Source organism: Tenrec ecaudatus, chromosome 14, assembly GCF_050624435.1.
Source record: "Tenrec ecaudatus isolate mTenEca1 chromosome 14, mTenEca1.hap1, whole genome shotgun sequence".
In the NCBI taxonomy this organism is placed as follows: Eukaryota; Metazoa; Chordata; class Mammalia; order Afrosoricida; family Tenrecidae; genus Tenrec; species Tenrec ecaudatus.
This window is the reverse complement of record NC_134543.1, coordinates 2,021,579-2,092,518: the sequence shown is the minus strand read 5'-3', so window position 1 is coordinate 2,092,518 and position 70,940 is coordinate 2,021,579. Positions and strand designations below refer to the sequence as shown.

At 53.8% G+C, this 70,940-nt stretch overlaps 1 protein-coding gene across 1 annotated transcript; it reads right to left on the bottom strand.

Annotated features, from left to right (window-relative positions):
• Positions 1 to 13,392: 13,392 nt before the first annotated feature.
• Positions 13,393 to 55,290, bottom strand: VRK1 (VRK serine/threonine kinase 1). Its single transcript, XM_075531466.1, has 13 exons — positions 55,186 to 55,290; positions 44,128 to 44,283; positions 41,869 to 41,924; positions 32,220 to 32,289; positions 31,270 to 31,357; positions 26,398 to 26,506; positions 26,154 to 26,246; positions 24,032 to 24,164; positions 22,516 to 22,636; positions 22,268 to 22,326; positions 20,478 to 20,656; positions 16,305 to 16,395; positions 13,393 to 13,595 (listed from the first exon to the last, which is right to left on the bottom strand). Exons 2-13 carry the CDS (start codon positions 44,276 to 44,278, stop codon positions 13,564 to 13,566), a joined length of 1,182 nt encoding a protein of 393 aa, XP_075387581.1. The 5' UTR covers positions 44,279 to 44,283; positions 55,186 to 55,290; the 3' UTR covers positions 13,393 to 13,563.
• Positions 55,291 to 70,940: the final 15,650 nt, after the last annotated feature.

The window sequence follows — 70,940 nt, the reverse complement described above, 5'->3', positions numbered from 1 at the left end:
CCCTCTGCTTCGCCTTCCTGTTGAGGAGCCACACCCAGAGAGCTGGAGAAGTCAGCACTGAGATGCTTCCACCGGCATTGGATCCACAAGACTTTCCACCCACTGGCCTGTGATCTTCCTGCATTCGGCATCACTGCATGTGTTTAAAGAGGAATTTATGGACTAGTATCAGACATAGGGGCTAATATTGGACTTATGGACTTGATCTGGACTGGGCTCAAAAGTTATCTCAATATACAATTGCTTTTTGATATAAAGCTTTCACATGTATGCGTGTCCCTTAATGTGCTTCTCTAGCCAAGCTGGCCTCACACAGTAGGTGGGCATACTGAGGAGCTCGGGGCGTACACAGAGTGGCCGCAGTGGTCCAGGAGGAGGAGGTGATGCTCCTGAAGCATCAGCCACTGACAACCCTGTGGGGCAGCTCGGCGCTGGCTCCAGTGGGGTTGACACAGGTCACCCGGCCAATCGGCCACCATGCTGAGCTTCCAGAGCGAAGACACAGGAAGGGTTGGAAGGGTATGGAGGCAAGGGTCTTGTCACATCGCCCTCTCGGGGACACCGCCGTGATGTGGTTCCCAAAGTCAGTGTTCTGCATCCTGCTTTGATGAGTATAGCTGTCCTCAGAGAGGTCCCTGCTGCTGTCTCCCCGTGTAGAGCAAAGGGTGACCAATGGCCACTGGAAGGCGCACAGATACCACCAGTCCAATGGTCTCCACACGGAGGTGGGGGACAAGGACACAGTGGTGACACGGCCACGCATAGCCGCTGCTTCCTGAGCCCCATCCCCTCGGTGCTCCTAGGACTGAATCACTGGGGACATTTGTCAGAAGCAAGAGTGCCCAAGCTCCCACACAAGGGCGCTCTGGTCTCAGCTGTTGGATGACAGGGGAATGGAGCCAGTGGGGCCCAAGGCCTGCCAGTGTCACCTTCCATTCTTGCGCCATTGGCTCCTTTTAAGTCTGCGGTGGCATCCTTCAGGTCACTGATTGTCAAATAGGACTCGCTCCGTTTAAACGGGCGCATTTCTGATCCAACAGAATGCTCACATTACAGAACAACATCACGAATATCACAGGCAAATAAAATTTGGCCGAAGATCTGGCACTAGTTGCCAGCAGTACACGGACAGGCAGCTGTGGGAGATTGAGGCTGGGTTCAAAGAACACGGGATGTCATGGCTGATGTCCGATGGAGCTTGGCTCAAGGCAGAGACTGCCAGAAAGATGATTACTTGTGTTTTACTGACGATGCCAAAGGCGGTTGACTGATAATCTTAAGAAGACTGGGAACTCCACCACGCTTGATGGCGCTCGTGCAGAACTTGCACACGGATCCAGAGGCAGGAGAGGGCACCGCTGGGCAGCCAGCCGGGTGCTGGGCCACCAAGACCTTGTGAATCCACGGCCGGCTCTAGTCCTCCATGCAGGGAGCTCTTGGCGCTGACCCAGGTCCCCACCTGCATGCGGGGTCCACTCCATGTCCTCTCTCTCATCTACTGAGAATGCTCATGGGGACTGCATTCAAGTGGCACTTGGCAGCCAAAGGAGCCCAGGGCCCCAAGATCGGATTGGAGTTGGAGGGAAGCGGTGCACGCTCAGTCGGATCAGCAATATATTTACTACGAGGCAAAGGTGATAAGGCATCTGCCCAGTTTGTTCAACTCCCTTTCTGCCTCTGCTGCCCCATGGCACCCGAGACAAAGCCTGTGGAGAAGGACAGGGTGTGGGGGGTGGAGCAAGTTTTGAAGGTCACCCTTGGTGACACCCACCCTGTAGAAGATGGGATTGTGGATGCTGCCAATTCTGAGCATTTTCTTGGAGAGAGAACCAAGATGAATGGGGAAACCGGCCTCATGTCCAGGGAGGCATCGGCATTGAAAGAAGCAAGAGCGAGACTTCTGTCACCTGCGAGGGGCCCGTCTCCAAGAGGTATTTGAAACACCTCACCCCAAGACATCTGAAGAAGCATCCAAACCCCAAGAAAGTGATGAGTTACGCTACTTCCAGATTAACCAGGACGAAGGAGAGGAGGAAGACGAGGATTGACACTCACCTCTCAGAGATAGTTCGAATGAGTCCTTGAATACAACTTGGGCACTGAAGGGCGGGTGGCAGATTATATCACGTTCCCTTTTCAAAGCCTTATCAGTCTTTAGAAAGGAATCCTGGAGGAACTGTGGGTTCAGTGATGGGTCCTTGCTGCAAGGCCGTAGGCCGGTTCTAACCCACTAGTCACTCTGAGGAAGACAGATGAGGCCAGGTACGTCCATGAAGAGAAGATTGATGGCCTTGGAAGTCCCCCTGTGAGCAGTTCCACTCCAGCCTATAGGGCCCGGGGCGCACAGCCTGCTGGGGGGCAGAAGCAAGCGCCAGGCGTTCTGAGGATGACACAGCCTGAACCTCGCTGTGACTGTACGACTTTGGCATCCCCGTAATGCAGCAGAGCTCCAAGGTGTTTGGAAGGGCGAGAGTCACCATGTTGATGTTCCCCCTTAGCTCTGGGGTGGGGGGGGGTTTCCCAAATGGTTTCCTTCCAAGGGTCGCACAGTCTCTGGGTTATAAAGGGGGTCCTGGTGGGGGGCTAAGCGCTGGGGGGCTGACTAGAAGCTCTCAGGTTGGAAGCCACCCGCAGCTCCTTGGGAGAGCGATGCGGCCTTTCCACGAAGCTGCGTCTGCTTCCATGAGGATCTACCACTTGCAGGGACCTTGCGGGGGCCGCTGCGCCCCATTCTGCAGGCGGCTCTCAGCTGGCATGGCCTCCGCAGGAGAGGGTGTGCACTTTGAGCGTCACACCGGAAGGAAGCTTTGGAGGAAGGGAGCTCCCTGGCCACAGGCGCCCACAGGCCACTCCAGCCCAGCAAGCCAGATACGAGCGCACCCATCACCATCCACCAGGCTGGCGCCCAGACCGTGCCCTCTCTGAGGACTTGTGCTCTGCGCCTGTCTCCCTGTGACCTGCTGACAACAGCACGGGGGCCCCAGAGGGAGGGCTGGCATTCCAGGCTGGGCAGTGCTCAGCACGGTGGGGTCTTCGGCTCCTGCTCTGCAGGGTGACCAGGGCGGCTGGCTGCCCTGCTCTCCTGAGAGCTGGCCTGGCATGGTCAGGCCCAAATACCACCACTTCCCAAAATGCCACCCGCTGCAGGTGAGCAGGAGAAAGGTCAGAATGACAGCAGCGAGCGCATAAAGATTGCCTAATTATGGGAGGCCAGCATCTACAGCACCCAGAGCAGCTCCACCTCCCAGCCAGGCTCCAGGAAATGCCAGAGTCCCCCATGACCCGACCCGTCCCTCCCTCCTCCCTGAGAGGCCCACAGGAGCTCCATCTCCACTAGCGGGACTTCCAGGACTCCCGGGACTCCCGGGGGGGGGGGGGGAGGGGGAACCAGACAAGCCTTTCCCGGCCCTCCCCTTGCACGATGTTGTCTGTGTCCGTTTCGTGTAAAGAACACAAGACGTGGCAGCAGGTGTGTCCATCACACTGTGTCCTTGAATTGTCAGCTAGAGGGTTCCCGAGGTGAGAACTCCATCCACGCACGGGCCTGGAGGGGCTCCCAGCACCCGCTGGGAACGGATCCCATGCTGCAGACGTCTCTCACAGGCAGGTTTAGGAATGAGGGTCCCCACAGCACAGAGGGGGAGCCCGGGGTGGGGGGGATGGGAGGTGGTTATGCGTTGGGCTGCAATTGGGTCCGTTGGCAGTTCCACATTAGGAACCACCAGAAGCTCTGCAGGAGAATGGCTGGGATTTCAGTGCCCACCGACTGGCACAGGCGTAGGAGCACACAGGGGGTGCTGTGAAGGTAGGGAGTTGGGTTGCTCGCCATTCAAGGGTCCCCTCCAGCACCAGACATGAGGGCGCAGGCCAGGCGGCATTGGGGCTGGCTCCATGCCTTTCTTGCAGGATGGCTCCTGTTGGAAGCAGGGTGACCCTGGTTCTGAAATCACTTTGTCCGTCGTCACGGGCTCCATGCAGTAACCGTTTGTTACTGAGCGTCTGCTAGGTGTGACGTCAGATCACGTTCACCCCAGCGTTTCTCTGAGGCTCATTTCAAAACTAGTCACTGAGTCGGTGCCAACTCAGGGACCCTCCATGACAGGGCAGAACTGCCCCTCTGTGTGCTTTTGAGAGCCTCATCTTTCTCCTGAGTGACTGGTGGCTTCGAACTGCTGACCTTGTGAACTGCAGCCCAATATGTAACCACTATGCCACCAGGGCTCCCTTAAGGGGTACACGATTCTAAATAAAAGTCATTTATCAATGTAACACCACAGGGCATCGGGGCAGTCCTATTGTTGCTTGTTCAGGGATAGGGTAGACCAGACCTGCTGAGAGCCCCACAGGGGCTCACTCAGAAGGGAGCTAGTGCAGAGTGAAGGGAAGATGGGGCCACATGCTTCTGAGAGCTGGACAGGAGGCTGATCACAGGGACTGCCCCGCACCCCACCCCAAAATCACAAAATCACACCGCGTGTTTCCAGACACGGACACCCAACACACTACCTGCAAGCACTTTTGTCTCTGCCTCAGCTGTCTTCTGAAAGTGGCCCACCCACGCCACCCTACAAAGAAGCTAAACCAATGGGGCTGGGACCCTCCTCTGCCTCACGCACACCCGCTCAGAGAACCCATGGCATTGCCAGTGGCCACTCGTGTACTGACAGGCAGGCGTGCTGCCCCTGCGGTGAAGATCAAGGACCGACCAGGGAAGACAGGCTCAGCAGGTGGGCTGGGGAAGGACAGCACCCCAGAGAAGTGGGGAGTGTCCAAGGGAAAGAAAGCGTCCAAGCAGGACCACTAAAATCCTCGGGGAGAGATGGCCCACATCGTGGAAACATCAGGGAGACATGAGAAAACTTGAGTGGCGAGTTCCCGCGGATTAAAACACAGGGCAGGATTTTCTTTACAAACAGGATTGGGAGAGAGCATTGAGGAAATCTCCCCCAAAATTGAGCAAAAAGAGACAAGATTAGGCAAGTGGGTCGGGGGAGCTTAGGAGATCAGTCCAAGGGTTCCCACGTGTAAATGTCAGAAGAACCAGGAGCGAGGGGGAAGCAAACCCAACCCCCCCCTGACATCAAACCTGTGCCAACTCACAGCGACCCGACAGGACAGGGTGGAGCAGCCCAGAGCTTCTGAGACTGGACCTCTTTGGGCTTTTTCCTGAACCATTTTATGAGGAGCGAATCCAGATATCATAGCATCCCGTAGTTCAATCGCATCAAGCAGTGTGGACAGAGGCAAAGACAACACTGCTCTGGAGATAAAGCTGTGGAATGAGTGCCCCCGACTTCCAATACCCCCATCCCCCCAACACACACATTCCACTTCTGTAACCTGCTTGCTGCCTGCTGGCCATTCCCCCCGCCCCGTCTAGCTGCCTCTTTCTGCTTCTGTAGGGCCTTGCTTGCTGGCTCACTCAACAGGCCAACCAGTCACTCAATAACACGATCCCACCCGGGAGGCCAGGGCTGAGTCTGTGGGTACAAACCCACTGAGCCACGTGGGGCACAATAAAGTCCTTCCTTTTGTGGTCACCCTCTGGACGCTGAGGAGCCCTTCAGCGCGACTCCAGGAACAAGTCCCATTGCTACCAGTCAGTCTCTGGAAGGTTCTCCCTTCCCTTCTCCTCTGCCCGCCCCTCCCTGCACTCTTGACCGGAGGAGAAAGCCCCAGCTTACTCCCAGAGTGGCTTCGTGGTTTCCTGGTCAGAGGGTGCACCAGGGTGCCATCTCGGACCTGCAGCGGGTCTCCTGGGTGGCAGCTGGGGGTAGGCAGGCTGCCACACCTTTCTCCTGCTGAGCAAACCTGAACCCTGGCCTTTCTGTTAGCAGCGGGGCGCCTTAACCACATCACCCCGGAGACCCACAGGAGCAGGTCTACGCAGCCCTGCAGTCGGAATCAATGGGAGGGCAGTGAAGTTCTGTTGTTTTCTTTCCGTTTTTATTTCCTTAAAAAAACAAGGCCGGCAGTTAGCTGGGCACGAGCGGGCTGAGGTCCCTGGGGGACCGGCAGGGCTGGTCTGATCGGAAGCCTCCCGTGGGCGACGTCATCCAGCCTACCCTCTCTCTGTGTGTCTGTGACCTGATTTTCAAAGCCTGGTCTATTTTTATCAAAGGCCAATTAGCCATGTATACATTTTAATTGCATGTTCTCTGCACTGCAGGGAAGCTCACTGTATCCAATGGCCCCTCTCACTCTGTCACCAGGTTCCGGTGTGGGGTGCAGGTGTGGGGCACAGGTCCTCCGCCTACCAACTGCAGGTTCTCTGGCGTCTCGGTTCCCAGCTGAAGGATGGCAGGTAGTCGGCAGGGCAGAGTCCCAACCCCAGGAGTGCAGAGCAGCTACCTGGTTGGCCCCACTGGCCACCTTCCGAAGACGGCTGCATGTGAGGGCAGCAGTTCCTGCCCCTGAAAGACACCAAGGGTCTGGCAAGAACTTGCCCGTGTCTCCAACAAGGGCGTGGACCTGCCCCTCCTGACAACAGCATGGTTTAGGGGGGTTCTTTTGTATGGAGAACGGTTCACCAAGCGGAGCCGTAGGGAACTCGGGCAGGGCAGGACATGGGTGTAGGGTGAGGTGTCTGCCAGCAGGGGACACCTGTCAGGTATCCCCCCCTGGGTCCCAGCAAGGCAGGGGCAGGCTGCTGGTGCACAGGTCCCTGCAGCAGCCTGTGTGGACATGTACAGATCATCTAGAAATTCCATGTCTTTGAAGATGGAGGGAGGGGACCTCTGGAAGTGTCATCTAACCAAGCTCATGGTGTGTGTGGGGCCGCACAGAATGTCACCTGTGATGAGTCAGGCCCGGTGTTTGTACCAAGGGCAGCTGGCCCGCAATTTCCTTCTCTCGTTTTCCCTTTCAGATGAAATCCAGGCAAACTAGCCGCCCCCACCTCCTACCCCACTTCACCCCCCACCCCACCCCCACAGAAGGCAGGCCTGTGAGCGGCTCCAGTGGAGAAGAGCACATTTCCCTGCTCCCTCCTGGGCCCCAGGGGCGTTGGACTGCTAACTTCAAGGTCTGCAGTTCAAATCCACCATCACTCCTCAGGAGAAAGAGGCTCCCTGCTTACATCAAGGGTTAGTCTGCTTTCAAGGAACAAACCAAGTGTGGAGGGGTCTACTTGAACTTGTTTCTGTCTGATGCATGGCTATCAGCTCGCAACTCCAAACTCGGGAACAGCACATTTTGTGTTATAAGATGCATATACTGACATTGCTGTTTTATAATCAGTAAGTAATAATTATAGATGTTATTAATATATATTGCACAGGGAGGTGCGGGAGTTAGTCTTGGAAAACCCAGGCGGCAGTCCCACCCTGTCCTCCTGGGTCCTTGAGTCAGAATGGGCTCGATGGAGGTGAGCTGTTTGCTTTCCAATCCCTCCAGGGGGAGGATCAAGCGCCCCCCAACCCTGATCCATCACCTACCACCAGGGGTGGCCAGGCCCTTGTCCCAGAAGCCTCTGGACAAGGCCCCCTGGAATGGGCTGGGTGGACAGCAGCTTGGAGGCTGGTTTCCCCAGACCTTGGCGTCTGGGCAGGGCCGGCTGCAGTCCCCACCACCCACCACCCCACCCCTCTCAATATTGGCTTTTGTTCTAACAGCCTTTAACCAACTTTGTTAATGGACTGAACACAATTGAGACAGGGAACTTGGCTAAAGCGTGGGTTCAATTGGCTATTAAAATTTAAGAGCCAACCGATAGCTAATTACGAGGCACTCCAGAGAGAATGCTGAGCGGAACTGGGGCTGGCAGAGGCCAGTGGGCCTCGTCCTTGTCCCACGGCCTCTCAGCAGAGATGCCTGCCAGATGCACAAAGGAAGGCAGAGCACACCTGTGTTGCCTTGACACCCCCTGCCCAGGCAGATGCTGAGGCTGAGAGCCACAATGACACCCACTCCCTGTTCAGCAGGGAGCTGAGTGAGGTGGGGGGAGGGGGGTGTCACAGATGCCATGGGTTAAGGGCTGGCCCTGGGTATGAGGAGGGGTCCTGGTCAGACTTCCCTGAAGGCTGGCGTGCGGTTGGCAGTCCCACCCCATCGTCAGGGTCTCTGCTGTGCCCGAGTCCAGCTCTGTCCGGCGCGGTGCAGAATGGGAGCAGTGGGGGCTGGGCGCAATGACCAGGAGACACAGGAAGAGTGCTTATCTTGGTGGCACTGCAGCCCTACCCCCCCCCCACTGCTTCCTAATATTTGCACACAGCAGCTGTCCCTACAGACCAGCAGGGCAGCCATGCTCAGAGCCAGCCACTCCCCTGGCCACTCTGAAGCCCTCTCCAGGCCAGTGATCTCTGGCTGCCTTGCTGACCCCCCAGGGACAGGCAAGGCTGGGAGTCATTCCCACCTCTGCCTGCTACTTTGCAAAATACAGCAAAGGCTTGTGGGGGAGTCCAAAAATGAGAACACCTCAACCCAACAGCCACACCTCAGGCACACTCAGCGCACTCACCTGGGCTCTCCAGCATCTCTGGGAAGGTCGCCTGCAGGGCTTCCTACTTGGACCTTCACCTCCCTGCACACAACGGAGGCCCAGAGCACCAAGAGGACATTGGTAAGCGTCAGCCAGGCCGCCTTCACACCAACAGCACATGCCAGGGTGCACACCAGCTTGTTGATTCTCAGTGGTGTGCCAAGCAGAGCTACTGGAGCACATGGTCTGAGGTGGACACTGCGGCCACCAACTGGGTGGTCTGGACCACAGCACTGCTCCTGGCCGCAGTGTCATGGCGGGGCAGTGCCCAGTGGGCTCAGAATAGCTCGTGGGACTTAAATTCTACATTGGCCACAACTGAAAATGTGCTGCTTGTGAAACAGGAGATAGCGGAGCTGGTTTGGTTTTGCAGGGTGGCGGGTTTGTATGTGAATTTTCCCCTCTTCCTGATCTGCGAGGGCAGTTTGTGCAATAATCTATAAAGGAGCATCAATTAAACCGGCGGCACAGGTGTTGAGGGCACAGTGATGAAACTACACAGGAGTGGGACACCAGTCCCGGGGTCAGAGCACCCTGGCCAGCTGTCTGGGACTACGCTCCTCACACCGTGCTGTCTGGTGCTTTCGAGTGGGTTCTGACTCACGGCAAGCGCATGCACAGCAGTGAAACACCGCCTGGTCCTGCACCATGACGCTCCTCTGAACCCACCAATGGCTGAGGCACTGTCATTCCGTCTCCTGGAAGCCCTTCCCTGAATTTCTGGTAGTTCCATTATTGAGCTCCTGTGACCATTTTTAAAATTATCTTCAGCAAAATTTTGTTAGTATTAATGTGGTTCTTGTTGCCATTAGGTGACATAAAAAGCCAGTTCCACCAACACAAGAAATTGAAACACTGCGGGGCCCTGCGCCCTTTACACTGTCTCCTGCTTGAACCCATCGCTGCAGTCACGGGGCCCAACCACCTCACAGAGGGCCTCTCTCCTTTGCGGCCACCCCCTACCTAAACCCAGTGGTTCCCAACCTTCCTGACACCGCCACCCTTTACTACAGTTCCTCATTTGGTGGTGATCCGCCCCCAACCATAACATTATGTTCGTTGCTACTTCACTCTAATTTTGCTGTTATGAATCGTAACATAAATATCTGATATGCAGGATGTATTTTCATTGTTACAAATTGAACATAATTAAAATATAAGTAAAGCATAGTGATTCATCATAAAATATGTAATTATATATTGTGAAATATTTGTTTTCCAATGGTTGCTGTCCTTCTCCAGGAACTGGCCTCTTCTGACATGTCCAAACACCTAAGACGTCTCACCACCCGTGCCTCTGAAGAGCATTCTGGCGGCACTTCTCCCAAGACCGCTGTCTCCTTAGCCATGCACAATACTTGCCATCTTCTTCTCCAGCACAACTCCACACACCATTCTTCCTGGTGCTCCCCATTCAGTGTCCAACTTCCACATGCGCATGGGCCAACTAAAAGCACCCCGGCTTGGGTCAGATGCATTTCACCCTCAAGCCACATGCTTGCCTTTCAGTGCTCTAAACAGTTATGCAACGGTCTACCCAAAGCGCTGCCTTTTCATCTCCTGATAGCGGCTTCCGCAAGCATGGAGTGTGGATCCAAGCAAGGCAAATCCTGGACCACTTCCACATGTTCTCCATTTATCAGGATGTCACCTATTGGCCCAGTTGTGAGGACTTGGGGCTTTTTAACAGAGTCGTATGTAATCCATCCTGAAGGCTGCAATCCTTGATCTCCATTAGCAAATACTTCAAGTCCTCCTCACTTTCAGCAAGCCTATCGCAGGTTAATAAAATTTCCACCAATCCTAACGCCACATTCTTTATTTAACCCAGCTTCCCCAGGACCAGCATATAGGTTGACAATGCAGTATTCCCTTGTTCTATTTGCACAATTAACTCTTGATCCATGTTCAAGTTTGACGAGCACACAGAAGTGTTCTGAAATCTCCATTCTTTCCCATGGGTATCCTGTTTATGATAGACGCAGTCTCATGCACTGGCATAGTCAATAAAACACAAGTAAACACTGTGTGGTATTCTCTGCTTTCAGCCATCTGTGGCAGTTACACAATCTCCTGTCAACTTGAGCAAAGGGGTGGAGTCTAGCCTGTCAATCAAGTCATAGCCAATAGCCCATCTGTGTGGGCATAGCCTTTTGAGGATTCTGGAAACTCTTATCTTCCTCCCTAGAGGCAGAACACACATTCTCTCTGCCTTTCCTTTCCAGCGATGGAAACACTCAGAGAGCTGGAGAAGACACATGGAGACCCAGTGCCAGCACTGAGATGCTTCCGCCGCCACTGGATCCACAAGACCTTCCACCCACTGGCCTGTGATCTTCCTGCATTCGGCATCATTGCATGTGTTGCGTGAGTCTGAAGAGGAATTGATGGACCATTATCGGACATATGGGCTAATATAGGGTTTAAGGCCTTGATCTGGACTGGGCTGGGGTGTTTTCTCAATATACAATTGTTCTTTGATATAAAGCTTTCTTATACAGAAATGTCTATGAATTTGTTTCTCGAGTCAACCCAACCTAACACACCATCTGACTTCATTGATGATGCTCCTTGTTGCACATATGTTCCTGAATCTAGCCTGAATCTATGCCAGCCCTCCCCCTCCCCTCCCCCATCAATATGTGGCTGTAACCTCTGATCTTCAACAAAATTTTACTTGCAAGTGAGAGCAACATCTTTTATAACTTGAATCTTCCATTGGGTCACCTTTCTTTTAAAAGGACACAAATATGGAACTCTTCTAGTCAGTTGGCTGAGTAGCTGTTTTCCAAATTTCCAAGCATTGACAAGGAAGTGCTTCCAGCGCTTCATGAACTTGTTGAAACATTTCCATTGGGATTCCATCAATTCCTGAGGCCTTTTTTTTTTTGTAGTAATGGAATGTGCAAAGAACTGGAGTTAGAAAACCGAAAGGGAAGACACTTTGCACATTTCATTGTGATACTTTGGGGTCTTCATATGCATGTTCCAGCGAGTAATTTCAAGAATTGTTACAACTCTGGCCCATTAGTGTCTGGGTCTGTCTGGGGACCCCACTGAAGAACCCCTAGAAGTTGTTTTACTCTGGGCTCAGTTGGCTGCTGGCAGGCAGCTCCCACTTGTGTGACAGACAAGCGCCTGGCGAGGGTGGCTGACTTTCAACTGTGCGGAAGTGCCAGAACACAGAGGATCAAAGACGGAGAGGCAGAGGGCAGTGCAACGGAGTGCGGGGCTGGATGAGACCGGGTGGCTGGGTAAAATACAGACGGGCGAATCCACTCATTGTCGGGATCAGAGAAAAACGCAAGATAAAGATGAGAGATAGAGCTGGGAAAGGCAAGGCCAAGTGTGTAGACTGGAAAAGGCCAAGGGTTGGCTAAGCCACTGTAGAGGTAAGCGGGGCAGGAAGGGCTAGGGGAGGCAGGGAGTGAGACTCCAGCCAAACAAGGGGCATGACTACCTGGATACTGTGGCCAGTAGCTCTCCATGATTCCCTGCCCCCACCCCCCACCACAGTGCCCTCCAAGAAAACGTCAGTGCCCATCATAAACATTATGTAAGGAATGTTCTTCCTTGGGTATTCAGCCATCCACCTTTGCTATGTGTTTGTGTTCTCGGAAGTGGAAAGAGACTACGACCATCTCCTCTCCCCCACCCCCTCCCCAGTCATCTGACACACGGTTCATCCCAGTGATGCGTCAATACATTTGGAGCAGAACTTGGGAGTCGATTTAGAGATAGGCCTGGGAGTACAACACTGACCAGCCCTGAGTCCCATCAGCCCCCACAACAGGGGCAGCCTTGCCCAGCTGGCTCCCCAGGGAGGAGCCAGGCTCAGACCACCTCTGAATGTCTGGCTGTGAAGGGAGTCTACATCTGACCTCAGCTGGTTCTGGGCTCTCAAGCCTGGTACAACTCTGTGCCCATGTGCTGTCTGTATGCTTATCACTTGACGGTATCTGTCTTCACGGTTGTAAAATGGAAAGACCTACCTTAGGCTTGAGACAGAAATCTGCAGTTGCTAGATTTTAAATACACGTGAAAAATACCCCATGTGTTCAAATGAAACCGTGTCTGTACCCCCTAAGAACAGTGGGCACTCCACATGGGGCAAGGGGCCCAGGCTCTATGAAACCAAGCCCAACACCAAATTCTCTCTCAGAGTAGAATCTGAGGAATGCACCTTGGAATTTTACAAAAATACATCAAAAGTCCAAGCTTTTGTTCCCAATGCAATTAAAACACTTCCATGTGTTGAAATCCGTCGCCTCTGAAATTCTACGGTGCCTCATTGCCCTCAAAAAATGTTAAGCTGCTCTAAAAATGAGGAAAACTGTCTTCCTGGCATGGCCCCAGGTGAGCGTCTGTATCTCGTGCAGAGTTGTCCTCAAATGAAAGCCTACTGCCACCCAAGTCAGTCAAGACTCACAGCGAACCTGGCGGGCTTCCTTGGCAGACACCCTCACGGAGACAGACGACCTCCTCTTCCTCTAACAGAGGAGCTGGCGGACTTGAACCATATGCCTTTGGTTAGAAACCCAGCGCTTAACCACTGCACCACCATGGCCCTTCAAAGGAAATCAGTCCATGCTCGATAACCCACCACCTACTCTCTGGTCCTGCTGTCTGCACGTGCCGCCTTACGTGGTCCAACTCTTCCAGGTGCAGGGTCTGCCTCTCAGGAATACTCGCCCCACCGCTTTCCTCCGTGGCCCTTCCTCACCACAGCCCGTGCGTAGCTCCTGTGGCCTGAACAAAACCAGCGCCCGGCAAAGCTCTTCTTATGGCAGAATGCACGGTGCGTAGAACAACGGGCACCCTAACATCCCGCTAGGCCCGAAACCTCCCCCACAGGCTCAGGAGAGGGTGAAGGCTGAAGACTGCTGAGCTTTATAAATCAGCCATTAGCAAACTGGCAGAGTATTTATTTTAATTAAAAAAAAGTTTACAGATGCTTTTCAAAGACCTATTTAATTGTCACACCCCACCCCTCCCCCTCATAAGACTCACAGGAAAAGGAGACACTTAAACAGTGCACAAAGTAGTCCAGCGGAGGGAGGGGTCCGGGAGGGGAGGAGCGGGGCTTACTTCCGGACCCTCTTTCTGGACCGCAAACCTTCAGGAAAAAAGGAGAAGCGTTTAAATCACTAATTATCATTTCACAAAAGGAACAGGAAGCTGTAAATGTTCTGCTTTCAAAGGCTGGCTACCGGGCACCAGGGCGACCCCCTGGGGCAGGGAGGTTGTGTTCCAGAAAGCACACTGACCATCGGCACCGAGCCCTGCCCTGGCAGGGCTCACCACTGTTACCTAGCTGCACTTTGGGCCATAGTATCCCTGGTGATTCCAAATTGGAAAACCTTTTCAATTAGGAGTTTAAATACATCCTAGACAAGGAGTCTTTTAGGAAAGTGTCTCATCAGACAGAGGCAGTCTGGCTGTGTCTAGGTGTAAAATCACGTGTCTGCATCTAGCTGAGTCTGTGGTCATGTCTGACACCGTGTCTAAGGCTGTCCACATACTGGTCCCACACCCAGAGGCCCAAGGTGGGCGGCACTGATGACTACTATGGTTGTGGGTTCCACATCATCATAAAGACACAGTCTCCCCATACCTGCACCCAGTTGCATGGTGCTCCCTGCCACAGCCTGCGAGGTGGGGCAAGGGAGCAGTGCCAGGCCCGGGCACTGGAAGGGTCACTGTGGCTTCTCCACAGCAGAGCAGTGAGGATGACCAGTGTGGCTCTCAGGTAAAACCGCACATGGTCATTCCACTGGGCCTTCAGTTTAAAAGTGAGACCAACCACTTCACTTTCTCCTGAAGAAGTTCTAGCTTCTACTGAGTTGGCAGTCAGCTCACACCAAACAACGTCAACTTGGGTTTTCCCCTTTAAGAAGCACCGCTATGAAGCTTTACTTGATCAGGCAGCCTCATCTTCCTCCTGCCAAGCAGCTGGTGGGTTTGAACCACCAACCTTGCTGTGGCAGCTTGCCATGTGACCCACTGTGCCATGAGGGCTTCTTAGCTCTAAGAGGAGCAGGAAGGAGCTTCCTATTTGGAAACTAACGTAAGTACATTTGGGACGCTCTTCTGTGAGTCCCCAGGTGTGGGCAGTTGCCAGGCAGGTACGTTCCACGTTCCACAGACCCCGCGGACCACATGGATCCCGGGCTTCAGGAACTCTCACGTCTCCCAACAGCTGACGGACAGTCTGCCCCGAGAGGCCGCAGGGAGGACACAGTTGAGTGTCGTGAACCATGTTCGGGGGTAAAAATGCTCAAGAAGAACGTGACACTTCCAAGCACCAAAGTCGAAACAATGCTCTGCCGGGGGCTCAGGGGCTGCTCTGAGTGAGCCACACACACACACACACACACACACACACACATGAATGTGCACTAACAAGTTACCACCTCAGGCAACAGTGCTCTCATCCATGAGAACTTTAAACAATAAAACACTCAGCGAGGAAATGAATTACAATGGGAAAATGAACTGCATTTAAGTAATAACTCAGAGTTAATCTGAAAATTGGAGAATTGGATGAATTATCTCTTGAAAATTAGGTCCAAAAGTCTGAATTGGTCTCTATCACCTACAGGTCTTCTGCCATCAATAATTGCAGGTGAAAAATCACGTCTTACGGAAGCACAATGTGAAACTTTTCAGGCATCAAATCCCATTTGTCTGGTACCTTCGATGCAATGTTTGGGCGCAGATGACAGCCGAACCCGCCCTGCCCACCAAGCTCCCTTCAGACCTGGGCAGATGGGAGGAGGCCTATGTCCTGACAAATGGGCAGCCTCCGGGACAGGGCTGTTTGTATGGTCAGCCCATGGCCCCATCCCCAAAGGCCTCGGCAGGGCAAAGGGAGAGCAGGGGTACCCAGAGCGGGGCAGGGCCTGGAGAAGGCAGTGGTGCTCGGCCAACACAGGAGGGTGACACGAACTCGCTGTGGTCGCCATTTTCCAAAAGCAGGAGCCTACGGAAGGGGACAGCCACCTCCAAAGACACTGCCCTTGGTGTACACCTCCCCTCCCCCCACACACACACACGGCAGCCTCAGTGAGAGATGGAGAAGCGCTTCAGGGGCAACCAAGTAATGAACACCAACCAAACCCAGCCCACTGCCATCAAGTCGGTGCCAACTAGCGACCCCATAGGACACTGTAGATCGGCCCTGTGGGTTTCCAAGACCAACATTTCACGGGAGTAGAAAGCCTCATCTTTGTCCCAAGGAGAGGCTGGTGGTTTCAAACAGCTGACTTTGCCACACCACTACCCCACCAAGGCCAACAGCGTCACAGACAGAGGGCAAGTAGCGGAAATCACAAAAAGAAACAAACCAGAAGGCCTGGTCCTGCTTCTCACAGAAGGGGACCCTGCTCTTCTCTTGCTGAGCTGCCCACAGGTGTGCCTGCCAGTCAGGACTGGCCCCGCCCCCGAGCTGACCACCTACAGGACTGGCCACTCAGCCACAAGCCAGAGCCCAGCCAGTGTGCCCTTTCCACACAAGCTTCTGAGCTTCAGAAGCACCTAGCCCGGCATTACAACACGGTTTTGCTTTAAGAGCTTTGAGATGTACCAGTGGGAGCCACCGCCTGATCCTGACCATCCCCCAGAGGCAGGGGTCAGTGGGAAGAAGTGGACAGACCGCAGAATTAGGGCATGGCTCTGCTATGGCACTGCTCAGTGTCTGCCCCTGTGACCACTCGGCATATGGCCAGGGACAGCGTGCAGCACCCAGCCTGGGTGCATGGCCTCCTGCCTAACATGTCCCGGATGCAGAGAGGGATGTGGCAGCACCCACGGCAACTGCACTTACAACGGCCTTGGGTGGTTTCGTCCGTCTTGGTGCTGGAGCAGGTCGTGTCTTCAAGGCTGCCGCCCGTGAGTCCCGGCACTTCTCTTTTCCGCTTACAGGAGAGGGACAGAGAGTTTGTTAGGGTTTGACCGTCCAGCACGCAGTTTTCAAGCATACCCGTCAGCGCGTGTGCGTGCGTCTGCAGCACCAGTAAAGGAACGCGCCTGCAGACCAGAGTGTCCCACCCCGGGAACCACCCAGGAAGGCTGCCAAGGCAGGTTCGAAAGCCAGACTCACAGGGCCTCCACAGGACAGGACGGAACTGCCCCTGTGGGTCTTTCTCCAGAGTGGCTGGCCATTTCAAACTGTCGGCCTTGTGGCTCACAGTGCAGAGCACCCACCACGGCTCCTGAACACCCTGCACTTCACCTCAGAACGGGAGGGTGGTGAAGGTGTCGCCAAAGCTGACTGGGAACCTATGGTTTGGAAGGAAGTGTGTCCCCATGCGCACAGGAAGCATACACACAGCTTCAGGGACAGGGTCACCCAGAGACCCTTGGTCTGCACAGCCTGTCTACTGGGGGTGTGAGCTTGGGCCCGTTATAACCAGCCCAGCTGGACAGACTTCAGCGGTGCAACAACAGAAGCCTGGTCACATAGCAGCCACCATGTCGCACAGCTCAGTGAACCCTTTGTGTCTCCCAACACTGCAGCGTCTCCCAACTCTCCCACCCCTCATCCACCCACCCTGTGGGCTTATCCCCCCCAGCCCCAGCCCACTGCCCCAAGTCACTCCCACCACAGCGGCTGGACCGGGCTCCACGCCTGCACATCCTTGTGGCGCAAACAGCCCCATCCTTCTCCCTCAAAGAGGCTAGGGGATTTTGCTGGCCAGCCGTGGGGTGAGGAACTCAACGCCTCACCCAGTGCACCACCAGGGCTCCCCAACACCCCCCAAGCAGGCATTACAAGAGGGACCCAACTACAGGGACCTGCTTTCCAAGTTCCCTGTGTGAACAGCCACATGGGATGTGTGCAGCCCATGCCTTCAGGAAACCGCAGACCGGCATGACAACATGAGCCCGCTGACAGCCGCTGGCGACCTTTGGGACTGTTCCCAAGGTCAGAGCAGCAGCCTTCCAGCGGCTTCACAAAGGGCTTGCTGGGGCAGCACTCAGACAGGGAGGTCCGCCCTTTGCTGGGACACATGCTTCCCAGACACAGGAGCAGTGAGGCAGCCCTGGGTGGCAGCTTCCCGACTCGGATAAGCAGGCCGACCCTTGGCACGTGCTCCTCCTGTGTGCTATCTTGTGATGACCATCTGAGGCCCGCTGGGTGGAACAGACTGACTTGATGATTACACACAATTGCAGCAGCGGGCAGGGGACCCTCAGCTGGCACAGGCAGCCCCCTGCCAGGGCTTCCATATGCAAAAGCGCTGCCAGCCGGGCCACAGCACAGAAACCTCTGTGCAAGCAGACCCGAGCGGAGGAGTGACAATGCGGCCCCAGAGCAGGAGTCCAGGGGTGGGGCCCTCAGTGGTCCCCCACCCCAGGGACCAGGTGCGTTCATCCTGGCTTCCCTTCACCTTGTTACTCCGTGCTGGTGAGTGACAGCCAGGAAGAGCAGGCAGTGCTCAGTCTGCAGAAGCAGACCAAAAGGCCCTGCCGCCCTCCGGCTCAGAATCGACATTTCTGGCAGTGGGTGTGTTCTGTGCCCCAAGTCACGATTGGGGAACACAGGCCTGAGGCCGTACCCAGTTACCGAAAACCGGAAAAGGACCTCATAAAGCACGCTCTCCCTGGGCCTTTGCTTGCATTTACAGAAGAGACCAAGTGGCACTCTTCACTCAGGGCTGTCCGACTGTGGCCGCAGTCTGCTGCAGGAGGGCAGCTGCAGAGTGAGGGGCAGGTCACCCGGGCATCTCTGAAGGGCTCGGACACGGGCCCACTGACCATGTGGTGAGATGAGAGAGGCCCACAAAGTTCCCGTCACGGCCACGGCAAGTCACCAATGCCTGTTCATGAAAAGGATGGTATTTGAACAGTTTACAAGCCAAAGCAGAGAGAACCGGTTTCTAACCCCTTTCTGAGTGTTCCCGGAGCTTGGGAATAGGATTCCCAAAGACAATGCAGATAACCTGTTGTCGTTTATGAGGTTAATAGTAACACTGTTCAAGCATGCACTGTCTCCTCAAAACTGCTTTCTTTCCCTACTTCAAAACCGTGAAGATCAGATGGCAAGGCAGACTTGGCGACGGAAAGAAAGAAAAAGGGAGAGATTTAAAGAAAAAAAGAAGGCAAAGGCAGAAAAGTGCTTCCAAGGCTTATTTCAGAGCTCCAAGGAGAGGTTCACGGGTCCCTAACTGGGGCCAGAGAAGTCCCACCACCCGGAGGGAGGGGAGTACAGTGAAAGGGACAGGAGCATCCAGGGCAAGGTTCACGGGTCCCCAGCTGGGGTCCTGCGAAGTCACACTGTCTGGGTGAGAGGTGAGTAGTTTTATAGCCCCGGTCTGGGGGAGGGTGTAGCTGGGGAGTTTTCCACTGCAACGTTGTTGTCTGCAGATCCAGGGCTAAGCAACAATGTTCAAAGTTATCTGGAACCGTTTGCTTCCTGCACCTGGGCTGGGAGGGCCCCGAAGGGGAGGGGAGGCCTGGCCTCCCAGAGCGCCCTTGAAGTGTTCTCACCAGCCCCGGTCTCTTTCTACCTGCCTGCCCTGCCAACTCCCACTTCTGCCAGACACTGACGATCAAGAAAACCGGCCAGCTCATCATAAAGCAATTGATGAAAAAGGAACTAGTTCGTTGTTAGGCACCTTCAAGTTGATTCCACCTGGGCGACCTGGTGTGTAAGAGGGCAAAGTTCAGCCCAGTCCTGCGCCTTCCTCTCAGGCATCCTTACACTTGAGCCCACTGTGGCAGCCCCTCTGGTCGAGGGCCTCCCTCCAGTTCGCTGCCCCTCGAATAAGCACGATGTCCTCCCTTCTCTCAAGACTGGTCTCTCCTGATGCGAGATGAAGTCTCACCACCCTCTAAGGAGCAGTCTGCCTGTACTTCTTCCAAGACAGGCCTGCTTGTTCCTTTGTCGGCCGTCGGCCGTGGTCCTCTCACTGTGCTTCATCGGTTCTTTGACCTTCTTGGCCAGTGTCCAACTGGCACATGCGTGTGAGGTGACGGAAATACCACAGCGTGGGCCAGGTGCATCTTAGTCTTCAGAGGAACCTCCTTGCTTTTTAACACTTTAACCTCCCTGGCGGTCTAATTATGTCAGCAATTTTGTACCCAAAGCGGTACATTGTTTTGCATAAAATTTGTTGTTTTATATTGTAGGCCTGTAATTCTTAAGAAATTACTCATTTTACTCTCTCTAGTAGACATTCCAGGTATGATAAACTTCTTGGGACAGCTAACATTTACCTCAAGCCACCCTCGGGATTTCCGCCATAGAGGTTAAAGAGGTCATTCTTGGGCAGCAGACGTACCCAATGCAATGCATCATCCGATCTCCTGACTCTGCTTCCATGTGCAATGACTGGGATCTAGGCACAAGCCTTTTGACAACATCCATCTTGTCTCCCTCCAACACAATGTTACCTATCGGTTCCGTTGTGAGAATTTGGGTCTTCTGGACATTTGAGTCATAATCTGTCCTGAAGGCTGCACTCCTTGGCCTGCATCGGCAAATGCTTGAGGTCCTCCTCACTGTGTCACCTGAACATCACAGCCTCCCGTGGTCAGTTTTCTGTGTACCTTCTGAACTGCCAAAGGAAGCCCGGCCACTACTCGCCTGCGGGACAGCCCACCAGAGCTCGTTGCTCTGGACCTTCCTCCCCTCTCGCACCCCCACCCTCTCATGCACACACACACACACACACACACTGGTTTGCCGAGCAGCATGCTGAGTGGCACATATGCAGTGCTTAAGCACACCCAGAAAGCAGGAGTGCTGAGCAGAAGGCTGACCGCAGGGTGCCATGGGGCAGGAGGACACCCACTACCACCTCGGGGCCCTGGCAGAAACCTTCACCCTGCTAGCAAGGCCATCTGCCTTAGAATCTTTTTAGGAACAGGATGACTCGCTACTGAGGCCAGAACACGTCTGAGTGTTAATTTTCTGACCGGCTTCCCAGAGCACTGAATCCTATGCCAGTGCCCTCTACCAAGCAGAGACCCCGAAAGCTGCCACTGTGGTCACCTTGGTTCTGGCCTTCGCCTTCAAGGCCCCATTTTCCACAAGGCTGAGACCCAGCTGGCCGTCGTCTTTGCTGCCCATGGCGCACAGGCCCTGCAGGAGGATGTCGCGGAAGCTCTGGTAGGAGGGCTTCTCGGCGTAGCCCAGGAGCTTCACCGTCTCCAAGTACTTGGCAATCTCATCTGGAAGAACAACATCACAGACTAAGAGACCAGTTTCTTCTGTGGAAGAAAATCTCTGTGGCTACAGTCAAATTAGAACATACATACACGGATCACCTCTCACCACAACAGGCATCTTCAATCATTTCTGCCCTGGAAATAGGCTCCTGAATGCATAAGCTGTCTGTTAAGTCAGACTTCAAAATATATGTGTCTCTTTGTGAGAAAACTAGACAAAACAGACATTTAAAATCTGAGTCTGCATGAAAGTAACAGCTGTCTCTCAAGACTCTACAAGAGCCCAGGAGGGGCAGGCATGAAAATGACCACAAGGATATGTCCTGCGTGCAGCGGCGGCTCTGCAGTGGAGTGCTCCGCACTTGGACGAGATCATTCAGATGAAAATCAGGCGGGAGAACACAGAGAAAACAAAGGTCCGTTCTCCGAGGAGAAAAGCCAGCCTCTGAGCAATGGGGTCCCTGTAAACTGGGGCAGGACAACGGCCAGACAGAGAGGCTCTCAGCTTAGCGTGTCCCAAAGGGGGCGGGCAATCCCGAGTCCTGGCAGCCAGCAAAGGCCTACACCCTACCCTGAACTGTCTGCTGGCTGCAGGGTGAGAGTGTTTCACCTCAGGGCCGAGAGCAGGAGTTCACCCACACACTGCACCTCGAGAGCCACATGTGACTCTGAAGTTAGATTGAAAATGAAAATACAAGTATCGCAGTTTCATTTATAACATTATACTTTTAACTTTCGTTATTTGCAAAAAAATCGATGTATGGCTCCGAAATAATATTTAAATTGTTGTGCTGGACAGAACTGGCTCTTCCTGCACAAAAATGTGCTCACCAACCCTTCTCAACATTAGAAACCCATCGTCAGACCAATAAAGCCCATTTGCATATGCACAAGCCAGCGCTCTCCTCTGACCTCCAGACTGAGATGGGAACGTGCTCTTGGTCGGTTCACAACCAGTGGCCCTGTGGCCAAAGAAACCCTGGCCAGCTTGTGCCAGCTGACCTCATAATCCTTGGTATAGTTGTGGCTTATATCCGAGTCTGTTGGTGCAACCACCACGTTCATCCACCTTCCTGAAGAGCATCCTCTTTTTGCTGACCACCTACCCTGCCGGGCATGCTGCTCCTCTCCAGGGACTGGTCTCACTTGATAAGGGGCAGGGCCTTTTCCATCTTTGCTTCTAAAGGGCATTCTGACTGCGCTTCTTCCGACAGTTTGCTTCACTTTTCCTGGCTGTCCCCGGTTGTAGCTGATATTTCCTCCAACACTGCAATCCCAGGGCGCCACTCCCCTGGTCTTCCAGTCCAGTGTCCAGCACGGGCAGGCACGTGAGGCTCGGGTGGCCCACCTCTGTGCTCAGAGGAGCACCGCTTCAAGAGGCCTTGTGCAGCAGATTAGTCCCTTGATTTCTTGACAGCTGCTTCCACGAGCACTGGCTGTGGCTCTAGGTACGACAACCTGGACACCGTGGGTCATTTCCAGGCGGTTTATCGTGGTGCCGCCTACTGCTCTCTCACAGCCCTGAGCACCCTCACACAGCCCTGCTCCCAGACCCGTGTCCGACTCTTCCCAGTGGAAACAGTGTCTTATCAGCATTTCAAAAGCTTTTCCTACCTGGCTTGTTCTTCTCAGGAAAACATTTGTCCATCAAACTTGCGATGTTGTCTCTGTATCTGTTAAAAATGAGAGACTGTGTCACCGAGTGAAGCCTAAGGCCACAGAGTCTTATAGCTAAAAAGCCTCGAGAGGCGGGACCTCGCTACAGCCAACACAGACAGACCCGAGGCCCACACTGCTGACCAAGGTCCTTTCTTAGGGCCAAGCAACACCTGTCAACACCACTTAGCAAAAAGCTCGTTTACCTAATTTTGGAGTCTCTGACATAGTTAGCATCTTTCAAATTATCCTCCCATGGGAGATGGCCACTGAGCCACTGGATCATGCAGTAACCGAGGATCTCCAAATCCCCTCGTCTTGACGGAGCTACAAATGCAAAGGCAGCAGGTTAGAGGAGGTCACGGGCACACAGGGAGAAAGGGGCATTTTCCACTACCATAAAAAGTTAGTCTCAGAAATTCACAGGGGCAGTTCTGTCCATCCTGTTCTATGGGGATGCTGTGGGTCAGCACCAACTCGATGGCAGTGAGTGAGTGAGTGACTGAGTGAGAGAGTGACTGACTGACTGATTAACAGAGTGGGTGAGTGACCGAGCGAGTGAATGACTGAGGGGATGAATGACTAACTGAGGGGAATGAATGAGTGACTGAGAGTGACTGACCGAGGGGATGAACGAGTGACTGAGTGAGTTGATGACTGAGGGACGAACGAGTGACTGAGTGAGTTGATGACTGAGGGGATAAATGAGTGACTGAGTTCATGACTGAGGGGATGAATGACTGATTGACTGACTGACTGAGGGAGAGACTGAGTGAGTGACTGACTGAGGGGTGAACAAGTGACTGAGAGACTGAGTGACTGACTGAGGGGTGAACAAATGACTGAGAAACTGAGTGAGTGACTGAGGGGTGAGTGACTGAGAGACTAAATGAGTGAATGACTGAGGGATGAACGAGTGAGTGACTGAGAGACTGAGTGAGGGATGAACGAGTGAGTGACTGAGAGACTGAGTGACTGAGGGATGAACGAGTGACTGAGACTGAGCGAGTGAATGACTGAGGGATGAACGAGTGACTGAGAGACTGAGTGAGTACACACGGAACAGTGAGGCCAACAGCTTTGGCCCAGAGCCAATGTGCACCACCACAGTCCTGACTGTGCTTACAGGACATGCTGAGCCATGACTGGGAACCCCAGCTAATATCTGACTTTAAAACCCACTGGTGGATATCAGGTCTTCAAACTGGGACCCACAATCTAGGAGATAAATTACCAAACGATACCCAAACCCACTGTCATCACATCGATTGCCAAGCACCAGTGCTGTCTAGGGTCTCTGGGGCACCCCGTCTTTCCAGGAGCAGGCACCACATGAGCCTGACTTAAACCCCCGGACTCCTTCCCAGGGGGTCGGGGAGAACCTGCCTGCTGCTGGCCGACCACGGCATGGACAGCCGGTGGGCCCGAGGGAAGAGAGGCACACTCACATAACCCGGTTGACGTCACCTGACATTAGGGGCAAGACAGAACTGGACCCCTAGAGGGTCCCTGGTGGTGCAGTGGGTGAGGCATTGGAAAGATGAGGCTCTCTCCTCCCAGAGTGGTAAAGGGAGGCCACCCACCCTGGGAGCCGGCAGGCTGGATGGTGTTGGGTTCTGCCCTGACCACAAAACCAGCCTGGTGGCCCCCAGTCCAGTCTGCCCATCCCAGCTGGCTGCTGAGAGGCAAGCCAGCAGTCTGCCCGGCCCGCACCAGACCTACCCACGCCGTTGTGGGCGTCGATGCTGGTGAACTCCATGGTGCCGTCGTGGCGCCTCTTGGGGTCCTCCTTGTACTCTTTATGAATCCCTTCTGGGCAGTAGCGATAGGCAAGGCCGTAATCCACCAAGTACACCTGCAGAGCCCAGGCCCATCAACGCCAGACAATGGGGCCCAGGAACAGGACAGCCCACAGCCCACAGAGCAAGCAGGAGCCCATGGGAAACAGCAGCAGACAACTCGACGCTGAACAAAGAGCTTTTGCTTTTAGAGAAAAAGGTGAAATGACCAGTGGCTAGCCCAGATCATAGCCCTTCCGCTTCTGGCCTCATCTGCAGACAATTGCATGCTCAGCTTGTAGCAATCCTTGCCCTGTTCCCACACCCCCGATGGGACCCAGCAGACCTGTCACACAGGGAAGAGCCCTAGGCAGACAGACGCCTGTGGGCCTGGTGGACCCGTGACTGCTCTGACTCACTCACAAGTGTTTTACACGTGAGAGTGGTGCTCTGAAGCACTCTTAGACAAGGCTCTGATCTTAATTAAGTCTTCTTAATTAACACAGGAGCCCTGGTAGTGGTGGTAAAGCATTAGGGCTCAATCCGAATGGTCAGCAGTTTGAAACCACCAGCAGGTCCAAGGGAGAAAGATTGGTCTTTCTACTCCTGTAGTAAAGAATTCGTCTCAGAAACCCACAAAGGGTTACTATGAGTCAGCGCAAATTCTATGGCAGAGAGTTTGAAGTCTGGGACTTTTAGTTTGAATTAACACTACACTTTGGTCTCTTTCTCTCTCTCTCTCTCTCTCTCTCTCTCTCTCTCTCTCTCTCTCTCTCTCTCTCTCTCTTTCACACACACACACACAAACACACACACACACACACACACACACACACACATTGGTGGGCACACAAAGCTGATGTGTGGTTAGGTTTCTATGCCCAAGCCTCCCCAGAGCTCCAATTCTTGGGAGTCAGCTCACACACTCAGACTCCAGTAAACTCGGCTGAAGTAAAACCTGGGACCAGCCCCCGGGCCAGAAAAACAACCCCACCCCATCCGAAGTGCCAGCGCTATGGCTGCCCAGACAGGGGCTGCACTTGCACCGTAAACTAGGTTGCAGGTCTCCTCCAGTCAACTTCAGCTCCTGGTGCACTGTGTGCACGTAAACCTAGAAACAGCATGACTTTAAAGGCAGCTCTGCTACAGGTCACAGGCTGCATTCTCCTGTCACAGCCAGAGGTCCCTGCCCTCGTTGTCTGAGGCCGGGCAGGGAGGACACACGTGTAAGGCGAGACACACAACCAGGGGAAATCCAAGCGGAGGGGAGCTACAGGGGGCTGGAAGAGTGGGTGAAGCACAGGGTCAGCAAACAATCACCCCAAACTGACAGACCCAGCACAGTGAAAATGTCTCAACTATCCTTGCGGGTGGGACATCCACGAGGGGACAAGGACAGAGGCCCAACAACGACGGCAATGATGACGCAACCTTGTGGTTAGGTGCCCACTAAATGCCCTCAACTCCAGGAAGCAGAGACGGAGACTGGTGCAGGGCTCTCTGCTCCAACTACACCGACCCAAATAAAGGCCTAAGCACATGAGCTTGGGCAGGAAAGGGGCGAGTGTCACCCACCAGAGCGAGTCCCAAACCCTGAGGGTGCCCACACTTAGACAGCCAGGCGCTTCTGTAAACCCTCTGCTAGGAACAGTCACCATGGGAAAGACCACATTCCCCAAGGAACAGAGCAGTGACACTCGGTGGACTTCTTGAACAAAGAAAATTTTAAAACGACCAAGCAGACAGGCAAGCAGCACTCATCGGTGCCCTGGGCAATTTCAAGCTTCGGCCCCAAATCGCTCTGGAATCCGCTGTGCGTCACCAGCACTTCCCCTGCGCGTTACTGAGTGTGACTGGGTGTTGCTGAGAGTTACTCCGGCACAACAGCCAGCTCCACCGACTGAGTGCCAGCACCTGCATCAGAGCCGGAGCTCAACCCGCCACACACATGCGTCATGTCAGGAGGACTGCTGCTGGCAGGAAGGGGCTGCGTCCCAAGGCCAGCAGCGGGTCTGCTCCCAGAAGGCACTCTGTGAGTGGGCGCCCGGGGCAGGGCCAGCGCCTACCTGGTCAGGACACGTGAGGCTCAGGAGGAGGTTGGCGGCCTTGATGTCCCCGTGGGCATACTCGTGCTCGTGGATGTACTCCAGGATGTCCAGCTAGAAGAAGCCGGAGCCTGAGTGCAGTACCCACAGCCACCAGCAGAGGACCAGCCCAGGTGCCTCAGGAACCACCCAGCCAACCCCACGGGAGAGCCCTGCCTGAGGGCAGGTGGGAAGAAAGGAGAGGGTGGAGGAGGGGTACACCTACAATTTTCAAGCTCAGCTGCAGGACAGTTTTCCGAGAAAACCTCTTGGCACTGGCCTCGTAGATCTTCTGAAGGTCACTCCCAAAGCGATCCATGACCATGAACCTGTAACTGGGGCGGACAAGAAGGGCCCTGAGCAGGCAGAGTCTACGGAGGGAGGTTGGCAGTTCAAACTCACCAGAGGCCATCTGCTTCTGCAGAGGGGGGCAGCCTCTGAAACCCTGGGGGCAGCTCTCCATTGGCCTGTGAGTCACGGCTCCAGGACAGTGGGACTGGGATCCCTAGTGAAGCTTCATGGGAGCCAGGTGAAGTGGTGACACAAAGTTCAAACCCACCAACTGCTCTGGGGGAGAAAGATGAGGCTGTCTATTCCTGAAAAGAGTGGCCAGGAGCAGTTCTGGCCTGTCCTGCAGGGTCGCTCTGAGCCAGCACCAACTCCATGGCAGTGTGAGCTGAGGGAGGACTAAAGTCAAGGTGGCTTATCAGACAGCGACCACTAGGCAGCGGGCAGACCCCACCCCCCCACTAGGAGTGTGAATCCCACGGTGGCTAGCCAGCAGACGAAGGAGGAAGGAAGAACCTTACTTTCCTAAGAGCCACAACCCTCATTTCTGAGAGCTTTGAAGTGACCTGTGGAAGGCGTCACTGTGACCCTGGGCACTCACAGGTCCCCAGAGGGAGTGATGACCATGCATCAGTGAGGAGACCACTCGCTCTCTGGCCAGACTCCATAGGGACTCACTCCCCACGCAGTCCACCTTCCACCCCGTGAACCACTGCGGACTGTTCAGTTGGCTCTGTGCTCCATCATAACACAGGTGACAAGAACGTGCCAGGTGACATGTTGAGACAGTGTTGCAATTTTAAGAAGCACAACCATTCCCAGATGGAAATACTATGGAGCAAACACTCCATCTGCAGTAATGGCCAAGCTGCCCTACAACCCACATGGCTCCCAATGCACAGGTGAGGACGCCTGGACAGAGCCAGCACGATGTCATGTTGAGCTTTCCCTGTGACATGCCTGTGCCTTTAGACAAAGAACTGTTACTGAAATCCCTCAAGGGGCAGAGGCAAGCCTGGGCCCTCTGGAGAAAGAACACCAGTGTGCTCACACATGCTGGGGAGGGGAGGGACTGAGGGAGGTGGGGGGAAGAGAGAGCTAGTGATTGACTGGTTTATTTCAAGGAAACCATGCAGTTGTCTGAATTCCCAGGACAGGCGTCAGGCTGGAGGCTTCCCCAATTCTCGTGGTTGCAAGGGCTGATGAACCCAAAATTGCCAAGTCAGACCCGACTGCTGGCTCATGTGCCAGTCTGACTGAGAGAGCTTTGTCAGAACACCTGCTTATGCTGAACGCAAGCCACACCCCAAGGAAAAGAAACTCCCCTTCTGTGGGATCGCCGGAGGGCACCTACAGGAGACTGAGAACGCAAGCCTTCCAGTCGTCTTGACATGTGGCTCTGACCACTACAACTCCTGGTCAAGGGTAAATTAAATACCCTGCTACAGCTTCCCGGCACCTCCATCAGTCACCAACGTCAAGAGGCAAAGCTACTGCTTCTGCACAGCCCCTCCTCTGGGCTCCCCGCTCGCCAGTCAACCCCACACCCCACATCAGAAAGGCAGTGCTGGTATCCCCAAGGGGACACATCACCCTCCTTTCCCATCTTCTTTGGGATCAGGAAAGGAAAACCAGTCAGTAACAGGGCAGACGAGGGAAGGATTCCCAGAAGGTGCACCAGACAGGCTTTCTAATCTTTAGAGATGAGCAGGTGGATTGCAGCGATGGGAAGCTAACAGCCTGCCTGGCCTTTTTCTCACCACCATCCTCCCTCCTCAGCCTCGGGGCGTCCTGGGGCCTGAGAGACTGCACCACACGATCCTGCAGAAGCTCCTTCAAGGTAGCGAGCTGGCCGAGCAAACCAGACCAGCAGCCGATCCTCTGAGAAACCATGGTTAACTGGGTGTCTTGTTCTTGTTCCTAAGACACTCAAGAGAACCCTCAGGGGTCGAGGCCATTCCAGCTCCGAGGGACGCCCTGGGGCAGAGTGACAACTGCCGACAGGAACTGGAGGCCTCATCTCCTCGAACGGAGCTGCTGGGGGATCTAGATGCTGCCTAACCTGACCCTTGAAGAATGAAATGAAGAAAACTGTTTCTGAGAGAATGTCACTGCGGGCAGAGCCGAAGTCTGCCTTGGCGTGCATATGCTGCAGTCCAGAGCCCTGCTTCTGGACCCGCCCTCGTGTCCTTGTGTGCTGGGGCAGAACCACAGCCATGAGGCACACACCAGGTTCAGCCATAACCAAGGGAACTAAGCTGGACCCCTAGATGCCTTACTGTGGGTGCAGGAACAGCAGTGGGAGCAGACGCTCACTCATGGGGGGGAGGGGGGAGTGACAGGACGGGAGACTCTGCCGGAGACTGGACTGAGCTGCAACACATGCCCTCCGAGCCCCAGTGAAGCATCCGCAGCAATCGATCCTAGGGCTCCCAGGCTCCCTTCTGAGGGGCACCCTGCTGGTACTTCTCAAATCAGACCCCAAACTCTCTGCCAAACCAGAGCTCCAATGCATCAGGCCTCCGGGTCTTCCTATTCACTGCCCAGCTTTCACGTGCACAGGAGCCACTGGGGCCCTGGGGCTTGGGTCAGTGCAGGTAGCCTTCAGAGATCCCTGTGCTTCACCCAGAGGTCCTCTGCAGCTGATTTGCCCAACACAAGGCTCCCTGGACTGCTGCTTGTCGGCCCATGAGAATGAACTGGCGACACGATGTGGCTCATCGGTCCATCTGCAAGGACTCCCGATTCTTCCTGTCCAGACTTCATGTGCTCACAGCCTGTGGTCAGTCAGGGTCTCCTAATCTGACTCAGTCCACTTCAGAGTTGACCTCTCCTGGCCTCTCCTCTGGGCGCATGCAGGACAGGGTTGAGTCCCCTTGCTGGCCCAGGCAAGCCCTCCTCTTCAGTGACCTATAACCAGGAGTTCCAGTCGTTCAGGGAATGGTACCCTTTTGAGAGGACATGTTCCATGTATTCTCCTCCTCATTGAGTGCGAGCCCTGGTAGCACAGGGGCGCACGTGCTGGGCTGTGGAGAGGCTGGCAGTCTGAAACCCCATGGAGCAGTCCGAGTCTGCTCAGTGGGACCAAAGTGACTTTCTGGCATCAAGTTTGCAGAGGTTGCTTGGCTGGCTGGCTGGCTAATTGGTTGGTTGTCTAGCTGATTGGTTAGTTGGCTGGCTGGTTGATTGGCTGGAGGGATGGTTGGTTGGCTGGCAGGATGGATAGTTGGTTGGTTGGTTGGTTGGTTGGTTGGTTGGTTGGTTGGTTGGATGGATGGATGGATGGATGGATGGATGGATGGATGGATGGATGGATGGATGGATGGATGGATGGCAGGTTATTTGGTTGGTTGGCTGGCTGGATGGTTGACTGGTTGGCTACCTATCTGGTTGGTTGGCTGGTTATTTGGCTGGTTGGTTGGTTGGTCGATTGGCTGGTTATTTGGTTGGCTGATTGAATGGGTGGCTGGTTGGTTTGTTAGGTAGGTAGATGCCAACTCTTTTCACAGAAGAACTAAGGTCTGCAGAACCCCCAAAGTCACACACACAGTCAAGGGTGGCACAGGGTTGATGTCAACCTGCCCGGCCCTGGAATCCTTGCCTTTAAGGGTTTCACTCCATCTCTCCAAAGAGGCTCACAAACCCTTTGAAACGGGCCCCAGCAAAGTCATTGAAGCCAGGCCTTGTCCATGTCCTGAGAGACACGGGGTGCCAGAAACAAAGCTCCAAGTGTGCAGTGCTGGCTGCCTCCCCCGACCACACCACCCTGCTGACAGAGGCACAGCTGGGCTCCGGTGCCCGGCCCTCCTCCACTTGACCACACGGCCCAACGGGGATGGGTGTAGGATGTGCCGCCACCACCACCACCACCACCAGGGGACTTCTAGGCAGGTAGATGAAATGCACAGGAAGCGATGTAATTTTCTTCTGCTGGTGCTGGGTCTACCCTGGAGCGAGGAGGTGGCACTGCCCCATGAGACCATGCCCAGCCAGCCAAACCCCAGGCCTCCACCCATCATCCATCTTGACTCACAGGGCTTCCCAGGCCGTAAAGCCTTATGGGGGCAGGCAACCTCATCTTCCTCCCAAGGAGCAGCTAATGGGTTTGAACCACTGACCTTCTGGTTAGCAGCCCAACCTCTAAGCCACAGCACCACCAGGGCTCGGTAGAGCAAGGGACACAAAACAATGCTGAGATGAGGCAGTGAAAAGGGAAGGGAACAAGACCTTGATTTCTGCTCAAGGTGGAGGAGCACTTGCCACGGAAGCCTGTGCACCAACTCACCCCTGGCCCAATGCTACGGACGCCCCAGGCCCACAGGTGCCCAGTTTCAGAGCTCTGCACACATGGTCTCAGTCAGCCCTGAAGTCTTTGCTCTAGAATCCCCATCAGTCATTACAAAGTGCGGCCACATAGCAGAGCCCAGAGGGCTCCTCAACCTCGCCAGCCACGGCCCCATTCTCTCCAAGTGGAGACAGTCCCACAGAGCAAGGTTTGGCTGTGGCTTCACTGCTTCAGACTCGTTGACTTTCCAAACACAGGAAGGTGAAATCATACAGAACCAAGTCACAGGGATCTCCTCACAGGGGCTGCCTGCCTTCCCAGCTGGTTTTACAGGGAAAGAGCAGGGTACACAAGCACGCACGTGTGCCTCTACCCTCACTGGGAAGCTGGCAGGACTCTGAGTGTCCTTGGGCAGGGCCCAGTTCACGTGGCAGAGCCCAGCCAGCCCACTTGTACCCCTCAAGCCCAGCGGGGGAGCAGCAGTGCCGTGTCAAAAGAGACAGGCACAAAAGTGTGGGTGTTTACCTTTGTCCATTTTTATCATGGAGGCCAGAGCCCCAATACTTAGGGACGCCCAGGTACTGCAGTTTCCGGGCGCAGATCCATTTCTGAACTAGAAGTAAAAACAGAGGCGCATGATTTTTGGCTCTGGGATGCATCATCTCTAAAAACACTACCAGCAAGCGCTACTTGGTGAGTAATGAGATCTCACCTCTGACTTACTCATTTTAAAAGACAGCCAATGAAAGCATCTCGCAAGCAGAGAGCTCTTCCCGCCCCCAAGCAGAGAGCTCTTCCCACCCCCAAACGCCAGTTATCTGCTCTTAACTCAGCACTGCCTTTAAAATGGAGCCATCTCAAAGGAGTTCAGATAAAACCAGGGCAGTCGCCATCTCTATCTGCTGAGTCCAGTGCTTCCTCCCTGACCAAGGCTGGCCGCTTCTCTCCCAGCTGAAGGGTCTCAGCCAGGACCAACTGTAGCTCAGAGCTTGAGAGGCTGCCAAGCATGCCTCCGCCCTGCCAGGGGACTCTTTGGGTTCTGAGGGAAGAGGAAGGGGAGGAGAGGGGAGGGAAAGGAAGGGGAGTGGGAGAGGGAGAGGGAGAGGGAGGAGGTGGGAAAGGGGAAGGGCAGAGAGGGCAGAGCAACTGGCAGAGGTCTTGCTGTCCACTGTGAGAGACAGCTGGCCACATGTCACGTTCTCCAAACTTTAGAAGAGCCCAAGTCACACTGGAGGATGAGGATGAATTCTCAACCATTTCCTAAAATCGCCACATACCATGTGTAAACCCTCTGCAGCAGCACAGGACTCTCATCCTAACAAACATGCTGAGAACTCTCTCGTACGAACCCCACCTCCACAGAACTCACGCGCAGTCAAGGCAACAGAACCAGACGGAAGATGCAATGCTCTCGTCTCGGTAGAAACGACGCGGAGCACGGGGAGGTTTACACGCGGGCGCCGCGCGGCTCTTACTTTGCTCGGGTTTCGCAGCTCGCTGGTAGAACTTTAGTTCAGTAAAGAGAGGTCCGTTGTCGCTGGGTTCCTTAAAATGTAAGAGTTCATTAACATCTGAGTAAGTACAGAAAGTCAAACCTCGCAGATCTCAGAGATTCTAAGAGTCTATTAAGTTCTGTATTTCTCAAGTTCCATTTCTCTGAGTGATAAATAATACAAACTCAGTCTTTACGCAAGCTCAAAAAAACCTCCAAACTCGTGTTCCTTTCAGGCAGAGACCAGCAGCTGCCATGAGCATTCTATCACCAAGGGACCGGCGATCCCTCAGAGATCTAATCAGAAGGCACGCCCTCACATTGCCCATCACCACGCTGGGTCTCCGGGGCCCAGGCCCACACGCAGACCCTGGCTGGCCCACTCCCATTCCCACTGCCGACTCTAAATGCTTCCAACTCCACAATCCTGCAACATCCTCGGAGTGTCTGCCTGGAATTGGGCAGCGAGGGACAGACAGGGCAGCAGAGAGGGCAGTGAAGGAGAGGGCCAGCAGGCAGCAGCTTGTTTAACTGATGGTGGCTCAGTGTTCAACATTCCTCCTCTTACTGAATTCAGGAGAGAAAAATATTAAAGACACTTAGAGCTATAAAACCCACGACCAAGGACTCAATATGCCTGCACCCGCTCAGGGCTGCTCTCCCAGGAAGAATGGGGCATGATGCCTGAGGAGCTAGAGCTTCAAGGTCAGGGAAGGATCACCCACAGACCCACACCTGCCTGCCACAGTCCATTCTGACTCTCCCTGCCCCTGTGCGTCTCTGAGACGGGCCCTCTCTACAGGCGCAGACAGCCTCAACCCTCCACGGGCAGCAGCGGGCGGGTTCTACCTGCTGACCTTGCAACCTGCAGTACACCTTGTCCAGGGCTCCCTGAGGGGCCCGGCAGAGAGAAAACACAGCGAGAGGGGCACTGGTGGCGATAGCGGCCCCTTTTCTCAGCCAGCCCCTTGCCCGGAGACAGAGGGAGAGGGAGAGGGGCTCGCTCTAACGGTCACACTGCTCTCATGCCACCCTTCAAGCAACAGCAACAGCAGGCCCGCCCGGCTCAGCCATGAAGGGGACGCCCACCAGCCTTCCAAGGCCACAGCAGAAGCACGCCCTGGCCAAGGTGGGCTCCTTCTGTGGAGGGAACACCGCAACTCACAGCCAGGAGCCAGGAGCCCCTGGGAGTAGAGCCACAGCTCAGTCCTTGCCAAGAGTGCGCAGAAACCGGGACTGATATTTTAACCAGAAAAATCACTGAGTGTTTCTGAGACTTCTAAGTGTCAGAACGAGGATGACAAGAGGGAGATGAAAGTGTGAGAGATTCCGATGGTGCTGCCATTTACAAGCACGGCTGCTCGGAGCCCCCTCCTCCCACCACAGCCTGGGAGGCGTGATGTGCACGTCCTGCCGCCTCAGCTCCGGTGCCAGGAGCCAGCGGCAGGTGCAAAGGTGGGCTGCAGGCATCCACCACCTGACCGGCCGATAGTGGCCCCTGCAGGGGCTGCCTGGGAACAAGCCCACCCCACCTTGTCCGCAGCGCTGGGGTCGCAACAGAGGAGCCCAAGTAAGGTGAAGGACGCGGGCAAGAACACAGACCAGCATCTCGTCTCCCCGCATCACAGCCTGTGTGTGTACACCTGCCTGCTGGGGAAGAGCAGGCCTCCCAGACGCTAGGAAGCCACTGCTGCCTGGGGTAAGCAGAGCACAGATCCCACCCCATGCAAAACCAGAGGCAGCCACCCAACAGGGACAGGGAGAGGGGAAGCCTCAGATGGGCCCTGACATCCACCCTGAAATGAAAGGTGCCGGCCCTGGCTGTGTTCTCTGTGGAGCTGTCATGGAGCAAAGTCACACAGGACGGAGGCACACGACAAGCACAGACGGCACAGCCCCACTTAGAGCTGCTTGGGCCCTCTGTACCCCAAACTCCACACAGGGCCCCCAACCTGAGTGCCAAAACCAAGAAGCTGCCTCAGAGCTCTGCCCACAGGGACCCGGGGAGAAGGCCCCTGCCAGTCAGTACTCACACACTTGTTTACACTCACGCACGTACACACTCACACTTGCTCACTCATACTCGCTCACAACTGCTCACACTCGCTCACTCATGCTCACACTCATTCACACTCACTCTCACACTCTGGAGCAGCTCGCCGCAGCAAGTCGAGTGGAAAGTATCTGCCTGCAACGCTGTTGCTCTCTCAGACCCGGCCACACGGGTTAAAGGACAACCTGCACGCCAAGAAGGAGCTTCTCTGGCAGTGGGCTCGTTCCTGGGGGAGGGGTGCTCAGCTGCAAAGCTCCAAAGACAGCGGGCAGCCTGTGAGGGGCCCTGGAGCTAACCCACTGCACCCAGCCAACTCTGACCCCTGCTGGCCCTACAGGATCCCAGACAACCCTCGACAGGGAAAACCAGACCGCAAACACAGACCAGAGACCACTGAGAGGGAGTCTTCCCTCCCACCCATGGGCCTAACCACTGAGAGCAGGCCTAGATCAAGCACCGGGACACAGAGTCTGAGCCGGGCATGGTAACAAATGGCCTTCAGCTCTGAAATGTGAAGTCATGTGCTACCTTAAGATTTCAGAAATGCCTGTTCTTGCTCATTCTCCCCCATAACCGTGCGAGGAAAAGGCATGAAAAGAGACATGACCTTGAGCAACCACTAAAAGACTTTGCTCACATTGAAGAGCAATGCAGTGATTCACACCTTCAAGCAGCTGTCACACAAGGGGAGGGGGGTGGGGTGCTTTCCTGCCCAGAAGAGAAGGCAGCCAGCCAGGCAACCAAGTGCACGGGGAGCACAGGTCACTGTTGTCTGAGCCTGAAAATCACGGGGAGTCATCAAAAGACGTCCTTTCTTCTCCGAATAAAACCCTCTGAAGAGCCTGAGAGCGAACATTTATCCGTATATTTTAATATTTCAATTTGTCAAATCAAAGACAAATGCAGATGATGTTCTGCAACCCCATGCAAATGACCCAATTTAATCGTAAGAACTTTCTTTCCCCGGGTGGAACAGTCAGCAGAATACTTTAAAAGATGTGTTTTTCCACAAACGAGAAAGAAAAAGCCAAAATGAAGGGCCCTCAGGAAAAGGGTCCACTCCAAGCACAGGAAGGAGCATCCAGCCTTCACACTGCAAGCCAGTAAGATGCGGCCTGCCAGAGGACACTGATTCCCGGAGGAGCCCGCTCCACTCAGTGCCCCACCTCCAGAGCCTGTGGTGACCCCTCAGGCACTGTCACGGAGTGGATCGGTGCAGGCAGGGGCCTCCAGCCAGGCCAGGGACCTGGGGCACAGGGGCTCACCAGGGAGCTCTCAAAGGGAACTAATGGGAACTGGGTCACTGGATTGCCTGTTCTGGAGTCCCGAGTGCTGCCCCCGCCCAGAGGCAGGCCATCCTGAGTGCCTTTCCAGTCTGCAGCCCACCAGCAGGCGAGAGGCTCCATCCGCCCTGTGGGCAGCACTGCATCCTGTCCCAGGCTCCAGCAGCAGGGAGGCTGGCTGCAACGAACCCTGAATCCACCAGGAGGGCCAGGCATCCTTCATCCAGACAGTCTGTGCCCGTCTTCAGATTGAATAAAGGGTTTCCAAAACATGTGTTTAAACATGGGGCCTTCTGTTTTCCCGACGGACAGAACAGAGCCCTTGGCCAGACCGGGGCCCCTGGCAGCCCAGGTTTTCTTCCTGGAGGCAGCAGCAGCAGGAGGAGACAGCACATGTGCCCCTGCAGGCACCTGAGTGGACAGGACAAGTGAGGGCTGGAGGCATAAGCCACTATCAGGTCCTGGAGCTCGGGGCGAGGGCAGCGAGAAGTGTGGGCAGCTGGGGGGGGGGAGTGTCATCAGGCCCCTGAGGGGAAGTCTTGCTTCTCCAACTCTCCAGTTTCACAACCATGACGGGCCTTTTCTACCCCCTTTCTAGCGCACACTGTCAGCAGAAAATGTGTGCATCGTCCTTCAATGCCAGGAACCTTGGGGCCCCGTGGGTTGCTCACTGGGCTGCTAACAGCCAGATCAGAAGTTCAAACCCAGCAGCCACACCAAGGAAGAAAGAAGGGGCTGTCTGCTCCCATAAAGATATGCAGTGTCACTGCAAGCCCCAGGGAGCAGCTCTACTCTGCCAACAGGGTAGCAGGTCAGAATGCAGAGCAAGGAAACAACCCACTGGCAGTGGGTGGACTGCCCCCTCTGACAGGCTGCTGCCTTGCACTGGTGGGTCCCAGCTTCCAGTTCTGTCTCAGGGAATCCACGGAGGGGGCTTGAGAGCTGGCAGATGCTCCCAGCAGGATAAGCTACAGAGCACAGACCGTGGTCAGCACCAGATGGCCAGGCGGCCAGCAAGGGCCCGTAACTGGCAGCTGAAATCAAACAGCACAGATAAGCTGAGCAGAACATGAATCTTTGAACCCAAGGAGGGCGTGTGCAGAAGTAGTGAGATGTGGCGTGGCCGTGGAGCTGAGGACAAAGGAGGAGGGCAAGCAAGAGGTGCCAGGGGAAACAGAGGGCAGAGGTAGGATAGTGGGGAGAGGGCGGGCATGCTCACGGGCTTGAGCAAACTCAGAGCAGCTGTGGAGCTCAGAAATCCTGGGGAGCAGGAGGGCAGGAGGACCACAGGAACAGAGGCCAAGCTGAGGCAGGGCGAGGACAACCATTCAACATCAGGGGACACAGCAGAGGTGAAAATGTGAGGGGTCTCATAACAACAGTTATGGTTTTGACGCAGCGTCAGGAGCGACCGGTGGTTTTGTCACTGCTGTGTCCCTGCCTATGGCCACCTTGCAGGGACACAGCAGTGACAAAAACCAAGAGCACCCTCGCATCCCCACCCCTCAGTAACCCGAGAAGGATCTCTCCGCTGGCTCCTGGGCAAGGATGGGGCCGGTGGGTGGTGCCGGCAACCACTGGAAGGGAGCAGGCAGAGACTGGTTGAGGAAAAGTAGCTTTGCTCTTGAACGACTGACCCTGCTCCCAGAGCCTCTATGTGACGGCTGGCACCCACGCAGGGTACCCACAATCAGTGAGGACATTTTAAGCACCCCAAGAGGAAAACGCAGGCTCACGTCTAGTCCCTCGTCATGTGCTCCCTCCCAACCTGGCCAACGAACCCCTACTGCTCTTTCTGCTCTGGGCCTTTTCAGCACTGCTAGGAAGGCCCCACTTCATACGTGCTCTGGGCGACTCCAACCAAACGAACTGGGGTGCTGCAAACTAGCTCCCGGGCAATACACCTGTCCTGGGCGCCTCCAGAACACGGTCCCCACAAAGCAGTGGCTTCAGAAGTGATCTGTTGAACCGGTGAGATTCCAGGGAGAGAAGCCAGCTCAGGGGTCGCAGCAACTACCTGTCTGAGGCAAAGGAGTTGTCTCCATAAACTGCCTGCAAGGATGCAGGACAGACCCAGGAGCTTGTTAGGAAGGAGTTCTAAGAAGTGGGAAACCACCATGGTGAGAAAGGGACAGGAAACTGCCCCATGAACTGCTGCCTCTCCCCCGACCACGGCAGTCCGAGGGCAGTGACAGCTCCCTGTGAGCATCTCACTCCACCCTCCTGCAGCCCTGCTCAGTCCTGGTCCTCAACTCAGAGCCTCGGAAAGGAGGGGAGAGGAGCCCCTGGCAGGCCCAGCCTGCTGCTCCGATGTGGTGTCAGTCCAGGGCTTAGAGGTCAGGAGCAGGGACAACCAGGTGGATGGAGGGTCACGGTCTGATCTTCTTTCTATGGTTTTGTGTGATACTCTGCTTTACCCTCTCAATGGAATCAAATTTTTAACCCTTATGAAGACACAGACAGAAAGTCAATAGTGGAGACATTATGAAACCCCTAAGTCACATGCGAGGGCTTCAAAAAGCTCACAGGACGAAAGCTGACAGAATCCCCACCCCTTTTGTGAAGTGCCCTCATCATCAACCCACAAGAAGGCAGGGGGTACAACAGAGGTGACAGTGTGGGGGCCGCATAACACAGCAGATGGCATCTGAATAACCCAAGCCATCAGTGGCCACGCCGAAGTAAGGCACCTGAACAGCCGGCTCCACACCCAGGTGTGATCGCGGTATGAACCAGGAACGGCAGCAGCTCACAGGGTTTATGAAGCAAGCAGACGAAAGTCAGTGACAACAGGAATGCCAAGGACTAGAGGAAACAGACGTCAGCTGCTGTCCGATTCTCAGGCTCCATGCCAAGCAGTGTATTAGCTGAATCCAGACCATGCCCTTAGAGCTCTTAGAAAGGAAGGCATTTAAAAGGCGTACATAGCTAAGAAGTCAAAGACAAGATGATGCAACCTAGGTAGTGCTCAGGCTGGAAACGAGTTAGAAAGAACAGAGACCAGACTGGCAGATGGAAAATAAACAGCAAGATCACAGTCATATCGATCACTACACTAAACGTAAACGAAATACATACTCCAATGAAGAACAGAAATTGTCAGGCTGGAACTTGTTAGCAGGAAGATCTAACTGCATGAACTGTTTAGTAGAAGTGCCCATGAACCACACATGCACGACAAGGCTAGAAAGAGAGGGATAGGGAAAGCTAAACTGTTCAAACACTAATCTTGAGAGGAGGACGTGAGAGCTTTTAGTATCAAAATGGACTTGAGGTAAAAAGGCGTTACCAGGAATAAAAAGTGGCATTTCATGCTGAGTGGATTAACGAAGGAGAAGCCATCCTGCATGTGTGTTCCCAGCGAACACAGAACAAAGCAATGCAACCGAGAGCAGCAGCGGCACTTTCCAACCTAATGGCACGGACAGAAGGGCACACGCAAGCCCAGGAGCTCGCAGTCTTCCACGCGCTGCCCGGGTCATGTCACGCTGACCACAACAGTTACCGCGGAAATCAAGTGCCCCATGTTTGACAAATTAAGCAACATACTTCTGAACACTCATGTGTTTAAAAAAAATTGGAAGGGAAATTAGAATTTACATGAATAATAATGAAAACATAAGAGGAAAATGTGTTAAGGACAAAGTGGATCTCTACAGTTTATCAGAAAGAATCTTACTCAATGATCTAAGCCAGGGCTCAGCAAACTAGGGCCCAGGGGCCCCACATGGATGTCGCTTCATTGGCCACCATAGCTCTCAGTGGCCGGCCCTACACCAGCAGGATGGGTCGTCCAAAGTACTACCTGCCCTTTCCAGAAAAACAGTGCCAACCCTGACCTAACCTTTCACCACAGTAGGCTAGACAGGAAAAGCAGATGAAACATAAAGAAAACAGAAGCAGAATAAAAAGAGAAATCAACGAAATAGAAAATGGACAAGGGGAAGGATCAATAAAACAAAATCTTCCTTTTTTAAGATTAATAAAACTGACAACTAGGGAGGCTAACGTGTATGTGAGTACGTGGGTGTGAGTGTGGTATGCATTTGTGTGAGTGGTGTGGGTGTGTAAGGGGTGTGCTTGTGAGTGGTATGGGTGTGTAAGGGGTGTGTGTGTGTGTGTGTGTGTGTGTGTGTGTGTGCAGTGAGCCCAGACTGCCAACATCACAAACAAGACAAAGACAAGACTGCTGGCCCTTCAAAATTTAAAAGGGCAACAAGAAAACATGAGTGAGTTCATGCCAGTAAGTGTGAAACATGAACAAGGTCAAAAGCATGGAGGACACCGCTGGTGAGCTTGCCCACGCATGGCAGAAGAAGTCCTAGGATCACACCAAAGTCTGGCAGGGGCCACAGGAAGTGCTTCTCAGCTCTCGTTCTGGGACACCGCGTAACCATGACCCAAGACTGCGGTCACAAGGGTCTAAGTTAGCAAACAGAAAGGCCAGGACCCCTCCTGCACAAAGACAAGGAAGACCCCTTGGCCTTGGCCAGGGGGTACATGCCAAGAGTGCCAAGTGGGCCTGACCCTCACAGTGACAGGTAACAGGTGGGGAGAGAAGGTTCAGGGCCAGTCCCACCTGGCACAGAAAAGACCTCTTCAGAGACTCAGCAGGCCAGCCTCGGACGGAGACCGCCTTGTCTGAGGACCTGTATGCAGAGCCATGAGCCAGAGTCCATGCTCAGCTACAATAAGCAAAACCAGGAGCGCGGGAAGCAGGTGGGCAAGGCCCTTCTCAAAGGAAGGCACAGTGTGGCCAACCGGCACAATGGAACGTGCTAGAAAGAAAGGTCAAAGTCCCTAGGTAACCAGTGCACAGCCTCTAGAAAGGGGGGGTGCTGTGCTATGCAGTTCTCCCAGGTGACGGATATGCATCTCTTCCCACAAATGAAGGAATTTTAGGGGATAGGGAGCATACACAAACACCAGGTGCAGAAAGCTGACTAATCCATTGATTTATAATGAAAGCAGTTGAGTGGCCAAACTTCACTCAAGACACACACTGACTTCAGCTTGTGAAAGGCGCACAGTGATCACAACTCAAGAAGAGGTTTAGAAACGAGGAATAAACAAACCGGGGGGAAATCAGTGAAGTGCAGGTACAGAGGCAACGCCAGAGAGACTCCCCTGAGAGAGCACACGTGTAAAATGCACTGATCTGCTGCCGCCACCACTGAGTCAGCAGTGAGCCAGTACGGATTATGAGAGTCCAACTTCATCGCTCTGTGCTGACCCTCGGGTCCAGGCCTGAGTTCAGCCGCCAACTGAGGAGCTTGGAAGCCCGGGACTCCTCATGAGCTGCCTGCTCCCATGAATGAGACTTGGAACACTGAGAGGGCTGCGCGCAGTGTTACAGGGGTGCTATGAGCCAGGACTGACATGAGGGCACTGGGCTGGGGATGCTTCAATTCATACCCACCCCTACCCCACCCCGAGTGCCACTCTAATTCAGCAAAGAACAGGCCTTTGGAATGCAAGTTACACACAGATGTGCAGTGATTTTTTGCATCGTGGGATGGCTGGATAGATAAAAGGAGTGCTGTCTGCTGTGGGAGTTCTGGTGGCAGAAAGGTGACACAGTGCATGGGCCACTAACCCAGGCGTTGACAAACTTTTGAGACGGAACACACAATTCTGTCTTTCACAACAATTTATCCCCAGGGTCCATAGTTTGAAACTACCAGCCACTCCATGGGGGAAAGATGAGGCTCTCTACTCCCGTGAAGGGTCATAGTGTCGGAAACTCGCAGAGGCAGTTCTACCCCAGACTACAGCCCTGAGTCAGAGCTGGCCGGATGGCAGTGAGTTTACATCACCTGTGATATTGTGCGTTCATTCACTCTGCTTCTCGGAGGACTCCCTGGTAGGTGCCAACAGCTCTGTGAGCATGCCCTGCTGCTATCGCAGAAGGGGTGTGGTCAAGACCACCCAGAGATTCCTGAGCAGAAAGTGGTCTACCTACAAAGATCAACCCCTGCAAAAGCTCCAGGGCTGGGTTCTGACATGGTGCTGCCTGGAGTCGGAACTGACTTGGAGTCACTGACACAGCCTGGGGCCAGTCCGGACCCACTGTCACAGTGACAGGGGACAGAGAAGAACCATCCCTGTGGGTCTGGGCAGACACAGGTGGCCTCCTCGTCGCTCTCCCACAGGCCTTTCTGTTAGCAACCAGTGCTTAATCACTGCGCCACTAGGGCTCTGGGTACTTAGTGGGGGGGGGGGGAGCCCGGGCGGTGGGGGTGTTAATCACAACCCATGCAAAACCCACAAAAGGAAAAATTACAGTATGTTCTTACCACTTTCACAACACAGGGGGCATCCGTGCCAACAGACTTTGAAGAATTCTTATCAGCTGTGTAAAAACAAAATACATATCATCAGAACAGGAAGCAGCCCTTGAGAGAGTTTCCAATACAGACCCTACAGAACACCCATCGGTTTATGATTTCCCTCCATGGGCAACAAGTCTGGAGCTGGGCTGCATCCGATGGCGAGCCTCGTGTCTCAGCTCAGGCCTCAAGTAAGCAAAGGAGACTCTGAGGGCGGGGAGGGGAGGGGAGGGGAGGAGAGGGGAGGGGAGGCTTGCTCACAGAAGCTCTGAGTGTCTGGGCTCTGCCACACACCCCTGCTCCCAAGCAGCAGGGGCCACACAATTTCTTAAAACCAAGGAAGCCTTTTAAAAAGGAATTTATGGAAGGGGGTGTTGGGGGGTAGGAAAGAGCAAACAAGCCCCAAAGGCACCACCCTGTGACCCCGTACTGCAGGTCAGCACAGAAGTGGCCGGGGCGCTCACCAAGCTGTGTCCTCAAACAGAGGCTGACTGGTCCAGCCCTCTCCATCCACTGGCCCTGACCAAAGGCACCAGTTTGAGGGGGAAGCTCTAGCTGTGGGAGCAGGACCCTGAATTTCCACTTGGAATATCTCTTCACTTCTGTAAACCAGTGGTTCTCAACCTTCCTTTTGCCACGACCCTTTCATACAGTTCCTCATGTTGTGGTGACCCCCAACCATAACATTATTTTCGTTGTTACTTCAGAACCATAATTTTGCTACTGTTATGAATCGAGCAACCCCTGTGAAAGGCGTCCTGACCCACAGGTTGGGAACTGCAGCTAAACCAATGTGCACTTGCCCTGGACCACAGTCTCCATATCCCTGACGCAGGGCTCACAGCGCCCTTCCATGCCAGGTTCCAAGGGAATTGGGTACGCAGAAGTCCTGCCCTCTGGAAGTCACCTCCCACGGGGACCAACGACAGGCACGGGAACACAGAGAGCATGCTGGCAGGGCAGTGCTGTGGAGGAAAGATGAAGCCAGAAAGGAGGGTGGGCAGTGCCGTGCGAGCACAGGCCACTGGCAGTGTCCTGGGAGCAACAGTCTGAAGGCCGCATGCAAGGCAGGGCACTCCTGGACAACCAGGCCCACAGCTGGGCAGGGGACAGGTGGACAGGCTCTGGAAAACATGAGGGTGAGCTAGCAGAAGGCAGCCAGAGAAAAAAGAGCTAGACATGTCCATGAGGGATGGACTGATGGGGGCATTTCTACCAGGGAGGGGGCAGCAGGCCACACCCACGAGGGGTAGGCAGGCATGCCCACAGGACACCCATGGGAGAAAGACTGGACACACCGATTGGGAGGGGCTGGGGGATGGTGGAGAGGCACAAAGGTCCCTGGCCATTGGACAGGCGGGCCTCTGTCAGAGTTGGACAAATGCATGCAGGCGCCCTGAGCCTGGGGCAGCCAGGCCCAGAAGGCCAGAGAACTGGACACCAAGGGTCCAATAGGGGCCTGCTAAAACCCCTCAGCCCAAAGGAGCAGCAGGCACAGTTGGTGGAGTGGTGAGGTCTGGCTGCACCCCAGGGCCCTAAAGCAACATTTCCTGCTCAGAATATGAAACCAAAGCAGTGACCTGAATCCCTCCGACCACCCTCCACGAGGGACAGTGCTGTGGAGTGGAGAAGTAGACGTTCAGGTGCCCCTGGAACACTCCTTTCAGTGGATGGGCCAAGCAGCTAGAGCACTGCTCTGTAGGTGGGCCAAAAGGGTGGTTGACCCCCGCCCCCCACCAAGGCACTGTAGAGGCCTGGCAACCAGCACACAGGGCTCCTTGCTGCTCTACACACAGGACAGCAGCTCCATGGCAGAGCCACTCCCAGAGCCCTGCTGGCACAGCACACTAGGGCTAGACTGCCAATCTCAAGCCAGCAGTTCAAGCCCACCAGCCACCACTTAGGTGAGATGTGAGGCTGTCTGCTGCCTCGGAAACCCATCCCGTAGGGTCCCTGCGTCGGTTTCGATTCCACAGCCAGGGCTTTGGTTGTGGTGTCTGGGACTTTCCATTTCTCCAAGGAGCTCTGGTGGTACTGGTGAAGCACTCAGGCACTAACCCAAAGTTGGGCAGTTCAAACCCAGCAGCAGGTCTATGGGAAGCAGATGATATTGTCTGCTCAGGCCCCCCCAGGGGTCGCCGTAGGAGGAAACCACTTGGCAACCTGGCTTCAGGCTGTGGAGGAGTCTGCTTCAGCCAAGGCCCGTGGCCCTGGAGCCTCACTCACCGAGATAGATGCAGCCAAAGCCGCCCTGGCCGACAGGCAGCCCCAGCTTCCACTGCTTCTTGGCCATGTCGGTGACCACCTCGCCTGCAGGGAACGGCTCTGCCAGCCGTCTCTTGGCCGCTTTCCCTGCTGCTGCTTTCACGCGCGGCATCCTGGCTGTTGCACAAAACAAAGCCACTGTCACAAGACATCCGTCCCCGCAGCCCGCCCTCCCTGCACAGGCCCGGAGAGTGGGTGCCCCGACACACACGCAGGCATTCGGCTGCCCGGCGAGCTGAGCACCTCTAACCGTGGTGGTTGTTAGCTGTGCCGAAGAGTGGGTTCCGACCCATCAAGACCCGCTGTACAACAGAACAAAGCCCCTTCCAGTCCAGAGCCATCCTCCCAAGTGCTTGTCTGTTGAAGCCCACGTTGCAGCAGCTGCTGCCTGTGGAGGGCAGTGAAGAAGGTGGTCTGCAGGTATGGTTTTGTCCTGCGGGCGCAGCACCAGCTCTGACCCAGGAGCACCCCTTGCAGTCAGGGACTGAGGCCAGAGTGCACACATGAGCTCCCCCCAGAGGGAGAGGATGCTGGGGCAGTGCTGGCTGCTCCCCAAGGGCTGCAGTGCCATCCCAGTCTACAGAGGGGAAATGAAGGCACAGTCCCGCTCAGCGAGCCACAGAACCCCCTCCATGCCAACCGAGATGCCACAGCCACAAACCAGACTCAAGGGAAGAAAAAGTGACTTTGCTGGCTAGGCATTTGAGGGGGCTTCACACAGCTCATGGAAAACACCTGACTCACAGCAACCCAAGAGGACAGCGCAGGCCTGCCTGGTGGGTTACGAAGCTGTCAGTCTTTACGGGAGCCTACAGCCTCATGTCTCTCCTGTGCCTCATGAATAGCGGCCCACCATGTGACCCAGTGCACCACCAGTGGGCAGGCACAGGAGAGACAGCAGGACAGAGCCCACCTGAACGGCCACTTAGGAAGACTCTCCGGTCCCACAAGGCCGCAACACACAACTCTCGGCAAGGGTAGACCAATTAAGGACAGGGTTCAGGCAGAGTGGGTCTGGGCACACGGAGAAGCGGGTACTGGATATCACAAATGGGTTTGAATCCGAATTTTAAAAATGGTATCAGGTGACAGAAGAACTAAAATTAAGTAACAAAACAATTTAAAAATATGACTTAAGAGGGGAAAAAAGTTGAATAAACAAAAAAGATTTAAAGAAAAGAAAGCTTAATAAACAACAGAAAAAGACTTAAAAGCTTTTTAAAAACCAAAAGCAAAAATCGTGTGAAAATTGTTTCCAGAGGATCAACACATTTGGAAGGTACACAAGAAAGGTGGGGCGTGCAGGGCACGTCACCAAGGAGACAAAGCGACAGGGCGGGCGGTCACTCAGGAGCCCTCTCCTGAGCTTTACAAACCCGGGGCACTGTAAACTGAAGGAAGGCATCACCCCAGAGGGTTGGAGGTCCCCTAACCTGGGCAGACGACAGGCTCTCAGAGAGCCTGAAAGAAGGGCACACAGGGAGAAGTCTCAGGAGGAGGGCAGTCACACTGTCACAGCTGCCTGCCAGCAACACAGGGAGTGGCCAAGGGACAAGCACAAGCTGAGATGTGACACCCCACTCGCTCTGTCTCAAGCACAAAGACCGCAACTGTGATCAAAACAGAAAAGGGGAGACTGCCCGGAAGGCTGGGAGATGATCCACCTCAGAAGTCAGACTCACAGCAGGTTCCGCACGCCAAACCACCACCAAATCCATGCCTAGTCAAGGTGCCCCTGTGGGGAAGGGCAGAACTGCCCCTGTGGGTCTCTGAGACTAACTCTTTACACAAGTAGGAAGCCTTTCTCCCTCGGAGCAGCTGACCAACCCATAACCACCACGCCACCAGGGCTGCGGGTGTTAAGAAGAAACGGGAAGCACAGGGAAATCTGAATCAGGTGTGCAGGCTTCCTGCCCTTGGTGGACCGTGGCACTGGGGAGCCCTGGTTGGAGCACAGGGAATCCCTGAAGGAGAGGTGATCAGGCACGAAGGCTGCTTTGGCCCATCACTGTTGGCAGCCCCAGGTGAATGACTGGACACTCCTCCACAGAGCACTGCAATGCTGGCGGTTTAAGCTTACTGGACATGCTGCACAGGAAGGCCTGGAGATCCCCTCCTGAAGGAAGCCCACCAGGAAAACCCGCAGGCAGTCCAGAGGTGGCAGAATCCAGGAGAGCTGCCTAATAGAACACATGGCCAAACACCCCCCCATTGAGCCACGCTGATGGTGACCCTGTGGGACAAGGCAGAACTGGCCCTGTGGTTCACCATCATGGGCACAGACAGCCTCCCTTCTTCCTTGCAGTGACCTTACCCTGCTGTGGCACCAGGGCCCTTCAGAACACAGCACTGCCCATGAAATCACTGGACCAGAAAAACAAACGGGGACTGGGCCTCATCACGCCTGTCCACATCCAGGCTTTGGGGGAGCCCCCTCATGAGGGCAGTGCTGGTGGCTTCACCTGGCTCCCAGCCATCCTCACAGCACCCCACGGACTGCAGTGTCAACCCAGTCAGCTAATACTGCAGCTGTGAGATGCCATCTAGTCGGTGGCTACCACTAGTTACCCGACGCACAACAGAGCCAAACACTGCCTGCAGGTGCAGCACCATCCTCACATCGATGTTGTGTCTGAGCCAAGCCATCGTGATGGCCAGTGTCCGTCCATCTTGTCGAGGGCCTTCTTCACTGCCCCTCCACGTTACCAAGCATGATGTCCATCTCCAGGGAATGACAGCTCGGTCACAGTCTGTGACGAGCCCAAGGTCATCCCGCCAGGAAAGCACAGCCTCAAACCAGCCAGTAAAATGCAAAATAGGAGGGGCTTCAAAAAACTTGTGGAAAAATGACGTTACCTTTTAATTGTTTCTCCATGTACTTTTTGAAGCCCCAACATGTAATCCCATTTCTTCCACAAACGGGGAGAAAGCAGAATTTGAAAAGACAACAGCAGCAGGTTGCGTCTAAAACTTAGACTGCACTGCTTAACCCTCACGGGCCAGCTGAGCAAGGGTGTACCCGAGGTGGTACCCGTGAAGCCGGAGGTGGGCGGGCAGGCGGCCTAGCTCTCAGCCCATCCAGCAACAGCAAAGGCCCTCGTAACTCATTCCACTTGGCTCTCCTTGCTAAGGGGTTCTCTGCCGTTTATATTTTTAAACGTGAAAAAACCCACTGCTCCTCTAATTAACCCCCACATCCAGGGATCTACAGCGGCAATATTTGCGCACTCCGAGCTCCCACATCACACACAAACTGCCTTCCCGCAGAAAGCCCCGGGGATGGAGGGCCACTGTGCCCAGGCCAGAGTCACAGTGGGCACCCACTAAACCTTCGGGGTGCAGGGACCCACCTGGTCTGTCTACAGGGCGCCCCACAGGCCTTCGGCATGGTACCCGTCACTGGGGCACTAGTGGCTTGCTTATTCTGGTGTCCCTCAGGTATTGTGGGGTGCAAATGGGACACTGGGACACACACCCCAAACATCCTGGCACTATGACACTCCTGTTGGTCCTCAGATCCCTCATCTGCCCAAACTGGGCTGGCCGATGCTGGTGAGAGTGACATCAACTCTGCCGGGAGGTGTAAGAGAGGGCTACCTGTCCCAACAGTCCTCCTTTCCGTCGTCACACCACAGGGCTCTACTATGTTCAAGATTTCAAATATTTTTGCCCAATCCAAGGAAGCTACATCCTGAAAATGCGCACATCACGTTGATCAGGCTTCTGTGCAAACAGAAAAGAAAGAATCTAGCAGGTGACCTGGTGTTTGAAACTGTCCTGTGCTCAGTTCGTGTCTTCTTGGCCATCTACCCCACAGGAACAGGAAGGAGTACCCAACACCATCCAGCACTTGGACAGAGGCCATGGGGCACGTACGCCTATTTCAATGTCCCCACGATGTGCCACTGAGCCTGGGGGCCCAGAACTGTGGAGGGAGTGCTCAAGATTAAATGACACAGCAACAAAGTCCACAAAGACACCGTTCTAGGTCCTACTTTGGGACCTCAAGGTCTGTGAGTGGCCAGCTAAGGCACACCTATTGGTCTCTGCCTGCCCAGAAGAATGAAGAAAACCTAAAACAGTGGGCAAGCAGATCATGCAGACATCAGCTGCGGTAGCTAGTCCGTTGTCAGCTTTAGACTTAAGACTTAAGGGGTGGAGTTTAAGACTTAAGACTTAAGGGGTGGAGTTTAGCCTGTCAATGAGGTCGCAGCTTGATGACCTCATTTGGAGATGCTAAGGAGATAAATAGCTTGCTGGAGGCAGGACACACACTCTACCTTCGAGACATTCCTGTTGACAAGCCACATGGGGGCTATACACTGGTCGAGCCACATGGAGACCCACGCCAATGCTGAAATGCTTCCACCACCGCTGGATCCACAACTTTCTACCCACTGGCCTGCCATCTTCCTGCACGCAACATCGTTGCATGTGTTACCTGACTCTGAGGAGGAATTCATAAGCTGGCATTGACATATGGGCTAATATTGGACTTACAGACCTGAAGTGGACTGGACTGGGATGTTTTCCTTAATATTCAATTGCTCTATTATAAAAAGTTCTTTCACATACACAGGAGTGTCTATGAATTTGTTTCTCTAGTCATCTCGGACTAACACATCAGTCTCCACAACCCTGCGGCCAGAAATAGATGGTGGCCAGCCACCACTGCCAACTGCTCTGAAGGGGTCACAGCAGGCTCACAGCAGGGCAGAATGGGAGAGCATGTGGAAGGAAACTCCAAGTCAGAACAAAGAGCAGGCAGACCCTACCAGAGACTGACGGGACCACGGAAGCTCCAGTCATCCTGCAGCCTGAAGCTGACTGAACTCACCCTACCCCAGTCCCACCTGCAGCTCCATTTCGGTCAAATCATAGACAGGCCATGGGGGCGCAACGCAACTTAAAAAGGGCAGCCATCTGAGAGCAAAAGGACAGTGCTTAGTTACCCCAGGACAGAGCTCGGACAGCAAGGTGGGTGGTGGAGTGGGAACAGGAAGGACAGGGGAAGTGGGATGAGAGATGAGACACGGCAGAGATGGCTATGGAGGAGATGAAACAAGGTGTTTATGAAATGTTGGGGAAAACGGATTATCTTTTCCACAAACCTTCACTCAATTCAAGCTGTCCTGTAACAAGCGGGGAGGCCAGCAACTGGGACATGCATCTGTGGTGATGGAACCTGAGCTGGGGGTCTCTGAGGGTGGGCAAGCCCAAGGGCTCTTTCACTGTAAATTCTTTGATCAAGGATATAAACAGCAGCTACACATGCCCTCAGCCCACCTGAAGGGGGGAAAGGCTCCCGGGGGTACCCAGGAGACTGCCTCTTTCTGGGAGGTAAAGTCCAAAGATGGTCACCTCACCTGGCCAGCAGTGCTAGACCAGCCAGAAGAGCCCTGCCCCCACTCCTGAGAGGCAGAGATAAAGGAGAGTCCTTCACAGGACCGCCCCATCATCACAGGGCAGGGCAAGGGAGCGTGGGTGTGGGCACAAGTGTGTGACCTACGGGAGCGCATTTGTGTGACCACACTCGATCAGGATAAAGAACCTTCCCGTCACCTCCAGGTTTCCTGAGTGACCTTTCTGCAAACACAGATTTGTGGGCTGTGTCCCTTGAGGCCACTCAGTCTGCAAACCACTGTGTCTCAGCCCTGCAGGAAGGCCCTTCCCCCAACACACCGTGCACCAAACCTCACCCCACCCTCCCTGCATCCAGCAGCCGCTTTCTCTAACTTTCCGGTTCAGGAACACTTCCTAGCAACACTAAGCTACCACATTGCTCAACCTCCCGGATGCTTTCTGAGTGGGTTCTGGAAAGAGAAAGAGGATTTATTTAAATCCGGAAGTCCTTACTTAAAACATGTAATATCTTTTTGACTCAAAGTGCTTTAAGTATAGTCTAGGTCTCTTCTAGCACCGGATGTTCAGAAGGTCAGCAGGTACAAGCTCACCAGTCAGCTCACAGGAGAAAGACGAGTGTGCCTGCAGGTGCAGGTGGCTGCTGGCTGGGTCTGCAATGACACCAGTACCTGCAAAGAGCCGGTGACAGAAAAGTCACCTGGTTTAGATTGTTCTGCGGAACTTCAGCACATTTTAAATCGCTCTGCAGACTTCAGCACATTGAGGTCCCCACAAATCTGCTCTTCGGGAAGTGGTGCAGTGAGAAGTTTTGGGGGAAAGAGCAGGTTGACCAGCACTTGATCGCTTGTGGCTGGCATTCTGTGGCTGCAGATGTGGCTGGAATCTACATCTGAGTGCTCGGTGCCCTTCATTGAAATCACTGGCTGGTGGATTCTGTATTAGCATGTTCACCAGAATTTAATTGTAAACAGCGTAATTACGGCACTAAAGTTATTAAATACACAAAGCAAGCTTGGAACTATACATATTCAAATAGAATGCCAGTGGCGGAGCAACTTCTCGATCTGAAACAATGCCCTAATTAATAGTCAGCTCTGATGAGAAAGCGGCCCTCAGTTTGTCCAGATAACAGTCCAAAAAAGAGGCCTGATATGAATATTAAAACAGTCTTGTGAATAGATTTTTAATTTTTTCAATAGCTATATTTATCACAATATGGTGCTGTATTTAGACAACTGGCATTTTCCAAGTCTTGGATTCAAATTTGGAATCTTCCCCACCCCCATCTCTTGAGAGGAGAGAAGTCTATGTGGCTCCCACAAGGCCACCCCCAGGATGGTGGGGCCCCACAGGCTCGGAGAGCCGGTCATCTCTCCCTAGAAAACTTTATCTGCTGTGCCAGGCCCCAACGAGGTCAACCCTGTGGAGAAGGCTACCGGGTGCAGGGACAGCCCTGCACAAGCCCTGCCCTGCCTGCACTACCCAGGCCTCTGCACCCGCAGGGACACCCACCTGCTCCTGGCTTCACTTGGAGAACCAGGAATGGATAACAACACCATAGTACCTGAAGGGACCTTAACGAGAGGGTCAATACTGAACACAATAAACCGAACCCACCAGTGACCCTGGGGACCCAGACGGCTTCCCAACACTAGGAAGCGACTCTACACCAAACTGGGAGGCAGTCTTCAGAGCAACTGTCCCCACAGTGCATCTTCATACCTCGAGGAACAAGCAGATGGCACAGCAGTCCAAACAGGCACCCTACCTGAGGAGGCCCCCAAGGATCGAGAACACTGTCCCCTCGTGCTGTGTTTGTGGTGTGTGTCATTTGCCTTGTGAGTTCTGCGCAGGCATTCTTTCCAGCCATGGAGACTGTTCATTTCCATTCAGTCAGACGTGTGGGTTTTCTTGATGGCCCGGGTGCTTGTGTGCTGCTGGGAAACTCCCGACTCAGGAAGATTCTGTCCTGCTCTCATGAAGAGTGTGTGAAGGGAGGTGACATGCTTTGAGAGTCTCTATTGGCTCATCCTGATTTCCTCTCATAGCTTTTGCAGTTGTCTCCCCATGTCCCCAGGAGCCCTGGTGGCACAGTGGGCTCCCACTGGAGTTGCTAACCACGAGTCAGCCCTTCAAACCCACAAGCTGTTCCCGAGTAGTAAGATGAGGCTGTCTGCTCCCGTAAGGCGTGACCACCTCAGAACCCCTAACTGGGGTCACTCGAGCCGCAGTGGGCTGGACAGCAGAGTTAGACTAGGCCAAGATGGGAGTTCGAGCCAGGCCATCCTATTCAGGGCTAAGGGGTAAGAGGCACAGCCTGCTTCAGAGCCAGTACAAATCACAAAGAGCCCATCCCCATGACTAGCAGACATGCATTGGGTCTAAAGCAATCGGATGTGCTCGAGGGGGCTTCAAAATGTTTGTGGAAAAGTGGAAAAGATTAGAGAAACATAAACATAACCTATTTCTCAGCACACACTCCATTATCAAAGCCAAGACACTTTCCTAAGCAAAGCGGCCACCATTCCTAAGAAACAAAGGCCTGTGGAGCTACGCCACAAGCGCAGGCTTTTCCACACAATCCACGAAAATCTGCAGCCTTTATAAGGCTGGGAAACAAAGTCTGACGAAATCCAACCAGGGCTGGGAGGTGGGTGCCTGACAATGACTTCAGCCACAGGTCTGGCAGAGCTGCCCTGGTCTGGGGGGGAGTGGCGGGGGGGGGGGTCAGGCGCAGGCGAGTGAGGAGCATGAGCAGGCGGAGAAGGACCTTGCAAGGAAGAGCGCCTGGACTTGTGTTCAAGCCCTGGCTCACCTTCTCAAAACTCTCTCAAATAAGCAGTGCTTCTGTCCTGTGGCCCTCCAGAAAGCAATGCCCACAACACCCAAAACACGGTCACCCTGACCTTTGCCTTTGCCCTGACTGCACCGCTCCTGCCTCCTGAAGCCACCTCAGTCACTGTGCTTTGTCTTCAGGGCCATGCCCGCTGGTCCGTTGGCACCAGGCTTCACCTCCTAGGACAATTCTTCAAAAATGGACCCACTGTCTAACATGTCCACAGGAAGGTGACCACACAGCAGCTACCCAGAACAGCGACTAGGCACCCATTGAGCAGCACGCTGGCTCAGCTTGATTGTCCAGTCAGAACCTTGTACAAAGCCACAGGCAAAGTCACCCATCCTCCTCCACGTGGGAGCCAGCCAGTAAGCAAGACAGTTTTCTGGCTAATGGTCATGGACAGGCGCCATATTCAATGAGGTATTGTCCGTGCTGACAAGGCATTATCTGTGTGCAAGATGCTGGTTTCTATGAGACACTATGCCCACAAACTTTCTATAAAGCAGGTTGACTTCGCCATCCACCCACCATCAGCACCACCAAGGGGAGGCCTGTCCTTGCTTCCACCTCAGCAGAAGTCCTGTTCCTCTAACTTGACCTGGGCAGGAGTGCTACAGAAAATCAATCTGAGTCGATTTCGATGCAAAAAGGATTGACATCCATGCACAGCTTTTGTGAGGCTCCTGCATATGCTGCAAGTGGAAATTGTTGTCAAAAGAAGGCCAAGGGGGCTGAGAACACTCTTATCCCACCCCTCCTTCCTGCTTCCTGCAGGAGAATCGATGCTTCTGGAAAATGGGAGAACCAAGGAGAAAGGGAATAACCAACTGCTAGATGAACATTTCTCCAAGCACAGAAGCCAATGGTCAACAGTGAGTGCACCGTTCTCATGACAACCTGCCTGTAGGCAAAGTGTCAACTTACGATGGTTCATGAGACAAACCCGGGGACCCCAGTAGCACCCCACAGCGGACATACATTTGCTCTCAGGGATGGACCCAACTCATCCATCCTGGTCTAAAATCCCCACCATCAAGAAACACACACACCCCCAAGCTGCTGCCCAAGCAAAGGTCCCATGAAGCTTTGGTCTCAGGAAGCCTAGGGAGCTGCTCTCTGTCCTACAGGTTTGCTGCAAGTGGGGTGCCTCACCACCCACATTTAATGGGTTCTATGTGCTGGGGGTGAGAAAACTAGTCAAACAGATGGAGCTATGCACAGTGCGAATGCTCCATCTCAGCGTATCAGCATTTCCACCTAAGCGTGTCTTGTGCGCTGCACCCAACACATAGCGCCATCGTTTCATTTAACAGCGACCCATCCTCCTCCCCACCAGCAGCAGTCTTCACTAGAAGCATGGGACAGGTGCTGGGTACTCACGCTGAGCTGACAGCTCAGCTGACAGTTGTTACCCTTGTGCTGCTGCTGTACGAGCTCCAACACGGAGGCCAGCAGGGAGGCACAAGGAACAAATGCTATCTATGGGCCTGTCGGCGGGGGAGTGCGCAAGATGCGACCGAGTCAGGGTGGTACTGAAATCAGTACCAGCTATGGTCACCACAAAGCAGCGGTGAGCTAATCAAATGTTTGACCAGCATGGTCTTCAAATGCTATAAATAGCCACACAGCCCCTGGCAGAAAAAGGTGACCCCCCCACTCCCCTTACTAGCTGAACAGCGACTTGTGGCCCCAGACATTCCATCCCACTTCCCTCGGGCCACTTTGAACAGCACGGACATCATCTGAATGAACAGTGACACACAGTCTTCACAGTCTGTGAGGGTCCTTTGAGAACCATGGGCTTGTTCTCCCTCCGAGTATCAGAGAACAAGGCACTTTAACGCTGAACTCCCAGGAATACAGGCTGCCAGCCCACAAGGATGGTATGCTTGGGAATTTCCGACAACAGGTAGGCAGCTGCAGCAAAAATTTATGAAGACGTATACGTATGTATGCAAATATTTTAAAATGCCTTCTGGTGGCACAGTGGATTAAATGCTCGGCTAACTGCAGTGGCAGTGGTTCAAGCCCAGTACCCACTCTGCAAGAGCGATGAGGCTGTGAAAGCTTTACAGTGTGGACACCCTGGAGTGGCTGTGAGTTGGAATCTCTGGGTCAGAGCTTCTTTAATACCGATGGAGAGGGATATACATGTATGCACACACACTGCCATCAAGTTGATGACCCCATGGGACAGGGTAGAACTGCACCTGTGAGCTTTCCTGGCTGTGACCCGTTAGAGGAGAAAGCCTCGTCTTCGTCTGAGTGGCTGGTGGGTTCGAACTGCTGATCTTGCAGTTTGCAGTCCAACGCTTAACCCAGTACGCCGGGGGTGGGTGGGTGTCTGTACAGACACATACACTAGTTTCTCCCTGGTTCTTTAGCCTAAAACCCCCGCCCTCCCGAAAACAAAACTAGAACTGCCCCAAGTTGTTGCAAAGGAGGAAGCTGGTGTTGAGGCGCGAAACACGGCGACGGGTGGCCTGCACAGGGTCTCCGGCCCTGCGCCCGGTCTCCCCAACGCGTCCCCGCGTCCCGGGATCCGAGGCCTGAGTCCCGCCGGACTCCCGGCTCCTCGCCCAACAGACGCCCGGCTCCGGCTCCTCACCCGGCTCCGGCCACTCCGGCTCCGCGTCCCCCCGTGACCTGCCGGGTTGCGGAGGACGAGGCTGAGGAAACACTGAGGCCACGGCCGGCGGGCGGCCACCCTGGCCCGGGTCACCGCCGCCGGCCGGCCGAGGTCACCGCCGCCCGGGGCCCGCCGCGCGCTCCCTGGCCCCACGCCCCCGACCCCGCGCCCCCGCTGCGGCCTTTACCGAGGACGCAGACTGCACCTTACGCCCAGTACGAACTTCCCGCCGCTCGAGCTGACTGCAACCCCGAGGTGCCGCCGGCCTGTCACACTCCGCAGTATGGTGCCTTCTTATTGGCTCTGAGGGAGTCGGGGGCGGGGCGAGCAGACTCAGCGCAGGGGGCGGAGCCTCGCTTCTCCCGCCGGCCCCCAGAATGCCCGGAGCTGCGTCCGGCGCTCCCGCTGCATGCTGGGAATTGTCCTCTCTGAGCGGCGAAGGGAGATCCCGTGGGCTTCTGGGAAATGTAGTTTATTTCTGGATCCCATTTTGATTTCGTCCTGATCTACCAAGGTGTTGTAAATGGGAATCAATGCGATCAGTGTTCGGTAGTAACCTGCCGTACTGAATAGATGTGCTAGCAAAGGTTGGATGTGAAAGTTCTCACTGGCTGGGGGGTCTTCCAACCTCCTGTTTCTCCCACCCCGCGATGCCTACCCCATCCCCAGCTTGGCTCAGGGAGCAGACAGACTGGGGTTCAAACCCCACCTCCTAAAAGGAGTCGTAGAGGGTACTTGCTAAAGGCAGCCACTTCACCTCGGAGGGCGTTTCCTGTTTCTGTAAGGTTGACGTGCGATCACCAGTACACTGAATTTGCTCTTAGGTGCTCAATAAATAGTAAACAGCCGTGTTATTGAAAAGCCTCCTGGTAGTACAGTAGTAGCAGTGAGTTGGGTGATTGGAACCCGCCAGATGCTCCACGGAAGAAAGACGTGGCAGTCTGCCTCCACGACAGGCCTGGAGAGCCAGCAGGTCAAAGTCGACTCCAGCTCAGTGGATGTGGCATCTGGACAGGAGCCTGGTGGCACAATGGGCTTGTCTGAAAGGTCAGCAGACCCCTTCTGTGAAGATGCTCAGTCTCAAGAAACTAAGGAGCAATTCTATTCTGTCCTATAAGATTGCTATGAGTCAAAATAAACTCATCGGATAGTAAAAAGGTCAAGGGTTGCCAGGGGGTGGGACGAATGAATGATGCATTTTAAGAACCTTGGCATTATTCTGCTTACTATAATGGAAGATCCTTGATATTTGTCATAGCAAATACAATGTGTACAACACAAAGATGAAACTCTCATGGAAACTGTGGCGGTTAGCCAATAGTAATGGATCCATTACTATCTTAGAAGAAAGACCATGAGACTGCTCCTTAGAAATGAGGCTGGGTCTGTGTACAAGAGGGGCTGTCCCTGGAAACTGACATCCTGTTAGATACAGGATCAGAGAGAAAGAAGAGGCTCAAAGACCTGGACAGACCCAGTAGTAACAGTTGTGAGTGCAGTTCGGTATCTAAGAACTGCAACAATGTATCCATATTGACCTATCAACCATAACAAATTGTTGTAGAGCGCAAAAGACCCCTAATCCAAGCACATTCTTTAGAGATCCTGTTTATTAAACTTGACCAGGACAAAAATAATTTATCTCAGAAGGAGGGAACTCATTAGCATGTATGGACAAAAATAATTTATCGCAGAAGGAGGGAACTCATTAGCATGTATATAACACAGAGGTTGGGATTAGCATGAGGCTAATTATAGGTGGGAGGCAACAAAGGGAATCCTCACAAAACCATGCCAAGTGTTAGGTCAATTCACCACCTCAGTGGAGACAGGACTTCAGAAGGAGCCCCGAGTGGAGCATGCACACAGGACCAAAAAAATCACTCACTGTCATCAAGGCGGTGCCTACTCCTAGTGACCTGTAGGACAGGGTAGAACTGCCCCCCCCCCCCCGTGAGTTTCTGAGACCATAACTCTTTACAGGAGTAGAAAACCCCCTTTCTCGCTTGGAGGGGCTGGTGGTTTAGAACTGCTGGCTTGCATCAGACACACTTTACATCCTTGTTCTCAACACTGTAAAGAGGCTTTGTGCAGCAGAGTTACCTTGTGTAATTCTCTCCACCACAGTGAAGTTGGTTCTAGCGTCCAGTGACCCTAGAAGACAGAGTCGGACTCCTCCCTGGAATTTCCAAGGCTTAATTTCTCCACTGCTGCTTACATGAGGATCTCACATGTATCCAAATACAAGGAAATCCTCTACAACTTTAACATTTTATGAATGGGATGCAGTTCCCCGTCATTTTTGGCCTTCCTGGCACTGACTCACAGTAAAGAGAAACAGCGGCATAAATCTGCTAATGATTGGAACATGGGGTGTGAAAAGTATGAATCCAGGAAAATTGGAAGTTGTCACAATGAAGCAAAATACATAAATCCGGGCGTCCTGGGCATCAGAGTGCTGAAATGGACTGGCATTGGACATTTTTATTCAGAAGATCGTATGATTTATGATGCCGGGAATAACCCAACCAAGAGGACTGGCATTGCAATTCACTGTCAAAAAAGACACTGCAAAATCAATCAAGAAGTACAATGCTGTTTGTTGTAAGTGGGTGAGATCAACCACACCACTATATTAATAATGAAAGCCTTTATCAAGCAGCTGGACCAAGAGTAGGCTAGCTTCTGAGAACCTCTTGATCCAGAACACAGAAATTCCAGACTTTGATAGTTCCAAATAGGGTGCTGGCTCAAGGGGAGGGATGTTCTAGCCATTACACTCCTATTAGGTTGGCAGGATGGCGGGTTGGGGGAACAGCACAGCTGCAGGTGCTAATTCAAGGTCTTACAAGACAGTGTACATAACTGGGCAGGCAGAGTTTAGAGATGGCTCAAATGAGTCAAGGTCTTTTTGGGAGAACCAGTAGAGGGAAGAGGAGAATGGGAGCTAACTGCTAGCAGGGGTTAAAGGTGGAGTTTCTCATGTTAAGCTAGATGACTACACTGTCTGTGCACTTATGCATGACTAATAAAAGCTAGTAAGGAAGAGATTAAAGAATTCTGCCAACGTCGTCAGTCTGAAACGGATCAGAGATGCAATCAAATGTCTTGATCACTGTTGCCATTGGAATGCCAAAGTTTTAAACAAAGAAGAAAACACAGAAGGTAGTCGGAAAACATAAAAGTGAAGCTGGTGATAGGCACGAAGCTGGAGATCGCATGATAAAATGTTGCAGAACCATCGACCTGTTCATAGGACATCCTGTTTTCAACAATACAAAAGGCAACTGTACACATGGATTTCTCCAGATGGAGCACACAGACGGTGGAACAGACCATCAACTGCCCTGTGCACGTTCAGGTTGAAGCTGAGGAACATAAAATGAAGTCCACAGGAGACAAAATGCAACCTTGAATCTATCCCACTGAATTTTGAGAACATCTCAAGAACACATTTGACTCATTGATCACTAATAACAGAAGATCTGACGAGCTGTGGGAGAACATCAAGACCATCATGCATGAAGAAAGCAAAAGGTCATTAAAAATACAGAAAAGATAATGTGGATGTCAGAAGAGACTCTGAAGTTTCCTCTTAATCATAGAGTAGGCGAAAGCAAATGGAAGAGAAGACAAAGCCAAAGAGCTGATAGAAAATTCCCAAGGACAGCTCCAGAAGACAAAGCCAAATATTGTAGTGAAATGTGCAAAGCTCTAGAGTCAGAAAACAGGGAGAACATGCTCAGCATCTCTGCAACAAAATGAACGCGAGGAAAAACTCAAGCCTCGAACTGCAATATGGAAAGATACGGTGGGCAACATATTGAATGATGCAGGAAGCAACAAAAGAAGGTGTAAAGAACACAGAGTCACTGCACCAAAAAGGAATAGTCGAATAGGCTCCAGGAATGAATGAAACACCAACTGAAGTGTTTCCACAAGCTGATGAAGCACTAGAACTCATTCATCGATGCCAGGAAATTTGGAAAATGGCTACTTGGCCAACGGACTGGAAAAGACCCATTTTTGTGCCCGTTCCAAAGAAATGTGCCCAACAGAATGTTCAAATTATAAAACAATATTATTAACATCACATGCAAGTAAAATTTTGCTGAAGATCGTCCAACAACAGTTGCAGCACAAGCGAGAGCTGCCAGAAGTTAAGGCTGGGTTCAGAAGAGAGCATGCTCTCATTGCTGTTGCTGGTGGATCTTGGCTCAGAGCAGAGAATCCCAGAAAGATGCTTCCTTGTGTTTATTGCCACTATGTTTATGGGCCATGTGGATCATTGAAAAAACAAACAAACTATGAATAACGTTGAAAAGAATGGGAATCCCATAACACGTCATTGTGCTAATGAGAACTTCATGGACACATGGATCAAGAGGCCGTCGCACAAATGGAACAGAGGAATACTGCATGGTTTAAAGTCAGGATAGGTGTGCGACTGGGTTGTATCCTCTTGTCGATACTTACTCAATCTGCTGAACAACTAATCAGAGAAGCTAAATTATACGAAGCAGAATGTGGCACTAGGATTGGAAGAAGGCTTATCAACAACCTTGATCTGCAGTTAAAACAACCTTGAAGTGCTTGCTGATGATTGCATCATTGTGGATGGCAGCTGTCAGTATGGATTACGTCTCAATGTCGGGAAGACCCAGACCCAGACCCCCCAGCCCACCCCGGCTGGGCCAATAGTTCATGATAACATCATGATAAGTGGAGAAAAGGTTGACGCCGTCAAGGACTTCGTCTTACTTGGATCCACAATTGAGGCTCCCAGAAGCAGCACTCAAGAGATCAAAAGATGTATTTCATTGGGGAAAGCAGTGTTTGTTTGCTGTGTTAAGTGCCTTCCTGTCGGTTCTGACTCACAGAGACCTTCTGCTCCATTCACCTTCTGCTGAATATCCCTGAGCCCGTGGCTGTTCCACAGGGTCAGTCCCTCTCTTTCACTGCCCCCACGTTACCACACGCGATGTCCTTCTCCAGGAACTAGTTTCTCCTGACAACACGTTCAAAGTGTGCAAGAGATGTCTCACCATCATTGTCTCTAAGGAGCTCTCTGGCCTACTCCTCCTAAGACAGGTCCATCTGTCCTTTTGGCAGCCTGTGGTACTTTCAGGATTCTTCTCCAGCACCACCGTGCCAGTGCACGCATCATTCTTTGGTCTTCTTTGTTCGGTGTCCCACATTCACACACATGCGGAGGGCACGGGACCAGGTGGTGGTTCATTCTGTGTGTATCTGGGGTGCTATGAGTTGCAGCAGCCCCCACAGCCCCCACCAACAGTAACAACAACAGCCCTAGACTCAGATCGAACGCACACACATGTTCATGTCTTGTGGCCAGGTTGCAAACTGAGAGAGGAAAAAGGGAAGACCGTTTTAGCAGGAAACACACAAAACAGGTTCCCCTGAGGTGGAGCTTAAAGATGTCCCAACTAGCCACCTCCAAACTGCTGGACCACTCGTGACCTCTAACACTCCCCCAGCCCTCTCTCCTGCCTCTGGGGTCAGCTGTTTGCTGCAGGCTCTCACAGAGCACACCTACAGGTAAGGCTCTATCGGGGAGCCACGGCTGTGCAGGGGCTGCTAACTGCAAGGTCAGCACTTCAAGACCACCAGCCCCACAGGAGAAAGAGGAGGCTTTCTGCTCTCTAAAGAGTGACCGTCTCAGAATCTCAGCGGCAGTTCGACCCTGTGCTATAGAGTTATTAGGAGTTGACATCGATGGCAGTGAGTTTAGTTTTGTTTCTGTGTTTTGCCTTTAATGGTACAACGGGGGATTATTCGGGTCAACTTGCAAGTACCAAGGACAATTCAAGATGCAACTGATTGGTCAGCAGTGCTTCGTCAAGCCCTCTGCCACTGAGCCCTCTGAGGGAGAGACCTAGAGACCTTGCTGGGCAAATGTCACAGCCCTTAACTCTCTCACACACACACACACACACACACACACAATGGCTTGTGCCTGACCTCAGGGTTCCTGCAGTTAGGCCCCACCTCTCAAAGCCTATACATCCTCTCTTTCTGTCTCCCTCTAGCTCTGTCTAGTGAGATGGCAAAACTGATCAACCCCGTCCTTTAGGGATCCATACACCTGATTTGCATGGCCCCACCCCTGAAAGGTTCCATGCACCTTATTTGCATTTGCTCTAGGTTGTACAATCCCTTTGGTGGGTCACCAGTGCTTCATTTGCATATCCCCACCCAATCATTATGTGGGAGTCACAAAGGCTATAGCTAGAAGGGCCGAATTAAGCAATTCCAGCAATTCCTGGGGCTGCAGGAAGGAATGCTGTTTCGAAAACAAAAGCAAATCGTTCCTTTTATTTCTGCAAGCATCCAACTCTTGTCATGTTTTGATTTCAGGGCTGCTCCAAGATCCCAGGACAAAAGGAACTATATATAAGCATTATTGTGAACACTCAAAGGCTCCAAGCACAACACAATCCTTTTATCGCAGAAGAATTGGAGAGGATTGTTGCCAAATATAGTCCCGGCATGCAAGATGCAGTCTCCCTTTCTCCTGCACATCATCACCAGCAGTGCCAGGTTGCCTCGGCTCCACCTGCAGCCTCTGGGCAGCTGGGGCCACGGACATGGCGAAGGACAGAATCTCCCTTAACCCAGTACGGTGCAGAGCTCAGAGCCAGGCTGTGACCTGAGGGCATTGCCTAAAGGCAGGTGGGGTGCACAAGGGGAGGGCCTGTCTGGACCTGGACATCGAGCCATCACTCAGGGCCCAACCATAACTGTCCTAGGACCCAGGTGCACATGCCTCAGTGAGCAGGGTCCTGCAGGGTAGGTATGGGGAGATGGGGGTCAATGGATGGCGCGTGGTGGTAATGTAGGAATGGGCTGCGCAGGGAGAACTCAGCGGCCCGTCCTTTGAGGCCACGCAGTGCAGGCAGCCCCCTGAAGCACTGGCCCCTTTCCACAGCTCCCCTGGGCCACCAGGCCTTTCTTCCAGGCCATGATGGGCGGGTGGGGACAGTCCACCTTCGGGCTAGTCAGCCATGGGATTTCTTTCTGTTTGTGCCTCTCTCTCTCTCTCTCTCTCTGGGTTTAGGAGTCCTGGGGAGGGGCAAACAGACGACGGTGTTTAATGACCAGCCAACAGTCATTAATCAGGGATCAGACTCACCCATGGGTGCTTGCAAGAAAGGCCTGGGACCTGCTTCTGAAAGGTCACGGCCTTGACCTTGGGATGGACTCAGGGCCACAGCTCAGTTAAGAGGGAATCTGGAGGTGGACATGCTGGTGCAGCTACCCAGCCCTTCCCCACCTTAGGACCATCAGCCACATGCGGGCCAAGGGGCAGTGTGACCCAAGGAACAGGCCCGCAGGCAGGGAGGGGAGACATGGGGAGAACTTAGGAAGTGGAGAGGGGGTGGCACGTCACAGTAGGAAACAAAAGATGTCCGAATTGCTGAATGGAAAAAAAAAAACACTGTTTCCCCCGCAGACTTGGTCTCCCTCCCCCAAATACAGGAAACAGACCCACTAGGCCCAACCTAAGAGCAAAGACCTCACTCATCACCCTGGTCAGCAGGACCCCCCAGCACCCAGCACACGGCCACCTGCTTGGCCTGCATCCTGCAGAGGTCAGGTGACCTCTGGGTGCACCTCGGAGCCTTCACCCAACTAGCGAGGACGGGGAGGGGCCCACTGGTGGAGGTGACACACGCACACAGGTGAGGCTCTGCAGAGTGATTCTCAGAACCTGCTGAGGCTGGAACAGCCCTGCCACCCGGGAGGGTGACTATCGACTATCGCGCTGCTCTCTGCCCATGGAAGGACACTTTGAGATCAAAGGCCCCTCTTCAAACACCGCGGTTGGGTCTGTGATCTCTAAGGCTGTGAAGACCTCATTCAGCATGAAAAGCTCAGAGTGCAGGGGACTCGCCCCATGTGCCAGGCAGGTCCCCGACAGCAGCAGCAGGTGGGTCCCCAGACTCACTGAGGGCTGAGTTCCCTGCACCCGTGAGCACCCAGGGACGCGGACCCACAGTTTGCCGTCAAGCACAGACACAGGGTGCGTGCACATCTGCACACAAGCCTCTTTTTTATTCCAGATCCAGGAAGACCCTGGATCTGACCCTGCGCCCCTCACTGCTGGGGGCTTCCTTGGCCAGCACCCCCACCCCACCCCACCCCCTCCATAAAGCAGGCCTTGAGTGCCCACGCCCAGTGCTCTGGTGTGAGGCCTGCTGGTTCCGGTTGCTGGAAGTCGGTCAGTCTCTTGTATGGTGGCCTGCGTGTGGCTGAGGTGCTGGAAGCTCTGCTTCCGGGATTTCAAATATCAGCAGGGCCACCCACTGCAGACAGGATTCTACTTCCAGACTAAGATAGACCAGGAAGAAAGGACTGGCTCTCGGCTTGGACAATGGAAATGCTACGGGCCACAATAGTGTGACTGTCCCAGGCAGTTCGGTGAGGTGAGCTCCTGGGCTGCAGTCACTGGAAAGCCACAGTGGCTGCAACAGGGCTCCAGGGGACCAAGGGCCAGATGGTTGCAGGACTGGGCAGTAGCCCATGCTGCTGGACTCGAGGTCGCTTGGCTCGTGGGCCACCAGCAACCAGACTTGGGGGGCGCAGGTACTCAGGTCCTTGTGGGGGTGCAGTGGTGGAGGATGTGGGTCCCACCTTCACTCCGCGAGAAGGAGCGTGTCCGCCGTGGATGTCCCTGTGTAAGGTTTGGTTATATGAGTGGGTGGGGACTGTGCTTCTGATGCCCTGGAGGAGGAGGGTGGGGGACAAGGACCGGCAGTCCCTGTTGGTGTGCCGTTGATGGAACTTCCAGGTCCCCCTGTGGTGGAGCGGTAGAGTCTGACTTCCTCTGCCTGGCTCTGGGGCTGCCCCCGGTGACCGCTGTGGCTGGTGGAATATGATAGGATGCCCCTGGTGACTTCCATGCCTGTGTCATGAGAAGCCTTGTCTGTTTCTGGGACAAGCCAGCTCATTCTGGGCAACACTTCCCCCCAAGACGGCCAGGCTGTAAGGAGGCCCAGGGAGTGGCAAGACATATACCATGGGACTGTCAGACTGGGGGTGGGAATGCTCCCCACCCCACCCCCACACGAGGGAGCATCCAGCACCCAGCAGGCAGCCAGCACCAGGTCCAGGGAACAGAGTCCCTGCGGCCAGCTCCAGCTGTCCTCATCCTGAAGCTGAGAGCCAGCCCCTGTGGGGCAGACCCTGGTGGCTTTGTGTGGCCTGCCTCACACTAAACAGGACCAGGGAGAGAGTCCTGGTGAGCCGCTCTCCACAATCAGTCCGTGAAAGCCCGGAGGAGCCACAACCAATCATGGGGGTGGTGCATTGTAGGGTGGGCATCTGGACCCCCTGCAGGGGCAGGGGTGGGGAGGGGTGGCTGCCTGGGGCTGGGGACTGAATCCATGGTAACGGGTGCCAGCAAAATCCCATGGGCTTATTGGATGTCAGTGTTGAGGAGAGGGGATGGGGATTGGAACAGATGTGGAAAGGGCAGCCCATTGCTGCCTGCACCTCTAATCTCGGGGTCCTTGCAGAAGGGCTGTTGTGATCTCTGCACCTTCCCGTACAGCAGGGCCCCATTTCCTGGGTCCACCACCTGTGGCTGATGCCCTGGGGCAGGGTTGGGAGGGGGGAGGTGACACCATGACAGAGAGGGCTTGAAAGAGAGGGACCACAACCAGGGGCTGGGAGCGGAGGTGAGAGAGGTCTAGCATAGGCTAGAGCTAGTAGCACCTAGAACCCCACTTGCTCCCCAAGAAAGAATGGGAAAGAGTGAAGATGCCCCCCCCCCGCCTGCCATCAGGTGTCTCACGGGCTGTTGTTTTCCAAGGACACATGGGGAACTAGAGAAATCTTGGCAAGCTCTACCAAAAACACAGTTAATTGTGCTGCTCATTCGCTCCCTTAGTAGCAGGAGGGAGAGAGGGCTGGGTTCAATGTCACCAGAAGGTCGTGGGCCTGCCAGTCTGCGTGCTCAGAGACCTCATTGCTGACAGAGCAGCCATCCACATCAGCAACCCCGATCTGGCCACAACAACGATTGATGGGGGGGGGGGGCGGCAGTGGAGGCAGCCAGGGGTACAATCCAGGGGCTTGGGGTCAGGGGCAGGATGGAGGAGATGGTGGATGTGGCACCCCTGGCAACCCTCCAGAAAGCGGCTGAGCCTTGGTGAGCAGCTCGGACAATGAACCTGAGCACCCAGAGTGCGTGGTGCAGGCCGGCTCTGAGCCCCACCTGCTTCGGTTTACTTCTGAGCTCTTCCCACCTATTGGGGAATCATGCACACTGGGCTCCAACGGGACACACGGCCACAAAAGTCAGCTATGCCTGTCCCCCACCCCTACCTCACCCCACCACGGAAATTGTTGTTGTTGTTGTCGTCGTCAGGTACCATCCAGTCAGCTCTGACCCACAGCAATCCCACGCACGGCAAAACAAAACACTGCCTGGTCCTGCGCCACGGTCACAATGGTCCCCATGCCAGAGCCCATTGATGCAGCCACTGCCCGTCCATCCCCTTGAGGGCCTTCCTGTCTTTCACTGCCCCTCCACTTACCCAGCGTGGCAGTTACATCATCTCCTGTCAATTTGAACGAAGGGGTGGAGTCTAGCCTGTCAATCAGGTCACAGTTAGATGACCGCATTTGAAGGTGGGGAGGAGATAAATAACTCACTGGAGGCCAGATCTACTCTCTCTGCCTTCTCTTTCCTGCATTTGAGACACTCAGAGCTGGAGGAGCCAGACCACTGCCCCTGAGTCCACCCAACTCGAGGGACCCCACAGAACGGGCCTCACCGTCTTCCTCCACACTGCCGAGCGCCTTAACCACTACTCTACCTCAGGAACCACCCCGGGGTGGGCTGACTACAGTGGTCGTTGGCCGAGTTGGGGCCCTGGCCGCTGGCACCCTGTGCAAAGACAAAAGAGCCCAGGGAACAGCTGGAGATGGGATGGCCTTCATGCACAGGGTTGGCCTGGCTGGTTTCTGGCGTTGGATTGCCAGGCCTCTCTCCCTAGCCTCTCTGCATCTGCCTGCCCCAGGGTCTCTTCTGGACTCTCAGAAGCATTGATGTGAGTGCGAATGTGCAGCAGAGGCCTGGGGAGGCTGCACACCAAGTTGACACCAGAGTTTCTCTTCTCCCCGAAGGCGGGCGGCAGGGAGGGGGCAGTGTGGCAGCATAAGGGAGAACCAAAGAACAGAGTCTCCGGTTCAAAGTAATGGATGAAACCATGAGTGCGCCTGACCTAAACCACGGCCTTCTCCATGGCCTCGCGCGCACAGGTGTCAGGCCTTTGTGTTGCGTGAGAAGTGACTGTGCTTTCTTGTTGATGCTGAGGAAATATGTGTAAATATATGTGCTGGCAACAAGAGGGGAAGTGCTCGCGACTGAGTAGACATATAATTTCCAAATGCCAAGTCAAGGAAAAACACCAGGACAAAGACAACTCGATTTCTCCAACAAAGGACTGGGAGGCAGGGCATGCAACAAGGCCTGGCATCTTGGCCTGGCATAAAAGAGTGCCGTCCTCAGAAAAGTAAAAGCGAATGTATGAAATTCCAATATTAAGAGTCACAAACTCAGAAAGACTTTTTTTCAATTGGGTTGACGTTTTTGCTGTTATTCTTTAAACTCAGGACGCAGAAGGCCTGGAGATGAGGCCACGGGGGAGAAGGGCCCCAGTGCCAGTCAGAGAAGATCCGTGAAGCAGCATTCACAGCAGACCACGCCGAATGGAAACTGCGGCGAGCTCTGGGAGCATGGGCATTCCAGAACACTTCATTGCGCTCCTGCAGAGCCTGCCATGGATCAGGAGGCAGTCTCGGGAGACAAGGGAATGAGAACAAGGGGATGCTGCATGGTTCATAATCCAGAAAGGTGTGTGGCAGTGTTGTATCCTCCCAGCATACTTATTCAATCTGTGCGCTGAGCAAATCATCAGAGAAGATGGCTTATGAGAAGGAGGAGGAGGAGGAGGGAGAAGGAGAAGAAGTAGGACATCAGGATTGGAGGAAGGTTTATTAGCCACCTGCAACATGCAGACGACACTACCTTGCTTGCTCCAAGGGAGGAGGACTTGAAGCCCTTGCTGATGAAAGTCAAGGAGTGTGGACTTCGGTGTGGATGACAACTCAGTGTCAGGAAGAACAACATCCTACCTGGACCAATAGGTCCCATCACGATCAATGGATAAAATGCCGAAGCAGTCAAGGATGACAACATCCTTGCTTGGCTCCCCAGTCAACGCTCTTGGAAGCAGCCATCAAGAGATCAGGTGACGCGTTGCCTTAGGTCCATCTCGTTAAAGTGCTCGGAAGCATGAGGGTCACTTTGAAGGATAAGGTGCACCTGACCCAAGTCCCAGCATTCCCGCGGTCCCATAAGCAGGTGAAAATTGGACAGTGAATAACAAAGAGGCTGGGAGAACCGATGCATTCGCATTGTGGTGCTGGCGAAGACTGGGGAAAGTACCATGGACGGCCAGGAGAACAAGCAGGTCTGTTTGAAAGACGTATGATCAGAACACAAGGAGCAAGGACAGCGAGGCGTCTTCCTACTGTGGGCAGGTGGTCAGGAGAGCTCAGTCCCTGGGGAAGGATATCATGCTTGGTAAAGTGGAGGGGCAGTGAAAAAGGGGAAGACCTTTGACAAGATGGATTGACACTGTGGCTGCAACAGTGGGCTAGAACCTAACAACCATTGTAAGGATGGTGGAGGACCGGCAGTGTTTCGTTCTGTTGTACATCAGGTCCCTGTGAGTCAGAACCGACTCGACAGCACCTAACAACAATAACCAATAGAACGGAAGTTCAGAGCAATAGTTCATATTGATAAGCCTCCTTTCAAGGGCAATGCGATGGTTATGAAATGCTTCCACATGACCATATGTTTTAAATGTTAAGTGTTTCTTTCAAGGGCTAGGAATTAAAAGGGAAATGAACTCAGCCCAAATCACAGTAGGAGCTCTGGTGGAGCCATGGGTTAAGCACCAGGCTGCTAAGCACAAGGTCAGCAGTTCAAAAGCACCAACTTTTCTGAGGGAAGACGATGCAGCTTCCTCGTCCTGGAGAAAGCACAGCCTCGGAAACCCCAAAGAGCAGCTCGGCTCTGCCCTGTAGGGTCCCTGCGAGGGGGGTTGGGCTGATGGCAGCGGTTTGGGAGTTTGGGGGGTAAAAGCACGTAGCTGTTTAACAAACTGTTCTCAGAAGAGGGAGATCCAGGAGACAAAGAAATAAGTACAGTGAAAGCATACACACTACCATTTATGAGCTTGAGGTAGCAAAACATGGACTTTTAGATCCAAGAATCAGAGAGCATATATGTTCACTGTATAGTCTCATCTCTTAGAAGAGAGAGTAGACTGCAAAGAAAGTCTCTTTTGCTTTTCGGGAGAGACGGTCTAAACCACCTTGCTGATCACAATTCAATAGCATTAGGAATGAACATCAACCACAGTGAAGATAACTAAATAACACCTGTTTGCTTCCAGACGTTCGATGAGGCGCCAAATAACCCAAAGGGTAAAGAGAAAAGTGCGCTGAGATCTAAAACTACTTAGAAATGAACAGTAATGATAGCATCGCATATTAAAAAGCCTGTGGGCTGCAGGCAAAACAGCACTCAGAGGAAAACTTATAGCCTTAACAATCGTTTATTTGAAAAATAAGAGAGATGGAAAGTCGACAAGCAAAACCTTCCATTCTGGAAGCTGGGGAGTGGAGATGAGAAAGGAGGGGCAACAAAAGAGGCCTAAGGAGAGAAGAAGGAAGAGGTTCATGGGCACAAATTAATGAAACAGAAACCCATAAGCACAGAAAAAGAGCCATAAAATAGACCTCCTCTTGGCTCAGTGTGATCATCCAGAGCTGCCTCTGCATGCCAGGCCTTGTTGAAGGCGCCCAGGGAAGAAGAGCATGCAGAGAGGAGGCCAGAGTGCCCGCCCTCAGGGGCATACATCCTGTCAGGCTGGCTAGATAACAAATAAATAAACAAGGACATTCAAAGGAAGCCTGAAGACAGGGGAAGCTAGGCGGCGGGGAGTCTGGTGGAGTGGGGGGCTGCGCTGGGGTCTGGCTTGCAATAATCAACCGAGGACGCTATGAATTGAGTCACGTTCTCCCTCCTCCCCTGACTCCCAAATGTATGTTGTATTTCCAGACACACACACACACCCCGCCCCGCACCCGGTGGCTCTGGTCCCACTTGAGGCTTGAGGAGGCAGTTTGAGCAGAGCATGCATCTGAAGTCAGTCTCTGGAGATTCAAAGGAGAAGACGAGGCAGGTGAAGCCAGCAGAGCTGGGGAAGAGAGGTGCTATGCCACCTGCGGTCTCCAAGGAGCCAAGTGGCAATGACCTCCATCCGGAGCCCACCAGAGAGAAGGCTTTCCCAGAGTTAGAATTCAGAGCCTCCGATGTCAGTGGCTGGAAGTCGCCAGCTGCTCCGAGGGAGTCGGGGGAGGCCGTCTGCCCTGGCGAGAGTCAGAGTCCTGGGTCTGGGTTTTTGGGAGTATGTGAGGAAGAAGCCCTGGTGGCAGTGTGGGGAGACACTGGCATGTTTTATTGTAGTCGGGGTTTCATTGTATGAGGTAGCCCGGGGCTGGTACCTCATGGGTTGGCTCTGCAAACTGTGTGGGAGTTTGTGTGGGAGAAACAAGAGGCTCCCTACTTCTGTAAAGATGGGCAGCCTTGGCAAGCCTGGGGAACAGCCCCAGCCTGTCCTGCAGGCTGTCCACGAATTGGACCCGACTCGAGGCTGGTGGGTTTGTTTGGGGTTTGGGAAGCCATGGGAACCTGAATAAGTGTCTGCTTGTTGAAGGTGCCACTGGTGGCCTTTCTGTTTTGTAGCCCTGGAGAGACCTGAGACAGGTGACCGGGGAAGTCTCTAGGAGGTCCCTGCAGGAAATGACCCATAAGAGGTGCAAGGTAGAGCCTTGCAGATATCTGGGGAGGGGAGAGAGGGAGAGAGGGGCGGGGGGAGAGACCAGAAGGAAGGAGTGCTTGGAAGAGAAGGGATGAACAGGGGAGAGAGGAGAGGAGCGGAGACATCCCCCCCAAAGATGAAAGAGAAAGAATGAGGAAGAGGGGTAGGAGGCGGCGGCAAGAGGAGTCATAACTACCAAGGGAGGCAAGCACGTCTACAGCTGCATGTGGTGAAAGTATAAACATGTAGTGCGCCACCAGCTGATGCGAAGCTAGTACCACGTGGTGCCTACACACTGCAGCATATTACACAGCCATGAAGAAGGGCAAGGTACTGGTGGATGTCTGAACACGGAGCAGCAAGGGGAGTGTAATGAGTCCACCCCAAAAGGACAAGGACTGGGTGATCCTGATTGTCCATAGGAAGCAGCGAGAGAAAGTTCACCCATCATCTCAGGCCACCAGGAGCAGGGAGGCAGAGTTCTCATGGGGCACTGCTATGTGCCAGTGGCTGGGGGCACAGTATGCTTTGAAAAAGGCTGAGGAACCCCATCAAGGCCCCAGGGGAACTGCTGGGCTGCCGTGTGCACAGGGGCCTCCAACACACTCATGGGAAAATCCCACTTTCTTTTACCAGGATGTTCCATGAACTCTTAGCAGCCCCCTCACAGGTCCACCGCAATGATTTTTAAGTTTAATTGAGGTAAACTGGGTAATTTCCTACCACAGATCTGTTGTCTCCACACCAATGTTGGTTGCAGCAATGTCCGTCACAGCAAAAAGAGGGGAGCAATAGCACCCCGACAACAGAGGACTGGGTAAGCAAACTCTGGTGCAGTCATACAATGGGATTTCACACATCCTGCAAAACTAATGCAACTGTCAGACACAGCACTGCGTGGACAGAACTAGAGGACATCATACTCAGCAAAGTGTGTCAGCCTCGCTGATGGCGCCTGGCTATCAAAAGATATGGCATCTGGTGTCTTAAAGGCTCAAAGATAAGCAAGTGGCCA

Bases quoted from the DNA above. Each gene is read 5' to 3' on its own strand.
- VRK1 (XM_075531466.1), bottom strand. From the start codon at position 44,278: ATGCCGCGCGTGAAAGCAGCAGCAGGGAAAGCGGCCAAGAGACGGCTG. The intron at 31,358-32,219 runs GTAAGAGCCGCG...TTTTACTTCTAG, and splicing joins AGCTGCGAAACCCGAGCAAA to TTCAGAAATGGATCTGCGCC. The intron at 24,165-26,153 runs GTAGGCGCTGGC...TGGGCTCTGCAG, and splicing joins GCCTCACGTGTCCTGACCAG to GTGTACTTGGTGGATTACGG.